This window comes from Neltuma alba, unplaced genomic scaffold, assembly GCF_004799145.2.
Source record: "Neltuma alba isolate B1F8T4 unplaced genomic scaffold, ASM479914v2 tig00004432_pilon, whole genome shotgun sequence".
NCBI classification, from domain to species: domain Eukaryota; kingdom Viridiplantae; phylum Streptophyta; class Magnoliopsida; order Fabales; family Fabaceae; genus Neltuma; species Neltuma alba.
In genome coordinates this window covers 328,451-400,539 of record NW_021633704.1, presented here as the reverse complement: position 1 = coordinate 400,539, position 72,089 = coordinate 328,451, and the positions used below count along the sequence as shown (strand labels likewise).

Genomic DNA, 72,089 nt, shown 5'->3' with positions numbered 1-72,089 from the left:
GTCTTTATATTTATGATCAAAACAATAATTAAACAAGATCTTATATTAAAGACGGAAAGTATGATAGGCAAAAATATCTTGTCTGGTTTTACCCATCCAAGTTGGCTCTATTTTAGCATGTAAAGGTACACATACTTATACTGTACTTCCTACCCAACGAAAACCTCAAAAACGAAACAAGTTTTATTTGCACCCACTTTTTAGTTATTTCCCCATTGATGCGTTTTTTCAAAAACGAGGCAACTTTATTTTAAAAAAAAATTTTACATTAAAAGAAGAAAAAATTGAATGTGATCAACCACTGGCCATCTGGCCTAGTGGTATGTGCGTGTGCGTGCGGGTTTGATCCCGTTTCTTGTAACCGGAAAAAAAAAATGAATGTGATCGCATATTGGTTTGTTTGTATGGAAGTGTCTTTGTGATCCGTTGGAAAGAAAAATAATAATAAGAAGAAGAAAAAAGAGAGTAAAAACTGTTCTTGGCAAACAACATTAAAATATAAACCTCATTTAACATATTATATGACTTGATCTATCCTTCTATTTGAGTCCTGACCCAAGTTAATTATATGATGTAAAGTAATTTTGTGTTGTAAGAGATAAATATGCGAGGAAAAAATTTTATCTCACAAGACATAAAATATTTTTTGAGACTTAACGTGAGTAATGATGCCATGGGATTTGTAAAAAATAACAGTCAAAGGTCATATCTGCAGAGGGCTAGCAAATGAATGATATAATTTTTAAAAAAAAGAAAGAAAGAAAGAAAGGAAAGATCAGAGATGATCTTTCTAGAAACCAAACTAGTAATTTGCAACGTTATTGTGATAATCCAGTCAAATTTGCAACGCTTTACCATTTCATCATCAGAGTAAGAAAATGTCAGAGTATACTTCTATTTCTTGTCAGTGTCATTAATTTTTCAGTCTGGAAACATCTATTTCTTCATTAAATATTCAAAATTCAAAAATAAATAGTATATGAGTTGCTTGAAGATTCCACACCGCTATTAAGCATGCTAATGCTTTGTAAATATCGCTATAGAAATATTTATTTTATAACAGTGAAAAAATATTTTAAAAAATTCGTGCTAGTGAGGATGATACATGCCACAATATAATAGAAGTCCAAGCATAAGTTAATATCATTTTTATTCTATAAAATTTGAAACCGGTGACCTTGTTTCAAGAAGAAAACACTACTCCAGGAATTAAGAGTTTTTAAATGAATTATTAGTTTTAAATTTTAGGGATCAAAATCAAAATAAAATCAAACTTGTGGAACTAAAGATAGTAATAACCTTATTTAACTTGTTAAAGGTATTGACTGATTTGGGTATAATATGCAATTGCGAGAGCCTTTTGGACTTGATGAGATGCCTAATCCTCAAGTTTGGGGGTTTTTTTCTGGGTCGATTCTAGATGCGTGTAATCGTGCGTGATCAAAAATAGAATATGCAATTGATTGGTATCAATAAAAATTAAGTTTAGATGGCAGAATATTTAATAAGTCTTTCAAATTGACGATCTATCTAAGAAAATATTCCAACTAGTTTCCAACACCTTTTGAATAAAGCAAAATATTATTAAAAGAGTATTTTTAATACATATATATATATGATATTACAAATTTTATTCCACTGCATGCAAGTGTAAAATTTAAAAATTAAAATAATTTTAATAGAGTTATTAGTGAACTTCAAAAAAACTCTGCAAGTATTTCAAATAATCTTTGAAAAGTTCGGTAGAAGCATGAAGTTGATATTCCAACTAGTTTCTAACGCCCTTTGAATAAAAGGATTGTTTGGATGAAACCAAACCATAGTTTGGAGAATAATTTCTGGATAATAAATTCTGAGAAAAATATATTTTGTAAAGAAGTGATTATGAGAAGTGAAAGTGTTTGGATAGTTGTTATCAGAAACATTTTATATATAAAATTATTAAAAAATATAAGTTAATATGATAATTACATAAAAGATAGATTTTATGATATATTTTAATTTTCAGGAATAAAATTATTAATAATATATTTTTTACCACATAATTAATAATACATAAGATAATATAATAAATAATTAATTAATATGTGTATATATATTTATAAGATATAAGATTAAATATGTTTATAAAAAAATAATTGAGAAATGTTAAAGTCATATTATTGTTGATATCTACTCTAACAGGCACAATCATGCTCTCCAATTTAAACCAGAAGCAGAATAGATTCACTTCTCCTGAAATCATGATTTTGACCCAAACTATGGTTTCAAATTATTTCTTCAAAATTGATGCTGTTTGGGTGACATCCCACCAAAACCATAATTTTGCCTCTCAAACTATGGTTTTGAAAGCACCCAAACAGTCCCAGAGTAAAAGAAAATTTTCAAAGCAGCACTTGCTCCAACAATTATATTTCTTGACCTTCCATTTTCACGAATTTTACGAACACAAGGGCATTATGGACTTCTTAACCATCGTTGCTGGTGGAATTTTTGCCCATTCCGTCAGAATTGTGGAGGGAATAAAATCTACTGTAGAGAATGAATAATGCATACTGTTGAGAACGGAATAAACTTTCAAGGAAGCCAACCAAACATGCAATGAAATGGAATGCCATTCTGACTTTCTTTTCTCCCACATAACATAGCACATAACCAAACAAGTTTTATTTGCACCCACTTTTCAGTTATTTCCCCATTGATGCGTTTTTTTAAAAAAAATGAGGCAAATTTAAAAAAAGAAAGAAAGAGAAATCTATGTATTATAAATGTCTTTTTTCATTTTTCGTTTTCACGAATTTTAACATTAGGAGAAAAAAAATTGAATGTGACTGTGTATTTGTTTTTATTGTATGGAAGTGTCTTTGTGGCCCGTTGGAAAGAAAAATAATATTATCTCCGGTTTTAATTATATAACCTTGTTTATAGACTATAAACAAGGTCGTCTATAAACGGGATCTTATAATTAAAATCGGAGATAGTAATAAGAAGAAGAAAAAGCAGTTCTTGGTAAACAAACAGTAAAATATAAACCTCATTTAACATGTTATATGACTTTACCTATCTTTCTATTTGAGTCCTGACCCAAGTTAATAATATGATTTTAAGTAACTTGTGTTGTAAGAGGTAAATATATGAGAAAAAAATGTTACTACCTCCGGTCCTAATTATAAGAGTTGGTTGATTAATTTGCGGAAATTAAGGAAAGAAATTTAGTTAGTTATTTGTAATAAATATGTGTTGTCTTTTCTAAAATATCCTTATTAATCAAATATGTTAGCTAAAACTATAATTATTAGAAGGACTATCTTGGAAAAAATTGAGTAAATATGAGAGATAAAATGGATTAAGGTCTTATATTTAGAATCAAGATAAAAGTCAAACGGGGCCTTATATTAAGACCCAGAAGTAGTATCTCACAAGACATAAAATATTTTTTGAGATGTTTCCAAATACCCACTTCATCTTGACTCGATGAGGCTTGAAGTGAGTAATGATGCCATGCATGGGATTTGCAACGGGAAGAATTAATTAATGGCCTATATCGATTCTCCTTCGTTTTTCCTCCATTGTCTTTTGTTCTTCTTTTTTTTTTTGGCCTTGTCCAGAAAAGAAAATTAAAAATGGCTATCCTTTCAAATAGTGATGAAATCAATCACATCCTATGAAAGTCAAGTCCATACTCAAAAAATGACAGATAAAAAATAAGAGCCAAAGGTCATATCCGCAGAGGTGTAGTAAAGGAATGATATAAACATAATTTTGTCAATAACTCGACTGTAATATCCATTAGATGCAGACTTGTAATGGTTATTTTTCATGGTCATACCCCAGAAGAATTTTAAAAAAAAGAAAGAAAAAAAAGAAAAGAAAATCATAGATGACCTTTCTAGAAACCAAACTAGTGATTTCTTAGCTTGCAACATCCAATGCTTTATATTATTGTGATAATCAAGTCAAATTTGGAACGCTTTACCATTTCATCATCAAAGTAAGAAAATGTCAGACTAATAGTGACTACAATTGAATTTCTTGTCACTTTCATTAATTTTTCAGTCTGGAAACATCTATTGCCTCATTAAAAACTCAAAATTAAAAAATAAGTAGTATATGAATAGCTTGAATATTCCACACCGCTATTAAACACATTAATGCTTTGAAAATATAGCTATAGAAATATATTTTTTTATAACAGTGAAAAAATATTTTTAAAAAATCTGTGCTCGTGAGGATGATACATGGCATGCCACAATATAATAGAAGTCCACGTATAAGTTAGATTTATGATATTCAATTGGGTTAATATCATTTTTATTCTATGAAATCTGAAATCGGTGACCTTGTTTCAAGAAAAAACACTATTCCAAGAACCAAGAGTTTTTAAATGAATTAAAATGAGATTAAATTTTAGAGATAAAAACTATTAGTTTCAAATTTTAAAAATCAAAATAAAATTAAACTTCAGGAGCTAAAGACAGGAATAACCTTATTTAACTTGGTGTTGATTGATTTAAGTATAACGTGCAATTGCGAGAGCCTTTTGGACCTGATGAGATGCCTAATGCTCAAGTTTGGGGGATTTTTCTGGTTCGATTCTAGAAGCGTGTAATCGTGTATGATCAAAAATATAATATGCGATTAATTGGTATCAATAAAAATTAAGTTTAGATGGCAGAATATTTAATGAGTCTTTCAAACCGCCTTTAAAAAATTCTGTAGAATCATGAAATTGAGGCTCTATCGACGTAAGAACGGGTTCCAACTAGTTTCTAACACCCTTTTTTTTTTTTTTGGCCGAGTTTCTAACACCCTTTGAATAAAGCAAAAGACTATTGAAAGAGTATTTTTAATATATATATGATATTAAAAAATTTATTTCACTGCTTGCAAGTGTAAAATTTAAAAAGTAAAATAATTTTTATAGAGTTATTAGTGACCTTCAAAAACTTTTTGCAAGTATTTCAAATGGTCTTTGAAAAATTCGGTAGAAGCATGAAGTTGATATTCCAACTAGTTTCTAACGCCCTTTGAATAAAGCAAAAGAAGATTTTAAAAGCAGCACTTGCTCCAACAATAATATTTCTTGATCTTTCAATCATCAAATCATATAACCGGCCAAAACAAAGAATAAGAATCAAGCATGCATGTGTGCTAAGTCGTAGAGAGAGAGAGAGAGAGATATATATATATATATATATATATATTTGTGTACCCAGTTTTTTTTATCGTACAAATGGGATCAGTTTCCAACTCAACAAGAATTATCAATCAAGTGAATAATAATTCAAAGTATATTTAATTTTATATTAAAAATATTAAAAATCCAACACACTAATAAAATTACGTTATTAAAAAAATCCAAACAAATATGTCAATCTGAATCAACATAAATGATCTGAACTATTAATTGCAAGAATATTTAAAGGAAAATGTCAAACAACAATAATGATTAAACTATATCAAGAAAAAAATCATGATTTAACTTTAAAATTATGAAACAAAATGCTTTAAACAAATCAATGTCAACAAAAAAACAATATAAAAAGAGATGTCGAAGCAAAACAATAATGCAAGTAGTGAATGTATGCTAGTGTCACACGCTTTAAAATGACATAGAAAAATCAAAGTAATTGTTAGACAAAGTACACAATAATACCACTTCTGGTTCTAAATATAAGAACTAGTTGACTAATTTGAGTAGATTAAAAAATAAGTTAAATTAGTTATTTGTAATAAATAAGTGTTATATTTCCTAAAATATCCTTGCTAATCAAGTGTATTGGCTAGAACTATTATTATTATAAGAACTATCTTGAAAAAAATACATAAATACAAGAGATAAAATGAATTATGATTTTATATTTAGGATCCAAATAAAAATCAAATGAAATATTATATTAAAGACCAGAAGTATTAGTATACAAAAATGATGAAAATCACATTACTTTTGATAAGCTATCTCATCATCGTAATAAGAAAGAGAACACAATTCAACTCTAAGAAAGTAATCATACTTCTTGATAGAGTTTTAACATTAAATTACTCTCAAATTCAAAGTGACTTAAAGATATTCTAAATTACTCAAAACAAAAAAAAAATACTCCTCCGATCCTAAATATAAGACCCTTATACTAGTATGTATAAAGGTCTTATATTTAAGACTATAGGAGTATTACTTTTGATTCCCTCCGTTTCTTAGTATAATATCCAATTTTTTTAAATATGTTTGTCTCTTTTTATAAGATTCTTTTTGAATTTGTTTGAACATTTAATGTATTATTACCTATTTTATCTCTAGTTTAATAAATTTAATACATTCTCTTTCCTCATTTATCTTACTATTACTCTATAGGGGTATATTTGAAAAAAATATATATTTGTTACACATTAATTGTTTTTAACTAATTTTAACTGTTTTCTTAAACTGCACAATTTAGTTAAAAGGATCTTATAATAAGGAACAGAGTAGTATGTAATGGTAATATTAATTGGTTGTTTCCGGAGAAACATAGGTTGAGAAGCCATTTTGGTAAAATACTATTAACAACATGTTTGTTTTTCCAAACATACGTATGCTTCAACACCTCATATTTTTCACCCCACTTCCAAATCGGTCTCAGCACTCCCTCTCACGTGTTCTTTCATTTGCGTTGAGACAAGCATAAAATCAAAACCGAATCGAACCCAACTTACGTATTTGAGTTGACAACTATTTTTTAAGTGCTCGCCTACTTGCTTCATATATACATATATACATATATATACTTAATATATATACGCATGTGGTGGAGCAATTTTTAAGTTAACTTGAGCACTTTTACAATGGCAAATTCACTGAATAGTTGGGACCTTTTTTGGGGCCGACATAATTGCTTAAACCTTAAATACGACAAATAAACTAATTGGTTTCATATTAGCTTATTGCGTTTTGCATGCGTCATTCCCATTACTTTATAACACAATGCCCGCATGGTGGTTCAAAACGGGACTTGTCAAACTTTTTAGAAGAAAGTAATGATTTAAAAATTGAATTTAGAAAAAAAAAAACAACAACCAATTTTTTTTTTTTCAACCTTTTTCTCTTGTTCTTCCTTTTCCTTATTTTCACTTTTTGTGTTTTTCATATTGGCCGTAATGATACCTGCACACGTTGAAGTCAATTTGAATTATGTAGAACAACGGATATATCAATAATAAAATTATCATAAATATTGTTTATAAGCACAAGACACTTGTATCTTTCTACTGATAGCAATTCTATTAGAGATCTTGTTTGGCACAAATCATATTATTGATAATTGGTCACTACTATTAATGTGCTTTTCTTTTTTTACAAAAAAAAACCTCCGGATGTATTAGAATATGTATCTAGTTTTCATTATAAAAACCATAGGAATAATAAAGTTTGATACTTTAAAACAGTGATTTTTTTTCCTAAAACATAAATATCTTTTTAAAGATAATTCTGTTTAAAATATTATCATGCACTAAATGTAAATACTTCTTCCTAACAAAAATTTAAATATTGATTTGCTTTAATTGCAAAAGAGAAGGTGAACATATTATGAATGGGCGACGGCCCACAATAGAGTACAATAGTACATATTCATTCGTGAAGGGAAAACAACTGAAGATATTTTTTTAATGTAAGATCGTATTATTAGCACAAATAAAATAATGTATGAAAGGAATTACTTACAAGATCTTAAGTTTTGAAGATATTAAGAATTAAAAAAAAATCTAAAGCGGATTCTATGGATTATTGCATACTTGTGCGCAGATATGGTTCCCCAAATTTGGCTTCCTTTTAATCTGATAACGACGCAGAAGAAAATGCCGCAACATCACAGCCAAAAAATGACCAGCCCGCCATTTATGGCTAATCATCTTGCTTTGGCCCCTCATTTTTAGACTCCACAAACAAAGGAGTCCCTCGATGTTTGAAAACTATTTGATATTCCCCTCTTCTCCTTCTTATTTCTTACCTGTAGGCTGAAGATAACATTAAATAAATAAAAATATTTTATTTTTGTTCTCATCAAATGCATGGTATACTTTCTCTTACTAAAAACAAAATCTTCTGTTATAAGTGACAAATAATAAGGATTTACTTCCTTTTATTTTTTTTATAAGAACCCAAAATTTAAATTGTCTTAATCTTTTTTTTATAAGAGTTTATTTAGAATTGTCTGAATATTTAATATGTTTTTATTATCTTTGCTCTTAGTTAATTTTATACATTGTATTAATTAAAAGATTGACATGACATATTATCTTCTCTTTCATATTTTCTCTCATTATTATTTTATTTTTCTTTCTTATTTATCCCCTCATAAATAAATAAAGATATATTTGAGAAAAAAATTTATTTCTTATATATTTATTATTTTAAACTAATTTTAACTAATTTTAATTATTTTTTAATCCCGTAATTTAGTTATTAAGTTTTTATAAAAAAACACAGGAATGAATATATTATATGAATAGTAAGTAAATGAATACACCGACTTTTTGTTGCCTCTTTCGAAATTTACTACGAGGATTAATTGATTCTCCTGTTCCAAAATCAATATCAACATTCAAACGAAAATAACCCCCTTTGCCTTGTTCAAAAAAAAAAACTAGAAACGACAGAGACTGAGAAAATGCAGGTAAAGACAGAGGAGCCACCAGCCACCGTCAACTGCCTCTCTCATTCAGTCCACCTATCGATTTTCCTCCGAATATATTGTCTTGGTCATGAAGAAATAATCATTTACTTTCACTCAGAAAACTCTCTCTCTCGCTCTTTCTCGCAGAGAGACATGGGAGGTTTTCCTAACCTTCACAGGTCCTTCTCCCCCTTCTTCACCTTCACCTTCACCTTCACCTTCCTTGCCTTCTTCTCTGCAATCTCAGTCTCACAAGATACCCTAACAGCGACTCAATCTCTCGCCACCAACCAAACCCTTTTATCACAGAATCAAGTTTTCGAGCTGGTTTTCTTTCCTTCAAGGAGTTCCAAATGGTATCTGGGAATCAGGTACAAGAATATTGAGGTTAAAACAGTGGTTTGGGTCGCGAACAGAGACAGCCCACTTGGGAATCCTGATGGAATTCTCAAGATCGGAGAGAGAGGAAACCTTGTTCTTCAGGATCAAACAGGAAGTTCCATATGGTCCACGAATCAAACCACGACTTCGCCTTCAAACCCGGTTCTTCAACTTTTAGATTCAGGGAATTTGGTCCTCAAAGAAGCAAGCCAGAACGACCCTAGAAAGTATCTATGGCAGAGCTTCGATTACCCAACAGATACTCTGTTGCCGGGCATGAAACTCGGTTGGGACTTCGACGCAGGAATAGAGAGACACATGACGTCGTGGAGGGACACCGGAGAAGACCCGTCCACCGGAGATTACTCGTTCAAGATGAATTACCATGGCCTCCCCCAAATTTTCCTGCTAAACAAACAGAGAATAGTGTACCGAAGTGGGCCCTGGAACGGCGAGAGATTCAGCGGAGTACCCGAGATGCAACCCAGCACAGATTCCATCAAGTTCACCTTTTTCACCGACGAGCACGAAGCATACTACACTTTCTCAATCGGAAACAAATCATTATTGTCGAGGCTGTCTGTGAACTCCAACGGCGAGCTTCAGAGGATGACGTGGATCGAAAGCACCCAAGTATGGACCAAATTCTGGTACGCTCCGAAAGACCAATGCGATTACTACAAACAGTGCGGTCCGTTCGGAGTCTGCGACGCGAACGCTTCGCCGGTTTGCGTGTGTATGAGAGGGTTCAGGCCGAAGAACTTGCAGGCGTGGAATCTGAGAGACGGGTCCGATGGGTGCGTGAGGAAGACAGAGCTGGATTGTGGAGGGGACAAGTTCTTGGAGGTGAAAAGCGTGAAGCTGCCGGACACAACCTCGGTGTTCGCGAACAGGAGCATGAACATTGTCGAATGTGGCGATTTGTGTCTGAAGAACTGTAACTGCACTGCGTATGCGAACATAGAAATCACCAATGGCGGAACCGGTTGCGTGATGTGGAGTGGCGATCTCATTGACATAAGGCAGTATCCTCGAGGTGGACAGACTCTGTATGTCAGATTAGCAGCTTCCGATGTCGGTACGTATGTTTCTTCCTTTCTTGGCTGCTTTTCTTTCTGGTTTCTGTTTCCGGATTCATAGAGTATGAAAACTAAATTATAATTTTTCAGTTTATGAAAGAAGAGTTTACTTCGTTACAAAAAAAAATACTTTTTAAAAATGATTTTTTGAGGGTCATCAAATACTTTTTTAGTTTATTCGATATGTTTTATATATATAAAAACATATGGGGATCAACTTTTTTGTGGTTTCGAAGGGAATAGAATGGAGTTAGAAGGGTATTGTTCTTCGATAAGATAGGTTCAAAGGGTATTTTGATTTTGGATGAGTTTGAACAAAGTTGGTGGCTTTAGTTAATAATAAAAGATGAATGAAGCGATATCTCAAAAAGAGCGATCTTATCAAGTTATTGAGGTGATTGTTTCTGGAAAATAAAGTGAAAGCGTGTTTTGTTAGAATGAATAGTTATTTGGGAGGGGGCGTTTAAAAAGTTCTAGTGTTGGGGCCTTTTGATTTCGTTGGCAATTAAAAAAAGAAAGAACTTTAATGATTTTAGTTTATCAAAAAAAAAAAAAATAGTACTGGAAATATGGACGGGGCTGCCAGACAAAATATGAAGGCAACTCCTTTGTCGTACGTGGGTTAGGTAACCATGTGCCGTGTGAATGGGATGGAGCAATTAATTAAATTTAATTTATTGTAACATTTTTCTTATAAATTAAATAATTTATACAAGAACTATTTTTTTTGTTTGAATGGTTTGGTGGGACAAATATTAATTGGAAAAAAAATTTAAAAATGACGTTGTATTTATACAAAACATATTTATGATTTTAACTAGTACTATTTTTTTTATGACATTTGAGCTTTAAAATAATTCAAAAAGGACTATTAATAATTGAAAATTTATGACAAAATCAGATGAATAATAAATTTGCGAAGGTGGAGGGGATGTAAATGTGGGGTGAGAAGGGGACAGAAGGATCCAGCTGCACCACGTGGCTGGAAAGGACTGGGGTCCATTTAATTTTTTTTCAATACTTTTGTGGGGCCTTCTGCTCTGTAGGCGGCTCCTTCTGCTGACATCTGTACGCCTGTTCAATTCATAAACGCTAGCATTGTTGCCGCCAATTTAATATCCCTTTCGTTTCCCATTTTGAAAATGTCACGTCTTTTAGGAAATTTTAACAACAACTAAACAGTTGTCGGTTTTGTCATTTTTTACTTCCGGTCTCAATTATAAGACATTATGTGTAATTAGAATCGGGGTGGTATCATCTTAAAACTTATTATTGTAGACTGTTGATTTTTTAGTAATTATTTTTTTGCTTAAAAGTTTAAGAAAACTCTTATTTGTCATGTGGATTGGTACTCCAAAATGCTAAGGATGGTGTGAAATGTGAACCTTAGTCACAGAAACTCTTTTATTTGTCATGTTTATTGTGTATTATCTGATTTTTTTTTCCAGCGTTTATTGTGTATCATCATATTCCTTTTCAGGCTATCAATTTTTTTTTTAAGAAAAAAGGACAAAAAAAGGAGAAGATTCTTTTTGAAGTGCCTTTGCTATAGCCTATAGGAACGAATTGGCCCCCCGGATTAAATGCATAATTGGAGACTTTTTAAGAAGTGGGTGGGCCCATAAAATTTAAATGCTTGGGTCTGAAGCGCTGCATTTTGGGCCGACTTTTTTGACTCCAAGCCTCTCCTTCCTTTTTCACTCCCAGCTTTTCTGTTGTTTTCGGTGGGAGTGGGTGCCTCTCTCAACGCCCCATTTATATATATCTTTTCTACTTAAATTCATAAGTTGTCCATAAGGTGACGAATCAAGTTTCGAATCCCTGTAGGGAGAGATGCCCTTATTTAGTACCTGACAATACCTCAAATAGGATTACCTCCAATAAGAGGATACCTATGCTTTAATAAAAAAAAACTGTCCATGAAAGTTATCTAGAAAACATCATTGAAAAATCTCATATTCCAAAATTTATTGTCAAAGGGCATCTGAAATTTGTTTGCCACTTGCTAAATACTTCTTGGTGTTACCAGTTGCTATTTACCCGCCTAGGTGAGAAGATTTCCCAAATAATAACATCATTAATGTTATTTTATATATAATATGTATATGCACACTTCATGGTAATAAGCATTGAAATTATACCGTTCCTTCTTACGATGAATTTATATGCTCCTTCCTTGTTGCACTTCCTGATGCTTGAAGCACAGCAAGAAGTAGATATGTCTACTAACAGAAATCTTCTTCTCTAATATGACATAGGGTCTGCAAATGCGTCCCACAACACAAAAATAGCTAAGATTGTAGGAATTGCAGTTGCTGCAGCTATTATACTTTTGGGATTGGGTCTCTTTTTCTTATGCAAGAAGAAGAAATTGCGGCGCCTAATCAGAGTGAAAACAGAGCACAGAGGTAACGTGATAAATCCCCAAGCAATGCTTCAATATAGTGATGTGAAGCTAAGGCGTTCGTTAAAATGTTTTGCCTTTTTGTGTGCATATACCAGGCTCCTTAGAGAGAAGCCAAGATTTGCTTATGACCGAGGGAGTGATTTCAAGTAATAGAGATTACTCATCAGAACGGAACAAGATGGATGACCTGGAATTGCCATTATTTGATTTTAGTGCTATAAGAATGGCTACAGACAACTTTTCTGAATCAAATAAACTTGGACAGGGTGGCTTTGGTGCTGTTTACAGGGTAAGTTGCTTTAGTAGTTGGCAATATATCCATAAACCAACCTCAAGGATATAAAGCAAGTATTACGCTCCTAACATGAATCATGGGGACTATATCAGGGTAGGCTAGTAGAAGGACAGGAAATTGCTGTGAAGAGGTTGTCAAGAAGCTCTGTGCAAGGGACTGAAGAGTTCAAGAATGAGGTCATGTTAATTGTTAGGCTTCAGCATCGAAATCTTGTTAGGCTGTTTGGTTGTTGCATTGAGAAGGAAGAGAAGATGTTGATTTATGAATACTTGGAAAACAGAAGCCTCGATTCCATTTTGTTTGGTGAGTTGTCTTAACGTTCTGTATCATTTGGCTTCATTGAACATTAAAAGTTTACTCAATTTTGTTACATCTGATGATCCAGACAAAGCAAAGAGGTCTTTGTTGGATTGGCAAACGCGATTCAACATTATATGTGGAACAGCTAGGGGACTTCTCTATCTTCACCAAGATTCCAGGTTTAAGATTATCCATAGAGATCTCAAGGCAAGCAACATCCTACTTGACAAAGAAATGAATCCAAAGATATCAGATTTTGGGATGGCTAGAATTTTCACCAATAACCAAACAGAAGCAAACACATTGAGAATTGTTGGAACATAGTAAGTTTCATGATAACTTAACTATTGTTGAGTTTAAGCTTTTAGGTGAAAATCTAATGGTGATTCTGTTTTTTTTTTAAAATAACATAATTCAATTCTCTATATGTTCCGAACAATATGATCTTACAATTTATATGTTCTTTTGATTTATAGTGGCTACATGTCTCCTGAATATGCTATGGATGGAGTCTTCTCAGTAAAATCAGATGTTTATAGTTTTGGGGTATTGGTGTTAGAGATTATTAGTGGCAAAAAGAACAGAGGGTTCTATTACTCAAACAAGGAGCTGAATCTTCTCGGACATGTACGTGAAAGTTCTACCATTGCTCAGGTATAACTTGATAATATCATCTTCTGCCAACAAAATATTCGTTGTTTTCTTGCAGGCTTGGATGCTTTGGAAGGAAGGAAATGCTTTGGAACTAGTAGATTCATCCATTGGTGACTCATATGTGGAATCTGAGGTTCTTAGATGCATACAGGTCGGACTCTTGTGTGTCCAAGAGCGTGCAGAAGATAGGCCAACAATGTCTACAGTAGTGTTGATGTTGAGTAGTGAAACTGCAACAATGCCACAACCCAAAAACCCAGGATTTGCCCTTGGAAGACATACTACTGAAACTGATTCTTCTTCAAGCAAATGGACGAATCATGCACTGTGAACCAAGTTACAGTCACAATGCTAAATGCCAGGTAGTGGAAGTATCCTCTGGCATTTCTGTACATTCCCAAAAAAAGTTTCAAAAATTGTCTCCATGCTCCTTCTTCCCATAGCTGCGGAAACTGCAAGGTCTATGTTGATCTTGTTTTGATGTAACATTGAAGAGATGCGTTCATTAAAAATTGTTACTTATCTTCATAGAGTTCAACATCTAATTGTATTATATGCTCTCGTGTTGTCTCAACAGGGTGAAGTCTCTGGCTCAAGTGCCATTTAAACTAATAACGAAACTCGTTTTCTCACAAGTACCATTAAGTTTGAAAAATGAGATGTGTATATTAATATACTGGTATGTGTGTGTGTGTGTGTGTGTGTGTGTGTGTTTGTGACTTTACATTTGAGTTACCGAATGCAAAGATTGTAAACTACACAGGAATCCTTCAAGAAAGTCATTTTAGGTTTCAAAAATGGTTTTGGAAGCACTTTTGTCTCTTCACCGTAATTCCTAATCTGAATAGTTGTTGGCACTTTTGGTACCTCTCAATATATTTACGTTGTAATTCCTAGGCTAAATAATACAGCATTGACTAAGAAAACCCCGTTCATTGCATACTCACATTATTAATCAATTGAAAAATATTCTTTTAAGGTTATCTCGTTGCTAAACAAGACATTTTATATGCCCGTGTAATGTAAACTATCTCTGATAGTAAATCTTCATACAATTCAAAGCTCTTAACATTTTGGTCTTATTGAAAATGATCTACATCAAATCAAGATATGTGCCAGAATCAGAAAATTTTGGGGTTCAATTCACTATTTTATAAAATTGTTGGTTTTCAAACCTCCGCTAATGATGGTAAATCTCGATCCTTGATGAAGATAAAGTGATCTTCTTGTGTAGCCCATGATGATGCCACTTTGTTTCCTCATATTGCGCAATGTGCCTCGTTCAGGATCTGAACAAAGCCAAAGAAAGCTCACTTAGAAATAACGTTACCGATTAGAGGTTGTAACATAGTACATATTGATGAGATATGCCTCCTAAGAACACAACATTTTCACAAAATTGGGAATACCAAAATTGTAATGGTACAAGCTTCCTCGTTCACAAACAGTGGGAGCCTCATTAACAGACTCTGAGATGCCTCTTTTTTTGTGGAGTTTTTTTAATACTCTTTCACAGCTGCTTCTTGGGCTTGACCTTCTTTTGTGTGAGAAGTTGTTTATCGCAGTTAAAATTGTAATTGATTCAAATAAGAGGCATTGCTGGCTCTTTGTTTTGATGTCTATGTCCTGCAGCTAGAATAAAAACCTTTCATCGTAACGATGACAGAAACTTATCACATTACACATGCTGAACCACTGCATGAATCATCTTGCCTCGGAAGCTATCCTAGGACCTAAATAAGTTTCCTTCAAAATAGCACCATGATGGCATCCTGAATTTTCCAATAAAATGTCTTCTGCTTACTCATGTGACATAGTATTAACATTTCTTTCTTTCTTTTCTTTTGGCCAACCGTATTAGACTAATATGCTTAGATGGGTGGTGATATTGTCTGAGCATACTTATTGTTAGTCTAATAATCTACTCTCAAGTTTTCTGATTAGACTAAGCATCTAAACAATTTTGGAAAACAAAAGGTTCGAAATAAATGAAATGGAATTCTATTAAAATGCGTACAGAATATAGTGTCCTTGCAGACGCTTATCCAGATTACAGTCAAACGCTACAGGGTCGTCCTAAGGATAAGCATGTAGCAGCACTAGCTTAGCTCGGGGAGAGAGGGAGAGGGGGAGAGAGAAGAAAAATAAAATGTTGCGTGTGATGATTATTAGGTCCCCGTCTTAATCAGAATAGTGGGAGCCATCACCATTTATGGTTAGCTGAATCAGTGCAAGGATGTTGCTATCATACATGCATCAGACTTCAGTCCAGACAATGACATAAAAGTTGTCATCTTAATGTAGTTATAAACTGAGGATAAGTTATGTCACCAAAAAAAAAAAACTGAGGATAAGTTATGCAGTAGAAGATTTTTGTGCAGTTAAAAAAGTGACCTGGAAGTTAAAACCTTTTGCTCGATGATGCCAGGCCCATTTTAGTTACATTTAGAGAAATGAAGCAGACTTTTGGCAGCAAAATGTAAATCACCTTTCACTTTATACTTGCCTCTGCTCCCCCCAGTGTTTCCAATTTCTGAAGCAGCTTTAAGTTTTAGTGATCCATAGCATTTGTGTCTACAGAAAGAAAATTAGGAATGTTTCTACGTCTGTCAGCGAAAGCTTCCATGAAAAGTTCAATTCATGCCCATGACTAATTTTCCCACATGACTTCTGCTTTGTGAATCTCACGTACTTACTTCCTCTCTTCCTCTTGTTATTTCACCTGAATTAGAAAATCAATTGCTCATAGAGATGAAGATCATCTTTTTCTTTTTCTTTTGGTGAAATGAAGATCATCTTTTAAATAATGTTCTCTGCATTAACAACTGCAAGAGTTAATTCAAATAAAATCTTAACTGTAAAAAGAAAATTGTTAGACAATGAATCATTGCATTCAGAAAGGTGTACTGGAATGGATGGGTTGTGCTTAAAGGCTTCCTTATAGCTGGCCTGCTAAACAGGACACAGGACTCATGAGTAGGTCCAACCCTGCAATATAACATTTAGATACTTAAACCAAGTGGTCCAAAAACTGCATATATATGTCTACATTCATAGAAATTGCAGGAGCTTATTGATTGCCAAAGAAAACACTAGAGATTGTAAAAAAGCCAGAAGAGAATTAGGTTTGACGGTATTGAGATAAAACTTTTCAGAAAAAGAAAGCCATATGTATATTTTTGAACTGGACCACAATCTTGCTGGTTAGTTAAAGCATTTAAAAATACCCCAGATGACATCCCTGCCACTGGGGTCCTGTTTACCTGTATAAACGGCTCTAACGGCCTTACACATGGCACTTCTCTTACATATCCTTTCTGTCTTTTATGACATATACAAACAAACATACCACAAACCCCACATCCTTTTCTTCCACCATTATTATTTATTTTTCCTTCTGAGAGCAGTAAGATATAAGCACGTCTTCACTTGCTTTGAGGTTGAGATTTCAGAGCCATTCTTATCCACTCAAAAGCAGAAACGCATTGTCTCTTCCTCTTTGTTTCTGCTGAGAGCTCTATTTTTTGTCAAACAGTCCGAAGTTCGCCCCTTTCTGTACAGCTGTCGCTCCATGATTGTACGGATTTCCTCATGCCCTTTATAATCTTCTCGTTTCTGGTCTGTCCTTTTCAAATCCCCTGTCATAATATTTTATGTAGCTCAAAGATAATGCACTTCAAAATCAAACCCTTTCCACGCATGGATACCTGCACTTGTTATATTTTAAAAAGATGTGGCTTTTAGTTCTTCTCCACTAAAACTTGCTCCATCTCAGGCTCTGTTATGTGTGTGAGAGAGAAAGAGAGAAGATTAGTCTGTTCTGAACTTAGTTTGTGGAAAAGATTTGAGTAATTTTGTTTGGGAAAGTTGAGCCAGGTGGGGTGAATAAGGTCGATAATGATGATAGGAACAAAAGAGAAGCACGAGTTGTCTAGACATGAAGAGCAAAAGACCTGTCAATTTGATGGTTTCTTGCACTCTGAAATAGGACAATTGAGAGCATGCTTCCACTTGCACTCTAAAACCATGGATAGCTCAGAGCTTAGTCTCTCCACATTCACCAAGTAAAATAAACGTTCATGTTGTAAGAAACATACCAAATAAAAATAAACAGGGGTAAGCATTTTTTATGATGGGTTCAACATTCTTATCACCCTTATCTTATTTCCTGTTGCATCTAGCACTCCAATATTATTTTTTTACTTAGAATGCTGGATATACCTACAAAATAAGATTAAGATATTAGATACACTTTTACTCGATTAACAATAAACAATAAATTTGTTTAACTGATTCACCAAATAAAATTAAGTATTAGTTATTGTAACATATATTTGATTTGGTGTTGATTTTGGGGTGTTCAATATTTACTTCTTTTAAGAACTAAGAAGTACGTTTTTTGAAATTTAAATTTGCATTTTACTCCTTACAAAATGGAGCGGCTTACCAACTTAGCTGTTTTAGGCTAATTTTTTGTTTAGGATGACTTGTATATACAAGTAAGTGGTTATCAACATTACAAATAAAAATTATAGAAGCTCATTGTCATCAACAATTTTAATTGTTGAGATAGAGAAAAGAATGGTGGTTTGGACTTTTGCTGTGTTTGTGTTTGCCGGAAATATGCAGATTTAGGGAAGATGGGGGAAGCATCCGCAGTAGTATGGATGCCTAATCTTATACACAATTATGTTTCCATCTTAATGTCCTTGTCTGTTATAAATATGTCATTTTCTGCTTTTTTTTAAACACATTCTCAGCAGCATAAAGCCATAAACGTCATTGTCTACATTTTTATTTATTTTTTTTAAAAGAAAAGCTAAGATAAGTTTTGATTTAAAGTTTAGACAGTATGAAATGCAACTTAAAATTTAAAAATTTGTAAATTAATAATGTATTTAGAGTGGCATTTGAGTTGGGAGTGTTACAAACGCCACTTCAAACTTGTTATAGCTCTAACTGTGATAGAGTTCCGGTCAAAAAAAAAAAAACTGTGATAGAGCTATCTGTATTTTATTTGTTTCATTGATAATAATATTTAAATTAAAAAACATAGTTAAATAATTAATGGTCTATTTGCCCCTCTTTCACACGTATATAGCCACTGAGACTTAGTGCACGTCAAGTTAGGAATATTTTATGACTCACTCCCCCCTCCCTTTTTTTTTTTACTTTTACATAATTAGGGGATCCTCTTACGAAGCTTGATGAACCAAATGCTTAATGTAAGGATTTGATTAATTGAAGCTAACTTTTATTGATATTAATTTAATACCATAAAAGATAAGCATTTTTTTAATTCATGCTTAAATATGAGGTGACATGTGCGTTCAATCCTCCATGATATGATTGGCTAATGAGTTTCCTAAAAATGACTTCCCGGTTCCTCCGTACAATTTCATAATTTTCAAAAGATATTACATTATAATTTTTATTAATGCTAATTGAAATTTTAGGAATTATCTTATAAAAATATACATTTCTTCCATCTTTAATTTATAAATTTTTCTGGTAAAAAATTTTATAAATTTTTGTTTAAATATTAATTTATTGCGACCTCGTGCGTATAATTAATATATATAATTATCCTTATAGCCTTTTTTTTTTTTTAATATCAGAATCCTTGTCGCATTTCGTATTGTCACAAACTCACAACACATCCAGTTTCTATGGGGGGAACCCATCTGATTTTTTTTTTTTTATGGGAGGATTATATAATAACTAAAATGACCATAATAAAATATCTAAATTTTAAAAATCGTTCTATAATGGTGATTAGAGTCAATAGATCAAGCTGTTGTCCTAGCAGATAATGAAAAACTTTATTAATAAGTTATAGTATGAGGTCAAATCTGATTATATATAAATGTTTTTTTCCATCAATAATTGTTTTGATAGTATATAGTATTTCCAATGAAAACTTGGAAGATTTTGTCATTTGAGGGACCAAAATCTATTTATATGAGATACCTTGTAATTAAATTTTAAGTATCACTTGTTTTTTATAATTAAGTCTGGATATATTCCTTATTGTCTTCTTTATAAACTTTAAATTTTACCAAAAAAAAAAGTATGGTTCATTTTATAAGTTTCAATTTGATTTTTCTTAACATTTAATTTTTTTTTAATGTTGCCTTTAATTAGTTTACTCTTATCACATTTTTTATGCATTTTCTTTATCCTTTTTCTTATTTATTATAAGGATATATTTAAAAATAAAAAATAATTTTAACCTATTTATTATTTTTATTTATTTATTTATTATTTATAAATTAATTACTTGAAACTTATAATGAAAATATTAATTATAGATAAGTTTTTTATAACACATTTTATAAAAGTTAAAAAAAAGGAAAAAGAAACAGGCTAGCACCGGCATGACACGTGTCGTCATGCGGTATGGTGGCTCACAAATTTTGACTTTTGGGCACAATTGTTGACTTCATCCTCCGGCCTCCACCCTCCACCAAATCTGTCGCCATCAAGCGGTGAGTGCTTTATTCTTCATGCCACTTAACTTTTTAGTATTTTTATATTGTTTTTTCACCTCGTAAAGATAAATAGTTCTATTTTTAACGATATAAAATATATTAAGAATCACAAAACTCTATCCAATAAACATAGAAAACTTTATTTCCACAAAAAAATTATTTATATTATTAAATACAATAAAAAAATTTAGACTGTTTTAAAAAAAAAATTTCATATACTAAACCCATAGTACCAAAAAGGCACCAATATTTATCTTTATTATTAAATGAGTAACTTATATTATTTATAATTTATACACTGGCCTTAATTTTGTGCCACTACAAACAAGACTTATAATGGTTTTTCCACGAGCTAAACAGCTTTGACAATTAATCAATTAGTTGAAAGAAAAATAAAAAATTTATATAATTTTTTTAATTTATCAAGTTTACTCTTATTTTGATTTTGATTTTTCAAGTTTCAAACCATAGGTTTTGATTTCTTATATTTATTTTTATTTAAAATATTGGTTCTCATAATCCAATAAAAACTTAAATTATTTTATTCTTTAAGGAACCAAAACCTATTATTTAAAATTTAAGGGATCAAATATCATATTAACTCTAAAATGAACGAATAACTATTTGGGAAAATAATTGATAAACAAAAAAAATATTAAATCATTTTATTGATCCTACTATGTAATTAATATATTATAAAATTGCAAATAATACATATTACCTCCTGTCTTAATTATAAAACTCTGTTTTTAACATGTAACAAGACTTATAATTAGGACAGGAATTAGCGTTTAAAAGATAAAATTGCATATAGTTGGTTCCAGAACAGGCTGACGTGGCATGATTCTGAATGATGACCGGGTCCCTCCGGACGGAAAGGTCCCTCCGGAAAGTAAAAAACATAACTCCCCCACCCTTTCTCCTTCCGGCGACGGAACTCGATGGAAAAGCCTCGTCGCATCATCCCAAATGTCCTAAATACCCTTCCATTGTCGCTAAATTGAAATTCCCTTCACTGATAATGGCAAGGGTATTATCAACTTTTTCCTATCACTTCCCCCATCTTTTCACTTTGGTATTTCTCATTAATATTGATTCCTATTTGTGACTGCGATCTTTTAATTTTATTGTGAAATTTAATTTAATTTCTTAAATCAATGTTGTATGAAAATATATAATTCTTGAGTATTCATAATTTCAGAGACTGCTATTTTGTAACGAAACATTATTTTTCGGGGAGATCGGGGCTGATATACTCTATGGATCTGCCTATTTAACAAATTACACCTAATTACTAATTTGTCTAAAGCTAATAATATAATTTAAATTAAAGCCTATGCTATCATATTCACTTAGATCGATTCTAATCTACATTTATTGGGTTTGTCATCACAGTTCTATAGATCTATGCCACAAATCCCAAGGCTTCAATCCAAACTCATAAACTTAAATAAAAACCAAGGGAGTAATTAAATTTAAAAATATAATTTAAATCAGTCTATATTTCAAATTAGGCTGCATTTCCCACTCCTTAATATGGGATATATTAGCGCATCCTACAAAAGGAATATAAGTCTCAGCAATATTAGCTAAACCTACCCTGATAATGCTATATTGAAACTGCTTTGGGCAAGCTAAATTAATAATACAATTTCTAAAAGCATTTTTTATTCATGTTAAACCTCTTAGAATGTGTCATGTGTTTCTTTTGGTAAAGTAGTGCATGGAGCAGAAGATGAGCAACATCTTATTATGATTCTAACACTAGGAAATCACATTCATATAAAGCCGTAATTCTCATGAAAAAGTTTTTTTTTTTTTTGCTTTATTATTGATATGCCATAAACAATGAAAAGAAAACATTGAAATACCATATGGAAAGTATTTATCTAAATACTATACTTAAAATTGTTTTTTGTTTGAACGACTTAAGATCTGCAAAAAAAATCATTTAGCCGTTAATTTTCATGCATATCTTAACTCATGCAACAAAAAACGATTTTAAGCATAGCATGTACTTGAATAAACACATTCCATTATATAGTACTCCTCCAGTCCTTAATATAAAACCTATTTAATTAATTTGATTAGATTAAGAAAGTTAGGTAAGTTAGTTAATTATAAGAACTAGGACATGTTTTTTCTAAAACACATAATAATCTTTCTTGATATCATTCCTCCCTTTTTACTTGATTATAATTGAGGGAGTATTCATAGGGGTAATTTAGAAAAAAATGATAAATATGATAATAGGTCTTATATTTAAGATCAAAATTAACTCAACAATTAGGTCCTATATTATTAAGATTGGAGGAATTTTTTTTTCAAACTACATATAGCATATCAATTAAAAAAAATTCTTTGGTATTTCACACGAAAGTGCTTATAACATATGAAGTTTCCGAGGCTTTTTTTACCAAAATGCTACAAACAGTAAAAATATATACCAAAATATTGTACTTTTAAAAGTATTTACTAACATGTTATATTTAAAATCATTTTTCAGGTGAATAATTTTTAAAATCGTTCTTCTAGTGAACAATTTTTGCAGAATCAGATATCGATATGCATGGAGTGATTGAAAATCGTTCTTCTGGTTAACGACTTCAAAAATCATTATTCTCGTGAACAACTTCAAAACTTCATCTCCCCTTGAATGACTTCTCACCTTCTCTCCTAACAAATAAAAATAAAATGATTAGTATAATGATTTACCAATTATTTGAATGACAAAATCATGACTAAATAATGGGAAGAAAGTGTTGATAATTACATAATGATATTAAAACTAATTGTGAAATAAGTATAAGATGTATATTAATTAAAAATAAAAAGTAAAAAATATTTTATTGTAAAAAATAATAAATAAAAATTAAGTTTATAAAGAAAAAAAAATTATCTACCTTACTAATATTGACTTCCAGTACCACATCTTGCCCTTTTTCTCATACGTTGTGGCCGTTGTTGTTGTATGTCAATTTCTTGAGATTCAAGTGTCTTATTTGTTTATGTAGTTGGCATGTTCAAATTAAATCGAGGTGATTCATCTAAATGTATAAATTGTTAAGGAGTGACAAATGCTTCATTTGATGGTCCACCATGTTTAAAAGTAGAAGCATTGTATTCAGCTGAAAATAGTGCAGGATTATCTAATAAAGTCATGAACGATTGAAATTGAGAAGAATTGACTGAGTTGGAAGGGGATGATGATGAGGGTGCCACGTAATGAGACTCAAGCTGTGTAGGATTGACAGAGGTGAAGGGAGATGATGGTGACAGTGATATGTCAGAAGCCTGAGTAAAAATTGGAAGCTCCTATTCCCTTGCGTTTTTGTTTTCAATTATAGATTGGGTAGATAAGTAACATGAATTAATTGATAGCCTATCTAACTCCTCTGCTATGTCAGACTGAAATAAATAATAAGATATAAGATAATAACACTTTTTGTGTAAAAGAAAACGATATTAATAGTGGAAAGATGAAAAACTTACCGCACGACCTGTATTACCATTGATACTTTGAATCCATCGTCTTGTATGTTTCTAATACCATGGCATGTACTGAGATGTTTGATCAAGTTCATCAAGTGCTATAGAAGCATTAACAATTGCGTGTGGCCATCCATTTCATGCTTGAATGAAGTCCGAGTATTTGTTCATCCAATTTGTAGTTGTTCTGTCTCGTAATTGGATCATGTGGTAATTTCCCAAATGAACAGGCATGGAAGGAATTAGTTAGTTACTGATAACCAAATTTTCGTAATACACAGTTAGGATGATTCCACTCTATAATATTAAAACATATCAAAGGAACTGAAACACACCAAATTTTGGGTGTTGCCAAGCAATACTCAGGAATCAATTAGCGCACATCAGGAGATTCATATGATTGTCACATTATCTCATCATCGGTCATTTTATCCAAAAAGCTCCTATATTGGAGTAAAGACACGGCAAGTGGAGGGGGTTTTGTCTCACATTTTCCCCTCTGTTACTACAAAAAGGTAATGTTAAAATTATATAATTTTAATAATATAAGAGAATAACAAATAGTTGGTGAATAAATTTAACATACTTAAAGCCCAAAAGAGGTAAGAGAGGATGGATATCAGATTGTGAATCTGGATACACAGGTTGTTGTGGTGCTAGCATAAGAAAACAATCCCATGCCCATAAATAAAGTAATGATAAGCATCTTCCAATCCCATCTTCAGTTGGGTTAGTAGTATTACATCATTCTCCATACAGGTGAGCTAAAACTGCCAAACCCCAACTAAATTTTCTAGCTTCTTGAAGATCATAAAGCAGAGGAAGGTACGTTAGATATACCCTACTACCTGATCTATCTGGCATGAGATATCTAACAATCAACCTGAAGATATATGCACGACTGAATTGTTAAACTTGTACATCATCTGTATTATTAGGTAAGTGATTAAAATTCTCTTCTAATCAACTTGTAAGCAGTCACTACCCATTTAGTCTATCTACAGGTGGTTTAATACCACATGTCTAGCCAATTAAATTCAATTCAGCCAATAACGATCATTCTTTCACATGGGAGGCCTAATTGTTCAGCTACATCCTCTAATGTTATGGCACATCCTCCGCGTGTAGTGTGAAATGTATGAGTCTTAGGACGTCACTTCTCAATAAGTACTGAGACCAAACCTTGATCATAATCAAATTGTCCTACTCGAGCAAAACCATAGAATCTAGCCAATATAAGATATTTAATTATTTGATTAGGTGGGTTAATCATTTGATCAGTATGCATGACTTTTCTAGTGTGTAGGACCATGTTAACTTATAATGGAAAAGGAAAAATAATATTATTATGAAAGCATAAATGAAATAATTCATAATAAATAAATTTTACTTACATTATCATTCCACACGTATTCAGAAATATGTTGGATTTACAAGTACAAAAGAGAGTTATTCTCTGGACCAGGATTTATTACCTCTTCTGGAGGTTGTGCCATTTTAAAATGTCTCTGCATAAGGTAAAGGACAAATTCCAATAATATAAAAGAAATCAAACTAATTATAATATAATCTTCATAAAACATAATGTTTTTATTACAAAAAGTAAAATACATAATTTATTGTTGAGATGCTACATTTTGTGGACAAGTAGAGCGGTTATGACCAACTTGTTGACATAATCCACACTTGTTAGTTTCATTGGGTGTGGTTCAATCCATCTCATTTCGTTCTGACTTGAGCAAGGACGTCCTTTATCTCTAATTATTGATGGGTTAGGTATTGAAGAGGACAATCAATCTGTGGCTATATCTCATCTTCCACTAGTTGGAACTCATTATTATAAACCATCTGCATGGTTTCTAATCAAAAAACAGGATCCATATAATGTAAATGGTCTATGCCTATTCATGCATAAGCAGCAGCGACATGCATATATGGTAACTTTTCTGCTTGAAACTCTCCATAATCTTATTTTCTATCAAACAAATTCACCTTGCAACATTGACAAAATTGATGATATCAAACATTATATGGCTCCATAATCTCAAATGATGTTGTTATTCTGTTAAAATCTCACACTACACAAGCAGATGCATTTTGACATGCTATATAAAACACGCTAAACATGTATCATTTTAATATTAAATTATTTCTTGTAATATTATTTTAATAATTAACATATCATGAAGATTTTTTTTTAATTTTACGCATACATATATAATTCATACCTTATAATACCTATTTGTTATTTCATTATTTTTATAAAATTTAATTTAATAAATATCAATTTATTGCATGAAACTAAAAATTTAATTGGGTTAAAATCTTTTAGGCCAAAATCATTGGGTTGAAATGAAGGGTTCAAAAATAAAGATTTTTCTCTAGTTTATCACATTCATTAGAAATTATTTACTTTAATTTCTTTTAAATTGTAAAAACATATTTCAAATTCATAGTTTTTAATTATCATACAATTTAAATGATATAAGTTTAAAAGATTTTATAAATTATTTAAATTTATAATTTAAAACTTTTAAACACTTCTTTATTACAAAGATTTATAAACATATTTAGTTATATATATTTATTAAAGAAATTAGTTAAATTTTTAATCAAATCTTTTATGTTTGCCTTAATTGAATGAAATTGATGTAACTATAAAAATATAATTTAGGATTTTATTAAAATTAGAAGTAAAATAGTAAATAAATTTTGTTCTAATATAAATTTCAATTAAAAATAATATTTTTAGAATCTTTTTAGAATACTCCTACTAACGGTGTTAACTAATTAGACTATGTATATTTTTAAAACAGAACGGATATCTATATAATTGATACAAACTCGAAGGATAGTCAGAGTATTTTACTCTTGATTCAAAACACTTATGTCATGACAAGAAATCACCAATTAAAAGATGTAACATAGCAAACAGCATAGAAAAGGCAAAATGAGAAAAAGAAATTATGAGTGCCCTTCATTCATTTTAATTTTTTATTACTTAAACCTTATTTTTACCTAAAAAAAATATATGAAAGTAATAGTCCACTAGAAGTTGGTAGAACACTTTCTTTTTTTTTTTCCTTAAAAGATGCAACATAGCAAATAGCATAGAAAAGACAAAATAAGAAAAAGAAATTATGAGTGCACTTCATTCATTTTAATTTTTCATTACTTACATCTTATTTTTACCTAAAAAAATATATAAAAATAATAGTCCACTGGAAGTTGGTAGAACACTTTCCTTTTTTTTTTTTATTTACCAACTTAATATATACCACAAATTTGATATTTAGGCTGTATATATAATTATTTTTCAGTTTTATCTTACCAAATTTAAACTTCCGGAGAAGTATACTTTCATAAAAAAATAATAATAATCATATACTAAAAAAAAATTGGAGTTTATATCAAAATCTTAACATCTTAAAACAATATAATAGATAATAGTTTTACTACTAAAATAAGAGGCACTTGGTTTAGAAAGAGTACAAATATTCCAAATTATTTAACCCACCACTCACCTCCTGAAAATTAAAATAATGAAATATTAACTCATTAAGGGTAGTATGGATGAAAAATCAAATTCTATATCATAGCTGCAAATTTTTTAAAAGAAAAAATAGAAGAGAAACAACATACCCACAACAGCAATAAAAGAGCTTGTCAAGTGTTTGGAAGCAAGAGTGAAAAAATAACAAAGCAAGAGAATAATGAAAATGAAGCAAGTGAGAAGAAGAAGAGAGAGAGAGAGAGCTCGGATGAAAGGAGATGAACTAAGAAAACATATAATATATAAAACCGTACAGATTGCTGTAACCTCACGGGAAGTAAATGGGAGATTCTTGCATGCATAGTAAGTGGCAGATATTCTTGCACGTAAATGAATTGGCAGAGATTCTTGCATGGAAGATGAATAGGAAAAAAGTGAAATCATTTTTTGCGTGAACGATTTCACTTTTTGATTTAAAAAAATTTAAAAAGTAAAAGCATTCACATCAAAAATGATTTGTGTATAATTTAAAAGTCATTCTTATCAAGAACGATTTTAAGTGTAGCATATTAGTAAATACTTTTAAAAGTACAGTATTTTGCTATACTTTTTTTTACTGTTTACAGCATTTTGGTAAAAAAGCTAGTTTCTGAAGGTGTATTATTTACCAATTATGAATTCAAATTGGGGGAGTTCGATTTCTGCATAACAAATCAAGAAAATAAACTCTTTTTTTTTGTTTATATATACAATTTTATATATACGATAAGGTTCGGATATTGATATAATTTATCTAATTCAATTCTTCTTTGTAGTACAATACTTTAGTCGATTTTGCTTCATTTATCATATTTTTCATGAAATTCAAGTAATATTCTACTAATAGAAATTAAAGGCGAGAACGAAGCAGAGAGATAATATTTAAAAATTGGTAAACATAATATTTGCTTCATTCCACATGACGTTTTGAACCAAAAGGGACTTATGGATTGTGGTTGATCTAAGTCATTTAATTTTGAACAATTTTAATCATATGTTTTTTCTCACTTTGATTTCATCTTCTTCTCCATACAAAAATTTCATTTTTCCTCTCTTTTTTTTGGTCGGAAAAAATTTAATTGATGCAAACATTGAATGATTCATATATGTACATTCCATTAATTAAACCGTGCATTTTTTTCATTGCTTTATACATGGAGCACAAAAATTTGTTTTGGTCATTCAGAATTTTTAAATAATGTTCATCTCTCTGTACATGATTAATTTTCATTATAAGGCCAATACTATTCAATTATTGCCGTGAATTAATGGGTAAAAGTAGCATGGAACAACATAGGTCATGTTTAACATCACAACTGAAATTACTTATATACATATTTTACGTAAGTCAAGACAAAATTTATCCGATATATTTACATCTTATTTCATAAATTACGATTGAAAAACTGTATATAAGCCATTCTAAATGGGACCAAAATCTTTCTAATCTTTAAATACTCCTCCGGTTCTTAACACATAACTTAATTAGAGAGTTGATGTTGGTTTTATGTACAAAACATATTTTATTTGTTTATCAATTTTTTTTCAAATTAACCCTATTAATATTTCATCAATAATAATCAAATAAAAGAGAGAGGAAATAAATTAAGAAAGATGTTTGGAGTGTTTTAGAAAAAAATATATCTTGTTAACTAATTTAACTAACATCTTGATTTACTTAAATTAATTAATTAGATATTATATTAAAGATTAGAAAAGTATATAGAATAAATAACTTCTAGTGTACCACGTCATTAATATTTTCTTACAAATCCCCAATTTTTTCACCAACTACCAATCCCCAGTTGTTAGTTTATATAATTTAGCCATTCAAATGAGATAAGTGGAGGGGCCATTCGCTTAAAAATCGAAAAAGTAATAAAAGTGTTATATTCATTGGTTCTATTTTTTTTTTTGAAATTTTGATCAAAACAAAATTATCAAAATTTTCTTATATTCAAAACAGAATGAAGTCCTGAATTTATGCTGAATAAATAATGAGCTTTTTTTGTTAATAGTACTAATTGTAATTTCATATTTATCAGTTGCCTGCAAGAATTAATTCTTCTCATTTATTCTCCTGAATATCAGAATATTTATTGTTTCGCCTTTTGCTAAAGAGACGTTACAAACTTACAATTGACACGCGGTAAATTAGATCATACGAGGAGGGTAGTATGGTCCTTAAAGTTCCTGCATAGTCCCCAGCATCCGGAGCTTTAAAAAAGCGGAAGGCCTCCAAAACGGGAAAAACATCAAGCCAATAGCCTCCCAAAACCTCCTAAACCCTCATCTCTGAATCTCTCGGCTCTGCAGCTTATCAGCTTCTTAGGGGGAGAAAGTGGGAACGAGAAAGAGAGAGCTTTTGATATCAATGGCGACTCACCTTCCTGACCATTTCAAGTGTCCGATTTCCCTAGAGATAATGTCAGACCCAGTTATCCTTTCCTCGGGTCACACCTTTGACCGTGCTTCCATCCAACGGTGGCTCGACGCCGGTCACCGGGTTTGTCCAATTAGCAAATTACCCCTCCCTGATCACCCTTCCCTCATCCCCAACCATGCTCTCAGAAGCTTGATTTCCAACTATGCTCTCATTTCGCCTCTAGAGCAGCAGCTGCCTCCTCAACCTGAAACCCTAATCTCCTTGCTTACTTCTCGGTCTTCTCCTTTGGAATCTAAAATTGAATTACTAGACCAACTCACCCGGCTTTCCAAGCGTGACTCGGTGTTTCGCCGGCGGTTGACTGAGTCAGGGATCGTGTCGGCAGTGCTGAACTGCGTTGACTCCCGTGATTCTCGTCTTCAGGAGAAAGCCCTCTCCATGCTATTGAATCTAAGTCTTGACGATCATAACAAAGTGGGCTTGGTGGCGGAAGGTGTGATAGTTCGAGTTGTGGCTGTTCTACTGGGTGGCTCACCGAATTGCCGAGCGATTGCGGCAACTATGCTGACCAGCTTGGCGGTCGTTGCAGTAAATAAAGCCACGATTGGTGCATACCCATGTGCTATTGAAGCTCTGGTTTCGCTTCTTCGGAATGGTAAAGGGAGGGAGATGAAGGAAGCTGCCACGGCGCTTTATGCAATCTGTTCTTTTACTGATAATCGAAGGAGAGCTGTAGAATGTGGGGCGGTTCCTATTTTGCTTGGAGCTGCTGATTCTGGGCTTGAGAGGGCTGTTGAAGTTCTAGGTATTCTGGCTAAGTGTAAGGAAGGTAGGGAAGAGATGGAAAGCTATCATGGATGCATTCAGATTCTGGCTCGGGTTTTGAGGAATGGAAGCTCGAGGGGAGTTCAATATGCACTGCTGGCATTGAACTCACTTTGTCGTACTAGTGAGAGAATGAGATTAGAGGCCGTAAAAGAAGGAATTTTGGAGATCGGTCTTGCATTGCTGGATGATGATAGCGAGAAAGTAAGGAGAAACTCGTCCAATCTGATTCAGGTTCTGCGTGGCAACCAGTGGACAGGTTGATATGGAAATCAAATCAAAATATCTTTAGAAGATGGAAAGAATCAGTTTTGAAAAGAAGATTTCTTGTCCCCTGTGGAGGTGAGTTGGGTTCCTCTTTATTGACTCTACCCTGTTGGGTAGTCCCTGTACAAAAAGAAGATAAAATTTTTTGTGGTGATAGGGTTCTTTTGTATCTTGTACATTTAAATAAAGATGATGGAGCAGATCTTTGTTGTTGTCTTTTAGAATGAAAAAGTTGCCACTCAATCCTCTGAATTGTAATCTCTCAAAGTTACAGAATTTTTCTTTCAATCAAAGCTGGTATGCTGGGTTGATATCTTGTTGTCGTCTTGTTTTCCAGCTACATAAATCATCCATAGATTAATAGTCAATGGGAACATATGTGCCTGTCAAGATACGAAATTTTAATGTGCTTCGAATGATACTTAAGAGTAAAAACTGCAATCTCCAGACATGATTCAGAAGTAATGAGATTCGTGGGACAGATCAAAAAGGTCAAGAAACAAGTTTTCATCCAGATATGCTTGCTGATTGTATCCTGCAAGAAAGTTAACTTAAACTATTAAACTTTTAACGGAAAAAACTCCTGCTATTATTATTTGTCATACATCAGGGAGCAAAAGGGTTATGTTACTGAAAGATCAAATTTTCAGAGCAATTTCTGCTTTAACTCGGAGGAACTGAAAGATCAAATTTTCAGAGCAATTTCTGCTTTAACTCGGAGGAACTGAAAGATCAAATTTTCAGGGCAATTTCTGCTTTAACTCGGAGGATCACACTATCTGTGCACTCATCTATGTCATGGATATAATAACTCTTAACAAATTGTAAACATGAAGTTTGACGCTCAAGCCATAACGGAAGCACTTTTTTATATAAGCTTTTGCTGAGGACGAAGGAATATGCTGCAGATTGATAGTTTTTAACATTTTTTGTTATTGATAGAACGTCTGCACGAGTAGCCTGATTGCTTTCTTGACCTGTTCACACATCAATTCAAGTGTTTAGTTTTATACCCTCATTATATAATGTTTTACTATAATAGGTTCCATATCTGTGCTTCGAATTATTATCATATAATTATGAATAAGCTAAGTTCCTCACAAATGAAAAGATAAAAATCCATCTCAGATAATTAATTCTCTTTTCTTATCCATAAGATGAGAAATATTCCTTTTGTAGCATGGTAGAGAACAAACTGCTTCGTTGGTCTACAAGAGTGGCAAGGACAATGTTTTGTGATCTTATGGTGGCAGCAAACTTCAGCTTGTTGGTGAAAGTAATGACCACTGAAAGTAATCACCTGAATACATGAGTTATTGGACTAAACGGCGTTGTCCCCTTTCATTGTTCATTTCATCTATTATTTTTTTCTCTTGCTGCAAATCCTTCTCTCTCTTTTTTTTTTTGGTTAGTGGCGTGCCATGGACCTATATATATATATATATATATATATATTATATTAAGCCGGGCAAGTTACAAACTTGACAAAAGAAACTAAGCTAAACAACTTAAGATGGCATCAAGTCTGCTTGAAGATCTCCATAGCAGCGTCATGTCATGGACCTATATATTTAGTCTGTCAATTTTCAAAATGCGATGGCTGCTTGTGAGGCGATGGCCGATGGATGATTTGCTGCCTTTGAAGCGTAGTAATTCTAAATTCATCACAAGACATGGAGGGCAAATTTCGGGTACGGGACCATAGCCCTGCATTAGACGACAATGTTAGTTACTGATAATGAGCATTTTATATGTGGAGCTTGAGATGTTCTTTTCTTTGCTGAACAAAGCTGTGGATGCTCTCTGCTCTGGTTTCTGCCATATCATATCAATCATTCTCAGAGTTTCTCCACGAGATGAAGTTATTGAAAAATGACAATGTGCCCGGAAAGCGCAGCAAGTCTATGCAGGCGTGGTGATCTGATGGTGGAAAAAGACGAGCCATAAAAAGCCTATAACTGTTGAGTCACGTAACATGCATCATGCCCCCTGAAATTTCGTACAATAGTGAATTCAAGTTTTCAGACATTGTAATGACTTTGTCTTGAACTGTCTTGGATGTTTATTCAATGCTGTTATGCACGACACTTTTGACTTTGCAGGGTGATGCCTGTTCTGATCTCTCTCGTTGGAAACCCGTGGTATGTATGCTAAATAGTCAGGTTGCTGCATTTTAGGTGTATATATTAATATCTGAGTTTGCTTCCCCAGAAGGAACATGTTTGACCTAATAGATCGAGAGATATTATCTTTTTTGTATGATCCTGTTTTGCCTTGGTTGGCAGGTGATTATGTAATTCACCATCCCATGATTTTGAAAGGTCTTCACTCATTTACAATTGTTTAATGTCCATGTGAACAAGCCTTGAAGCTGCATCTTGAATTCAGATTGATAGTAGTTGGGAGTTTCTTTTTCTTATTTTTTGCCCCCAAGTTCAGCGTTTCATGTTAGTCCTAGATATCACTCATAATGAGTTATATTTGGTGGATCCCTGCCTCTCACAAATATAATAATAATGTATGACCAAAGTGGATTGATGATCTTCTTTTCCAACATGTGGATGCAGAATTGAGGAGTAGCTTCTTGGAGAAGGACTATGTCAACATAATGTCACGAGAAATAGTTTGGTCAACACCTAATTTGTATGGTCTTTGGTGGCTTTCTTTATACGTTTTTGCTTCTTTTCATACTTTCCTTGCCCCTCCTTTTTTGGTTGCTGAATGATTCCTTGCCCACTGGAAGAGGCAAATAAGGGCTATAATAAGAAATATAGTATATTCCTTGTTTTTCCTTTTTCTTTTTGGCTGAACATATAATATATTTATTAATTTAATAGAAGATAAAGTTGACTTTGATTTATGAAGTAATGGACCCCTGGATGCGATTACATATCAGAAATGGGCCAAAAAGATTTTCACGTCTCAAAAAAAGGCCCAAAAAGACAAGAAAATGCATATCACGTGAGTTAATTGTCATTCACATCTTTTAAGACTGTGGACCACAACTGATTTAAGGGAGTTGGATGCAAAAGCTGATGTCATTTTCGTTTAGTAAATTAAATTATTTTCAATATTTTTTTAAATAAATGCGTTTTTTTTAAAATATTTTGAACATTTAATAAAAAAAAATTTAGTTTTGAGAGAATAAGAATTTATTTCTACTCAATTGTGATTCATTAGAGTTAAAGAGCATGTGTCAGCAATGAGGAATGGAAGAGAGGGACAAGGAAACGCAATGATATACTATCAAAAGACGTGTTTGGCGTTTCAATTAGAAAAAGCTTCTTCTCACAATCTTCTCTCTTTTCTTTTGTCCATCCCCCCCGACCCCCACCCTTTCCCATATCTCATTTCTTCCAGAAAGCTTTGCTTCAGGCATGCCCTTCAGATTCCCTCTTAGTCTTTTCTTTCGTTTCTATCTATCCGACCAATCATAACAATGCCAAATAATTAACATTTCTGTACTAGAGTGGGGAGATAAGTTCTTTTCTTTTGAATTTTGATGGATAGAGGGGAATTGAATTAGGACCTTTTACTTGCACCAGAATTTTTGTGCTATTAGTTCAAGATGTGATTAATGAGGGAAAAAGTGGGGGGGGGGAGTTTTGTATCAAAAAACACGTTTTTTCCTCATAGGTACAGATATTCTTTTATTAAAGATAATTTTATTTGAAATATTGTCAGGCGGGATTCAAATCTTAGTTTGTTATATTGAAAAATACGTATTATTGCTACCAATACGAGAAAGTCACAATTAATGGGCTGAAAATAATATGGATTAATAATTGCTTTGGCGAAAACAAGAAGATGACAAAACCCAGTAAAAAAAAAAAAACAAAGCTGTGACCTTTATGCAAGAAGGAGCAAATATTAGTGAGATCTTTGACCAGATAATTGGGCTTAAGACCTCGGCCAAGTTTTACTAGTGGGCTTATAATATAGACTAAGGGCTATTAGGCTTTGCAACTGGATGAACGTTGGTCAGAAAGCAAAGCAACTAGACGAGCATTTTTAGTACCTCAAGACCCTTGTGCTGGGTGAGATATTGGGATCTCAAGGCTCAACCCCCTTTCATTTAGGCGCCTATTTGCGTTTATGAAAGTGCTTGTGGTCTCATAACTTACTGGGATGGAATTTCTTTTTTTATAAGTGGGAGATTGTGAGTTTGGTGTCAGTTGCAATATTAAGCTGTTGTTTAAGAAAAATGGACTTAAAGCCACAGGAAGATAAATTTCTTAAAAAGAATAAAGGGAAGGAAGTCTCAATTCTTCTGGTATCAACGCACACAAATATGAATTAAAAACAAGTGAAAGAAAAAAAAATTTTTTAAAAAAGCACAAAAGGGGGAGGGGGGGGGATGGGGTTGTAGACTCGTAGGTACTAATTTGTTTGACTGATATAAAGAAGCAAAACGGAGGCATGCGTGCATGCAAATGTTAGAGTGAGTAACATATAAAACAAATACGAAAAATGATGAAGCATTCAATAATGGTATTCCCCCTTTAAGGCTAACACTCTCCTTCAATTCCCTATCATTACGCATTTGAATGCTCCCCTCCACCCTGCCCCACCCACCACTTCGCACGTTAACTTTTCTTTAATTCATAATGTTCATATCCATTTCTGATGACAGTTAGTTTTATTGATATGGAACTGACTGATTTTTTATGGAATATCAGGGATTTGAATCCTATTATTACATGAAGAACTTGTTAGCAGACAATTTTCAGGTAACTCTATAAGTAAAAAGTATGTTTAAAGCATCCATGCTTGGCTTTGATCCTAATAGACTTGATGAGACTGACTGGTTTAAGTTTTTCTTGACCGGAATCATCACACAAAATATGAAATTGGGGTGTGTTGGTGAAAGGGGAAAGCCTTTTCATTTGGAGGTATTTTGTTGTTGAGAGATTATTAGTGGAATCCCGTGGCGTCCTTTTGTTTCGTGCATCTCTCTTTATGGTCTCCACACACACACACACGCGCGTATATTCTCCATATCCCACTCTTGAAGACTTCTTATTCCCATCACTCATTCTTCCTTAAACCCAATACAAATCTAACTCCCATGTCCAAATCCATCCAAAAGCAAGGATACCGGCCATTTAGAAATGATGAACACTATTTATAATTATTGCCTTCCTCTTTATTATTTGTATATTCCTTCGAGTCTAATAATAAGACTTATTTTATATCAGAAGATTATTATTATAATAATTTTGTATATCAATGGTATTATCTTTTTCCATTAGACTGCCCTTCCCTTTCCAAAAGTTCAAAGTAACTATCCTATGCATAATCTAGTTTTTAATAGAATGTGTGCGTAAATTTTTTTGTTTTTGCTAGGCACAGTTTTTTTATTAAAAATAATTTTATCTGAGGCACTGACTACATGTTGGCATCTCTCATAATAAAAATTTCAACATAGATTCGATTTGTTGTGAGAGATTAATCCTTTTGTTTGGCTCAACTCTGATTGGTTAAATGTGTCATATTAAATAGAAATAGTCAAATCACATAACCCAACAAGCATTAAAAATTTCTTATTCACATGATATCTCACTTGATTTTTTTTTTAAAAAAAATAATCATACTATTGTATCATCTAAATTTAAGTAGATTTACGCTCAAATTACAAGAAAACTCTTTTAATATAATATTTTTCAATCTATACTCAAGTTTTTGGCCAAAAAAATGTACAATGCTCAAGCTCAAAGCCCAATTTCAATATCTCACCACCTTCCACCATCTGCCTCTGGCCAAAAAACCCTACCATCTTTAATTATTGTGTTTTATCTTTTGTGTTTGTCCCACGCAATCTAAAGCATTTCCCACAACAATCGAAAGCTAAGATTTTTTTAAGTAAATATTTGTTTTAAAAAAATTATGTTGGAGGAAATAATTAAACATTATCCCTGATACAATTAGGATTTTTTTGTTTCGCTTAAAGTTAAAGACAGACACTAATGACACGAGATTATAATTATAATTAAATTCACAACTTCTCACTTAAAAAATATATTTCATACCACTAAGTTCTTGTGAATTAGGCACCATTTGAAACGTTCATAATGTATAATTATTGATTAATCTTTTGTATATTAAAAAAAATATTGTTTTATAATAACAATGACGAACCGATGTGACTTCAACAACTACACCAATAATATGATGTAACTGACCCACTAATCATGCAGCACCACGATGAGCTCGAACAGATCATAATAGTAGACCCATATTAATATTATACCAATAAAGAACATTGACAATAATGACAAGTAAATAAACCAACAAAAATAATTAAAAAAAATTCTTAGCCATATATTGGGTCACATGCAAATGATTTTACTTCCTTTTTTCTAAAATAAGTGCAAGCACCATTAATTTTCAAACTCAAATGATTCATTGCAATTGCTTTTGATTAAGTGGAAGGAATTCCATAAGATTGAGTTTAAACGTTATGAATCAAAAATTTATTTTCTTTTGAGCAAATAAATATTTTAGAGTTCTCATGTGTCGGTGAGTTTTAAGGGATTTTTAGTATTATTTGGATTATAAGAACCCGACAAGCACTAAAATTTTCTTTTATTTATTTAGAATTAGCAATTTATTCTGTCAATGTAAGAAAGTTATAATACAGTTCTTGGCATTAATTAATATTAATTGTATCGAACAATCCTTACTATAAATAAATAAAAATAATAATAAATTGATAAATAAAAAGGTGTGGGGCGGTTATCACAGGCTGCGTGAGAATATAAGTATGGGTACTCTTTCTTCCTCAGCGTCGTCAACGTTTGATTCACCAATACAAGCTTTTGGCTTCTTCGAGCAACACACAGAACAAGATGGTTACTAAAGTTTACATTGTGTAAGTGATTCTTCCTCGTTTCTATTTCTTTCTTTCTTTCTTTTGTTTTGGTTCTGATTGAGCGCCATCAGCTGTTTCGACTGGCACCGGAATCTCATTTCATTTTCTTGTTTTCCCGATTCTTTTGGCGGCACTTATATAAAGTTAATAGATTTTCCTCGTTGTCGATTCTGGGTTGTTTCAGTTTCTCCGTCAATTTCATTAGCGAAATGATTGATAGGGGTATTGTTCTTATTAACTAGTTGCGGAGTTACTGCCCCTTCTGTCTTTTGCTCTGTGTTATCATTCTGAACATCGGTGATGATGTGCTCTGAATTGAACGCAAATTTTCTTGGATATGTAATTGCGAATATATGAATTGGGAAGTAGGTCTTTCTTCCAGAGTTTCATTGAGCTTTTTCTGCATTACCTGTCTTAAACTTGAAGGATTGCCGGGAGGAAACTAAACTATGATTTCCTATTGTTCCTCGTCATCTTTTTCAATGGCGTTTGGATCCCACGGAATCGCATCATATTTATTCTCTTTTTGCCATCAATTAAATTCTTGAATGAAGTGGTTCCAGTTCCTGGAGATGTGTGGAAACTAATGGCATCAAATTAAAGAAGCACCCGGACAACTATTAATATTGAATATGGTGCTCAATTCTTCTTAGGGTCATATCCAAAGAAAATCGATTATACTTCAGTTGTTTAATCATCTCGTAATCGGTCATTTCTTCTTCATGATTTCTCTTCCTATCCTTTACGGAGCCTTGTTGTCCTGTATGCTACAATTCTGATAGTTATTTAGACTTTTTGCTACTCTGTATTGACAATTACTAGATTTTACATCACGCCGAGTGTACAAACACAAGGTAACAATCCAAAGATGATGAAAAAAGCAAGTTTAAGAGTTTTGACCTGTTGTGTGGAGGTGGTGGGTTCACGGGTAATTTGCTGAATTATAGAGAAAGAAAGACATGATTGTGAAACCTGACCTACCTTTTGACATTAAGGTTCTAAAGTGTGATAGACATGGTGAGAAGAACGCAAGCCTCCCTTCTAAGAAAGTGCGGTCGTGGAATCAATCATCATTAGTGGTTGTTCCAGCTACATAAACTATAATGATTGGTTTTTATTTCCTTGGATTGCAATTCTGCTAATATTACGTTTCTTTTCTAACAATGAAGGAAAGCTTCACCTGATAATTTCTTACTGTAGGGAATGTGAAGTCAATGTCGTTCTGTATTGGCAGATACTAATGTGCTTATAGTTTCCCCTAAATGATAACATAGCCCCACTTTAACTTAATATTAATGTGTCAGTGGTAGGGCTTAACACTGTTTCCTGTAACACACCTTGGATTCTGGGGTAAGAAACACACTGTTCCTACTGGGCTTGTTTATCTTCTATGATGACTTTCTAGACCCTTGGTTTTAACGAAAATTAACATCTGTATTTTAATTGCTTCCTATATGGACAGTCGCTACAATAAGGCCTATGAGAACACACAGTATTTTCCTTCTGTACTCGTAATGAATGACTCATTGAAACCTGCACTGTATGTTTAGTTACTATTCCATGTACGGACATGTTGAGAAGCTGGCTGAAGAGATTAAAAAAGGAGCTGCTTCTGTCGAAGGAGTAGAAGCAAAACTCTGGCAGGTATTAAATGATTTTGTTTTGTTTGAAAGTATTACAATACACTTATGCGTTCTTCTTTTTCTTTTTTTCTGCTGGGCTGGTGGGAGAGGGGAAGGAAAAGAACTTACTGAGAACACAGCTGTTAAATATACTTGTGTGATTGTATGACAAGTATGTATGTGTGCAGAGTAAATTATTTAACAATATGGCTTCCTATATCCTTCACTGATTGTCTTCTTCTATTCGCCAAAGTAATCAAACAATCAAAGTAAATTATTCAATTTAAGTATCCCAATCCATGAGAAACTCTTGAGAGACCATCCTTATAGTTACCTGAACTGAACAGGTGCCTGAAACACTGCCTCAAGAGGTACTCGGGAAGATGGGGGCACCTCCAAAGAGTGACGTACCAATTATCACACCCAATGAACTAGCTGATGCAGACGGCTTCTTGTTTGGTTTTCCCACAAGATTTGGATTGATGGCTGCTCAATTCAAAGCCTTCTTGGATGCAACTGGAGGCTTATGGCGAACGCAGGCTCTTGCCGGAAAACCTGCCGGAATGTTCTACAGCACAGGATCTCAAGGTGGCGGACAGGAAACCACCCCGTGAGTTACCAAATCTCTTCATTGCAGAGAATATACGATCAACACAACATAACAAGTCCAAGCCAATTATAACACTTGATCACTAATCTTGTGCTTCTGAATTTGTTCAGATTGACATCCATTACTCAGCTTGTTCATCACGGGATGATTTTTGTGCCAATTGGATACACATTCGGTGCCGGCATGTTCGAGATAGAGCAGGTGAAAGGAGGGTCTCCATATGGTGCAGGCACATTTGCAGGGGATGGCTCAAGACAGCCTTCTGAATTGGAATTGGCCCAAGCTTTTCATCAGGGCAAGTACTTTGCAGGCATTGCCAAGAGGCTCAAGGGATCTTCTTCATCCGAATGATTTTTTTCTTTTCCTGTTATATATTCTACCTTGTGTTTCAGTTCCTCATTGCGAAACAGAATAAGATGCTAGCTGGGATTTAAAAAAGAGTGAGAACGTGATATGATATTTTGTTGACAGTGTTGTCATAGTGTAACTTGGAATACAATATTTTACCACCAATAACAAGAATTTGTTTGCTTTTGTATTTTGATTGCCTTAATGGACTTTTTGGCTCTACATGTTTTGCATAATACTCCGCCTTGTATTATAAGAACCTTTAATATGTTTCATAATATAACATACTTTGTCTAAAGTATTAAAAAAAATTTCACATTGTATACATAATTATTAAAAGTTCCTAACTGATTAACAAAACCCTTTTTAACTTATTATTTTTATTTTAATTTCATTAATTGATGTAAAAGTTGTTATTAAGTAGGACCGGTGGGACGATTAAAAATTCAAATCAAAGGCTACTCCACAGGCATTTTTAAGATAATTGGCCTGGATCCTAAATTGGAAATGAGCAAACCTTAGCTTATTTAATTTTTTCTTGATTATTTTATTTCATTTTACATTCTCACTACAGTTTTTTAACTACATAACCCACAAGGGTTAAGCAACGGTAATGGGCTTCATCCATTTATTTTGGGCCACGGAACTACTGTTTTCTTCTGGACCATATCTGGTTGGGCCACTGATGAGTGTTCAATCTCCTTCTGTTTTTGTAAATGTTCACCTACTTTATGTCTTATTTCCTGGGTTTTAGGCCCATTTGAATTTTTATTGACCGAAAGAAACAAATCCCAAAGTCTTGATGCCATGAGATATAAGGGAGATACTTATAAAATATTTAAAAGAATTCACTCCTTGAAGACTTAATGATAAAATATGAAGAAAATTGATTTTGCTTCATTCATTATGAAAAAAAAAAAAAAAAAAATCTCGCACGCTAGTGCAAATGACGCGCGACAGAGTTGTTGAAAGGAACGTATGTATTCAAAAAGAGAAAAGAAACTCTCTTCCTTCAAGGCTGGGAATATTTAAAAAAATTGTGCTATAAGATAAATCAAAATTTAGACTACTTTACCAGTGAAAAGCCAAGACATAAAAAGAGAAACTTTAATCAGTATCAAATCTGAATACTTTATTGATTAATTAATATCACAATGTTCTTTTTACATATCTTCTTTCTCATTAAGCAAGCTGTCTCTTAGAAAACGATGATTATAGTAGTCCCAATTCGTTATATATTAAGAACCGGATGAGTACCACCTTACATCCTTAATATAAGATCTATTTAACTAATTTAGATATATTAAGAAAAGTAGTTAAATTAGTTATTTGTCAAAAATATGTGTTGGTTTTCTTAAAATACTTTCTTAAATCATTTGGATTCAAACTACCATTCAATGCAAATTCCCGTGACATTTAAGTTTAATAGGATTAGTTTAGATAAAATGAATTGAAATTTTATATTTCGCATCAAATTCAATTTCCTATCAGCTTTTATATTCAGTATTGAATACTGTGCTGGGCAATGTGCTACCGCCATAGCACTATCTGAAAATTAAAGAATACTAACTGAATGCTAAAGAAAGTAATAATGAGATACGAGACTGAAATCGGAGGCGTGCACGCTTGCCCCCGCATATCATATAACGACAAATTAAGAGAACAAAGGAAAGAAGCAGAAGAACATATAAAGAAGAAGAATCGAATACACGTATACAATATGTATGTAATAATGATCGTTTCAATTTTTTTTCCTTCAACTTTCTACATCGTATAATAAACATAAAATGATCATCAACAGGAACAAAGGGCTTCTCTGTCACATTCAGCTATGAATATGTGAAATTGAGCAGAATTCAGCGACAGTACACAAATGGGTCATATTCATAATATATAAGATAAAGTAGCTTGCTTAGTCATTATATATATATATATATGTTCTCTTCCAGTGGTCAGTAATCATCTGCCAGCCTGCATCATTCGGTGCTTACATCTATATATAAACACGTACACCTGGCCCAGTATTTCCTGTTCTTCTCTGTAATTAGGTCACAAATCCTTTTCTTTCTCTTTCTTTTTCTTCTTTTTTTCTACGATCAACAATTGCAGCTTGGAATCCTTGGATATCTTCTTCTTCTTCCATTTTCCAAATAGTTAATGTCAGTTTTAACCAATTTGAATCTTCTAAGGCGTGAAGCATAACTTATATCACTTAATTATTTTCTTTTCTTTCCCACTTCGAAATATATGTGTACTTTAGGAGATTCCGAAGAGTCTCTCTACTTTGGCGTGTGGTTATTGATCTTCCCTCTCTATATCTACCTGATGATGAAAGCTCCTCCATATGCATGCGTCCATAACTCAGAAGCCATCATCTCATAGTTAGCAAGTGAGAAGGTGCTCGATATCGGTGCCAAACACAACCCTTGGCTTCTTAAATCTTGCTTTCCCCCTTTTGATTCTTTCTCTTCACAACCCTAACCCCAATCAAAGAAAAAAACTTAATTTTCGTTTAAGCATATATCTACCCTACAAATATGGTTTGAACTCCTGATTATATAGATATGATATGTAAGCTTTAATATTGAAGTACCTGATAGTGTTGGGCAGCAGGTCCGTTATTGTTCAAATATGGAGCACTCAAAACCTGAAATTCAAGAGGCGAAAGTTCATATCAGAATTTAATTTTTTATTTTATTTTAATGCGTCAATGAATTCGGGTTTTGTTTGAAGCAAAGTCATGGGAACGCACGCTGACTTGATCATGAAGATACTTGATGTACTCGATGGCTTCGTGAAGAACTGATGCTGTGTCAGTCTATAAAAATAAAAAAGAATATGATATTATTTGGGTGAGATCTTCTTAAAATCAACGTAGGCATATATAATAAAATAAAGATCCAAATCCTGTCTCATAGCATACAGGCGAAGGAGGAAAAAAGGTGAAAGGAAACAAACAGAGAAAAAGGAAAAAAACTCACCTTTCCAAAAGGTGAAACCAACTGCTGAAGAGCTGTGATTCGGTCCCCTAACTTTTCTTTCCGAACCTGTCCATACGTATCAACTTGGTTTTATTATTACGATCAAAACTGAATAAACCTCAACCATCTCATCTTCGTCTGAAGAGTCAAAAAAGCTTCGAATATATATATGTACACACACACACACATCACATAAAGTATACCTTAAAAGTTGGCAGTGGGGATGGAGTTTCAATTCTGGGCCTTTTGAATGCAGCTGGTTCACTAACAGGAGCCTCTTCTCTTTTGTGCTGCAAAATGGATTGCCGTTTGGTTGTTATGCAAGTTTACAAAGACATAGCCAAGAAATCAGATTCTGACATATAACTACGAACTTGTACGGCGCCACAAATATTCTCAGCTATAATATTAGCTGTGATCCGCGTAGAAAACTTTTTTGAAATACCAATGAGTGAATTGATATTTTTATTCTCAAAAGATGCACTTCATCCCAGCTTTTTTTTCCCTCCGAATGTGAAAACTTAATAATGTCATATCAACTTTGTAGAATGTATTCCATTTTATTAAGGAAGAACTACAAAAAAGTCTTAAGAATGCAACATAATTAATATAAAGTCCAATGACAATTCAACGCTTATAATGATAAGTTTCAGAGTAAAAAATGACAATTCCTCACTTGCCATTGAAACTTTTTATAGTTATTTTTTTGGTATGAGACGCTATTGTAATTCTCTCTTTAATTAAGCTCTTTAATGGATGAATATATATATATATATATATATATCGTGATTATGCGTAACTAAAACTCTAGTATCTGTCGCTTCGTGTATATATTCAGTTGTTACTATGACATACTATATAACAAAATACTAAAATGACGTACGCTAATGTGAGTATTTCAAGAAATATATTAAATGTTTTGTTAACGTCTTTGAGGAACAAAGACAATAACTCATGTCTTTACCCTAGAAAGTATAATAACTACTGTAACTGGAATATTTATATATATATAGGTATAATGAATTAAATACCTTGGTTAAGAGAGCTGAGCAACTGGGTTTGTGTTCAAAAGTTTGAGATTGTGGGGATGAAGCAAAAATCACTTGTGGTGCTGGTACGTCATCAAGTGCTCGATGATCAGCTGAAGAATTATTCCAAAAAGGAGAATTATTATTATCATTGTCGTTTGAAAAGTGGAATCCACCCAGCTGCTGCTTTGGCATTGAAGGGTTCAAAAAGTGATCAGAGGCTTTGGACCAACTTGGCGAGGCTTGATTGGCTGAACTATAACTATAAGCCAAAGAAGGGTTGGTGAAAAGCGAGCCCTCTGGCTGTGGCTGTGGTTGAAAATGATGAAGAGGATTGTGCTCATCACACAGGCCATAGCCATATGAGGCAGAACTCAGATTCTGTTGACGATGATCTAAGGCAAATTCTTGGTTCATGGTTTTCATTTCTGAATTCGAAGAATCTACTCCACCTTCTTCTTCAAGAACAGATTCGAAATTGCTTTCTGGTCTCCCACTAGCAACAAAAACAGCATAATTAATTTATTGAGAAGATATATGAGGATATTATAAAACCAGAATTTCTGGGAGGAAAAGACTGATATAAACTTACAGTAAAGAGTGGTTATTCCAGTTGGAAAAGCCCAAGGAGGAATCCATCAATATTTTTCCATTATTTTCAGAAGCATCAGGTGATGATTCATTCTGATGGTTTTGCTTCTGCTGAACTAGAAAACCCAGAGCATCATGATGATGATGAGAAACTAAAGGCGACTTGAGATCCACGAGATTATCAGTTTGCCAAGCGCAACTAAAGTTGCCTCCATCTTGATTTGCTGCAATAGAACAGAGTGATGATGATGATGAAGATGAAGTGATGAGAGGGAACACACTTCTTGATGAACAAGTATTCATGTTCCACCAATTTCCACCATAAATCCCAGCAGCTTCAAACTCCTCTGCCATGGCTTCTTGGTATGTAGAATCTCGGCTTGATGTTAGGGTAGGGAGGGATTAGAGTTTTATATATGTGAAACGGTTTGAAGGATTCGGAAAGTGGATATTACCGGAACCTGGTTGACATTATTATATAGTAAGGGCATGATTGGACAAATGACACAAGGCTTGAGAATATTTATTTTTTTCCTCTACCAAACGAGGAGTGAGAAAAGAGAGAGGCAGAATTCAGAATTATGAATCCAATTCTAATTCTCTCTTGTCTTCTGGTTAAAATTGTAATTATAATAATGATTTTAGGAGTTTCAGAACATTTTCTTGGGGACAATTTGTGTTCCTTGCATGCAAAGGAATGTTTGATGATGAAAAGTGATAATGACCCGATATTAATTTATTTCAATGACGCGTCTTGATTTTATTAAAAATCCAACGGCTAAGCCTTATGTATAAAAATTATTTTAGATGAGTATTAGCTAACTTTCCCCCCACTTTTTGAGCCCAAAGATTAAATTGTGAACTAATTATATATGAAAAGAAAAGAGATCAAAACTTGCGATGTAGAGATGAAACTTGAGGACCATTTAATGGTCCAAATGTTCACCTTCCTGGACCTCCTAGAGTACCAATCAATCACGATCCTCATACCGAATAGATAAAAGTCACTTTATATTTTTAAATTTCAGATTATATATATATAGAAAGAAAGAGAGAGATACTAGATTGCTATAGGTTTGAGTTTTGTATATTTTACAAAATTTAACATGAGCCATACAACTTATTATAAATTATAAATAATGTAATTTTTCATCAATTTTATATTAGACATCGAGTATCGTTGAGGGGCATGCATTGATAAATATTATATATTGTGTTATTGATTTTCAATAAATTAATAATCAATTGAGGGCAGTAAGAAATGATGGGTCAAATATTTTCAACCAATGGAGACTACATTCGATTGCGGTCAACGAGTTAATGAGTTGCAAAATGCTTAAAGTCAAATTCAGTAACCGTTGAGTCTCACCAAGTATCATTGTATATCCAGCAATATTCACAACATATAATTGAGTTGGAGAATAAGTGGGGAAAAAACAAATTATATATTTAAAAATGTGAAGAGAAAATCAAGTTAAGTTTGACCTGTTGGATTCAGAAAGCACAGTTAGCCGACGTCGTCCATACACGTTCCCGTGTTACATAGAGAATAATGAGAATAAATAACAAATATTTATATTATTATTAAGTGAGAATAACTAAGTATATATACATACATATGAGAGGATAGGAATTGGGAAGAGGCATGGATGGAGGGAGGAGGGACCAAGTAGTGGAAGGTGTTTTGGAACAACATGGGCGTCCTCTTGTGTTTACAAAATGTTCCCATGCACAACAGGTGCACCCAATAAAGTTGCTCATGTCATACCTCATGACCCTTCTAGAATCCCCGTTTTATTTATTTTCCACTCTCTAAAATCCCCTTCTTCTATTATTTTCACATCTACTTCCATTTTAACCCAAAACAAAAAAATTTAAAATTGTAACTACTTAGTTAATTAACTTCCTTAATATTGTTTACTTACCCCTATTTATTCCAAGAAAAATGACATATAAGTAAGCTAGGGGTGTGCTGGTGTGCTTTTGTTCGGTCATATGCGAGGATGGACGTATAATTATGTTAGTTGTAGGAGCTTAGGCAGGGGATCAAATTTTATATTATGTTAGTTGTCATTAAATTTTGATGTCATTTCATAAAATTAAAATTGTCATTTTTTCTTTTGGCTATGTATAGATATTTTTTTATTAGAGACAATATTTGAGGCATTATCAGACATTAAATGTTAGCATATCTCTTAATAAAAATTTAAATATTAGTTCGTCATGTTGTAAGAAACTGACTACTTTTACTAAACCTATCCTCCATTGGTTAAAAATTGTTATTTCGTAAACCAAAGCAATCATCATCTTCAAGTCATATCTATTGCTTCCATTTTGAATTTTCTCTTAAACATTGTTGCAAGTAGAATATACCTGCTCTCTTCCATCCTTTATAATGTTCCAAACATTATATATTTGTGTGTATGCGCGCACGCCCATAATGTTCTAATTTTGTTAAAATTGCACAAATGTCTCTGGACTAGAAATTTTACCCTATATATATGACCTATCCATTTTGACCTTTTAATCAAAAATTAAAATGGGAGAATGTGTGAAAAAACCCAGCTTGTGGGTTGTTGGTAATGGTAAGCTCTTTTTTTTAAAAAAACTTTTTTGTTGGAAAATAGGTAATGGTCAGCTTATTGTAGTCAACGATAATTATGTCATTCAATATGTAGTGGAACATCTTCGTCTTTGTTTGTCTCTCTGACAGGGTGGATTGTTCTTGTGTTATCTTCACAAATTAAAGCGCTATCAAATGGTTCCTCACTAATTAGTTTTATGCGGAGATTTTTCACAAATGAATAACATTATTTTATAACTTGCAGAATTTAAATATTTTAAGGAATAAATGTATATTTCTAATATATGATGTAAATGATAAGATTATATCCTCCTCTAGTCCTTTTTATGAGACACGACAGTACACTTCCACATATTTCACTAAATCCAAGAATAACTTTCAAACTTATTAGCTCTGCTTTAAAATTTAATAATTTTTAACCTTTTAGCCTATTTAATATATATATCATACTTTTTAGACATATAACAGTTTACATAACAATAAATTAGCTTTCATATAATAAATTTAATGAGCTGACTTATACTATGTACAAGAAAGAAACTCAAATAAATGTTTTTAGAAAACTAACATATTCTGGAATTTAAACTTTAGTTGAACTAGGCCATTGAACACAACGATCCAGAACCAGTTGATCAGTATAACATGAGGTGTATTATTATATACATTTAATTCCCAGAAGTCATTCTTCAACTCCATGATGAACTAAAGAAACTGTTTCCACTGGGATACACACCAACAATAATGAGTCAAATTGAATCATCAGGCCAAAGAAACAAAACTTTTAAAAAAAATAATGAAAAGGAAAAAGAAAGAATGGCATAGAAAAGTTCAGGTCAGGATTAAATCAATTGCTTATTTAATTCAGTGGGATGCGACCAGATGGTTAAAGTATTAATGGATGAGTCCAAAAGTAAGTTGAATATTATAAAATAACATTAGTGTAATAGGGATAGATGAGAGAAATGATTATGCAATATTCTAGTGTACTTATGCCTAAATATGCCATCATTTGCTAATTAATTAGTTTTAGCTAATTATTCTTTACTAGCAATTCCATTGATCCACTCACTTTCGCCGCCCATTTTTATAATTAATTAGATGTATTGATTGTTGGCCCTTACTTTTAAATAGAATTTGAGATAAGCCGTTCATTATTTTTTTTTTATAAATAATACCAAGTGCACAACTTTATTTGAATTTTGTATTGTAAATATTACACAATCACACACATGTAATTGACTGAAATATGTGAAATACGTAGTGTTGGGAAAAAGAAAATAAAAGAAATACGTGTACCCGTAAATGTCGATTTCAGAGTGAGATATTTAATTTCAAAGAGAGGCGAAGCCATTTTATGATTGGCTTTGAGGAATGAAACTGAAATCTCATCCAATTAATTAATATGGTTCATTTATTGGCAATGGTAGGGTTTTACAGAGGAGACCATTGACTCATACTTTATAAAGTAATTTATAAAAGCATTCTCTCTCGCTAGTCACTCCATATCATGGTGTCTCCCTTTGTCTTATAAGGCGCCGCCCTTTAAATTTTTTTTTTTAAAAAAAATACTCGTATTAGTTAAGAGAGAGTTATAATAATACTGTATGTACTAAATAAATATGCACAGAATTAATAATTTTTTTAAATGAGCCCTTGACAAAAGTCAATAATACATTAAATATAGTAAATTAATTACTTACAAAAAAACAAATATTAAATATTACGAATAGCATGATTGATTTCTCAAACTCTAGTAGTATCATACAATAAAAACCATGTCTAATTAACCTGAAATAAGACTATGAAGTCAAACCCTCAATGGGACTTGGCATTTGAATATCCTCTTTGTTTTTTTTTAATCAAAAATTTCGAATATAAATAAAATATGTTGACTTATTTATGTTGGATTTTTCAGAATTAAACAGCAGAATCCAAACTGATTTATTTCTCAAGAAGATACAAACTTTCGTACAGATCCTGATACCCCAATCCCGTAGAAGGTAAACTGCTCCTTTTGAAAAACAAAAAACAAAAGAAAATTATCCATATGGGTAACTTATAGCCACTACAAAGTTTTGAAAGACAAATAAATTAAGATAATTATATTTGTGTATAAACAAAAGTCAACAAATCATATATATGCAGACACACACACGGACACACGAGAAATATGGCAGTGTTTAAGTAGATAGGACCCGAAGCAGTAGTTATGGTATATATAATAGAACTGGTTTTGGAAATTAAAAGGTGATTAATTAATATGGCAGTGTTTAATTATGCTTTAATTTGTTTGCTTGTTGGTGGATTATCGCAATCTTCATTTTTTGCATGGTGGATCGATAAAGTATTTTATTATATACATGCATGAATTTCTGTTGAACCACTGATATATAATATTAAAAAGATTTGGTCAAAAACCATGATAAAATAAGCAACACGTTTTTTGTTTAATGGTGGAACTGCCGTTTAATTTCCTATCCATCTTTTGATGAGGACCAACTATGTATTATTGACACATTTAACGTTTATATAGATACTTTGGAAGGATTCATTTGGTTACAATCTTTCTGCACGAATCCTGAAACAACTTAATCCAAATCTTGGGATTTGATATATATATATATATATATTTATATGATCTCTGACTGATTAGTGTTTAATATATACTATGATTATGATATTAATTAGTTAAGACTACTCATTTGTTTTTTAGATCATTTTTTAATTTGGTGATCGAGTCAACCACATAAACAGAAAACATTAATCTTTTGCTTAGGGTAAGTGACTTAAACCATGCATCCCATATTTGGGTGTGGATTGATGGTGACCTCACGAATGACTCAACAATAATGTTGTGTGTGTGTGTGTGTGTTACAGTCAAGTTTAATGAGATAAGCATCAAATGTTTAAGTTTGACTTCTTGTTTGATTAAATGAGTTTAATAAGTTAATCAAGCTAATCCATGCAATACATAAATCAATTCTTAACTCCAGCTCCTAACTAGCTACCGAAATTCCTCTATGGATGGAATTTTTTTCAGAAAAAAAATGTACGGAGTCGATGATCATGGAGAGATCAAGAGGCCATTTGATTAATATAAGGTTTTGATAAGCCTCAATTTCTCTTCATAGGCTCGTAATTTATTGAAACTTGATAGTTTCTAATACATGTAATAAAACTTGAACAAGCTGTTGATACCCAGCTAGCCGACTTCTAACAACTATTTTTGATGTTTTGAAGGGAATGAAATTTATCTCTAATACGCAACGGATGATAGAGATATGAAATTTTTTCGTTTTTAACTTATGCTTTGGGATTGAAGTCTTTAATTAGATTTGTTGATGATAGCAAAATGGATTTCTTATTGAATTGGTTGAGACTCAAGTTCATGGCTCATTAGTTGAACTATAATTATATGCACTATTGTCAAATAGTAAAAATGAACATCTCTTTTAGTAAAATTTAAATTTTATTCGTTACAATTTGAGGATTAGTCATTTTTATTGAACCTCAACGCGGCCGATAGCCTTTCCTTTTATTTAGTTTGTTTTATTTTAATTTTCATCCCAGAAAGGGAAAATCAAAATTCTATTGTAGCCATAAAAAAGAAGGCCCAATTTGCTAGATGCTTCCTAGTTCCTACATCCCAATAGTACCACTAGATGAGAGATTGGGTTCGTTCATATTCTCTCTCCTTTTCGTTGTTTGGCTAGAACGGGTACGCTCCCTGGAAGATTTGCTTGGGGCTGTTCACTTTCACTTGGTCGCCTGGCATCCTTGCAGCCTCTTTGCTTGCGGAGGAAGGAGTGGAAAAGTCCGGGAGAGAGCGCTTCGCGGGTCAAAGCTTAAAAAAGTAGGCCCAATAAATAGGAGATAATATGATAACGAAGGCCCAATTAATGCCGCGGGGTTCATTCTGACCCAATTAACAAGAGAAGGGTATGAGCTTAAGAAACCTAGAGCTGGCCCAACCTGTGTTTGTCAAGAATTTCTCGACTTTTAACGGTAGGAGTGCGGGGAGGTGGAGCATTGGGAGCATTCTGATAACGACCCATTTTGCAGAACCGCGGCACGATCCTTTCGGCTCATTATAGGCTTCCTATGGTAACCATCTCTAATCATTTCCCTCTTTATATCATTCGTCTTCACTTCTTTACTAACATCATTGCATGGCCCCCCCACCCCCCTTTTTCGGCCATTGCTTTGTTTTCATCCCATTCATTCATTCACCCAATCCTTTTCTTTTCCTTTCTCGCTCTCTTTTCTTTTTTTTTTTGGCTTTTTACACGCTCACGTCTCCTAAAAAGTATGCAATAATCTCACCCAAAAATATTGATACTTTTCCAGTCTTAAATATAAGACCTTTATATTAGTATATATAAGGATAATATATTTAGAACCAGAGGAATATTTTAAACTCTATCTTTGATTTTGCGCCTGTTTGGTTCAATTTCCGCGTACTTAGATGATAATGCAATGTGATGCGATGCAATTAATGTGTTTGGTAAGCAAAAAGTTTACTTTTATATTTAATCAAAATGAAAACTCTATAATACCTTTGAATATATAAAAAGAAAAAAGAAAACAAATCATTTATTGCTAGATTCATTATATCTCCAATAAAGGTGATAGTGATGGCGGCAGCGGGATGGTGGCAGCAGCGACCGTGATTGTGATGGTTTACTCTTAATTTCTTCTTAAAAAAACAAAGTTCTAAAGATTAATTTTAAAAATGAACAATTTGAATTAAAATTAAAAAAAGAAAAGAAAAAGGTGACTTTTGCTTGCCACGAGCACTAGCTTCCTTTTTCAGTTTTTTGTATATTCCCAAATCCGAAGGATATTCGTATAGGCAACGTGCTATTTCTAGTTTGTATAATTTTATGAAATAACACTTTCAATCATTTAAAAAAAAAAAAAAACTGGTTGAATTTTGAAGTGCCGTTCTCTAAACATGACACATGGCAGAAGAAAATACCCTCTACTTCGCCCACTGGCCATTAGTGCCTGCAATTCCTCAGCGTCCCTCAAAAGTAAACATGCATGTGCGCATCTTAATATTTTATTATTATATAGATAAGATTCAAGCGGTTGGCAAGAGTTATGACGAACCCTCTTTCTTTTTCAGTGTGAAAAGGAAAGGCCTTCATCTTTGCAGATACAACACTTCGTAGGAGAGAGCTGAGCTTCAGATACTTTCTGCACCAGGTTCAATCTCTGATCAATAATGGCATTTTACAGCTCCTATTCTGGGTCTGGTCTTGGTGAGTACAATTACAATTCTTATGCTGTGAATTACGATTATGCCCAGAATCCAGGTTTTACGGCTTATAATTATCAAGAATTCGATCAACCTTATTCTAGATATGATCCAAATTCATATTATGATCCTACTCCTACCTACCCTGCTCTGAGTTACCCTACCATATCATACTCTGCGGCCACTTTCAGTGAACCCAAATTTATTGAGTACGATCCCAATTATGAGAAGTCTCAGCTTGTTATTTACTACTCTAATTTGGAATTTAATGAGCCTGAATTTGAAGAATATGATCCAACCCCTTATGGTGGTGGGTATGATATCGTTAAGACCTATGGCAAACCTCTACCCCCTTCAGATCAAACTTGTTATCCTCGTTCTGGGTCAGGTTCGAATGCCCTTCCTTCTGGGCCTCCAGTGCCATTGCCTGCTGTGGAAAAGGGAACTGATGAGAAAGCAATCGTACCCCAGAATAAAAGTGCAGGCCAAGTTCCTGATGAAATGCCTCAACCACAAATTAACCTTACAGATCTGCCTGAGAAAGATGAGAACAAGACCGATGACACTCAGGATCTCAATCCTTCTGCTGGTGAAGAAGAAGAGGAAGAAGATGATTCTAGGCCTGTTAATGGAAGTGGTTATGGCAATGGGTACAGTGGAGGACATTATGATGAGTATGAGAAGCCAGTGCTCGCACAATATCCTCCTGGGTATGGCTTGGAAGCACTGGATGTCTGTGAAAGTTTGTTTGGGTATTGGCCTTGTTTGTCACGAATGAAGAAGCAAAGAGAAACCTGTTGTGAGGGATCTAGTGATGATATTGAAGGAGACTACTGCTACAGAGAGAATATGTGGAAAGGAACTGCAGATTATCTGTTTGGGAGTCCATATCCGTATGGAGGTGGAAGAGGAGAAGAAGGAAGCAGCTATGGAGGGGGAGAATTTGTCTATGCCTACCAAAGGCACTATCCAACACAAGCACAGTATAGGCAGCTTGAAAATTAGTTCTCCCCCCCCCCCCCCCAATAAACAAACTTGAAAATTAGTCCCCTGAGGCTATGCCATAAAATAAAAGAATCTGGGCTCAATCATTTCGTAAATAAAATTCTAAAGCCCAGTAATGTTTTTATCTTCCCTAAGAATTGTAGATGTTGGCTTGTTTCAAAGGAGATATTTATCGTGTTTTCTCTTCTTCAACTTGTTCAGGTTTCCACCCGCAGCAGTTTACCCGTATCAGAGTCTTCTACGGCTAGACTACAAATTGAAAATATTTTTTGGCCTACGAATAATTTCTGTTATCTTTCCTTATGAAAAGGCAACATCCAATGGAAAGAAAAACATCAAAGTTACATAATTTTACTTGAAACACCTCGAGCATTCCGCCAGCCCTGGTGTCTCCAAAATCTAATCCCCTATATCTAATTCGCACCCGATAACTTTTTATGAGGGAGAGAAGGAGGGAGGCAAAGGAAGGAAAGCAGGAAGCATACGAAAAGTAATCTTAGAAATGAGAAACAGATAAGAGACATGGAGATACCACCAGCAACTCTGGAAACACAGATTCCGTCGTGGAATCTTGCCTATGGAATCTGCAGAACACAGCGACGGCCGGAGAGGAAAGCGAAGTAGACTCTGCACAGAAACAGATAGGTTTGGGCATATCGGTCTTTCCGCATTTATTTTTTCCCTGGCTGTTTTTCCCCAGTTTTCAAGTAGGATGGTTTTTCTTTCTAGATCCTTTGTATCAATCATTCAATAATATCTCATTGCCAATCAAAATTAGAAGAAATATAATATGAAAGATGAATATATACGCAAAAAAACAAAGCATCGTTAATCTCATTGTGAGGTAAAAAAAAAAAAAACAAAGAAATAGAGTCACCCTCCGAAACTATCTACCAAACTCAACTAAATTAAACAATGCTGAAAGGGAAAAAAACTAAATTATAGTATCCACTACAGAAGACGTCTTAACGTCATCCTCATGGTCGACGAATCTGGACCAGAACCAGTGCGTCCTCCAAACTCGGGCCATCTCCTCAATGGGAATGCCCTTAGTCTCAGGGAGCAAGAAGTTGACGAACACGGTCATGGCCACCACGAAGGCGGCGAAGAAGATGAACAGCCCGAACTTCAAATGGCACAGCATGGTCACGAATATCTGAGCCACCACGAAAGTGAACAACATGTTGACCGCCACCGTCACGCTCTGAGCCGCCGATCGAATCTCCAACGGGAAAATCTCACTCGGCACCAACCACCCCAACGGACCCCACGACCACGCAAAGCCAGACACGTATATGCATATGAACACCACCACCACTACTGCATACCATATCGGCAACATTCCCGGATTTCCATCGGTCCCGAACTTCACTCCGATGAAGACTGCGACTATAATCTGCGTCATTGTCCATAAAATCATCAGCTCCGAAAATTCAAATTTGAATTTGAAAGTAAGAAGTAAGACCCAATATGAACATAAGTGTGTGCATGTAATATACCTGGCATATGAGCATTTGGATTCCTCCCTCAAGGAGGAGGGCTCGCCTTCCCCACCTGTCAACGCCGTAAATGGAGACGGTGGTGGCGATGACGTTGACCAAGCCGGTGATGACGGCGGACATGAGAGAAGCGTCGCTCTTAAACCCAATGGAGTTAAAGAGAACAGGAGCGTAGAACATGATGACGTTGATGCCCGTAAGTTGCTGGAAGAAAGGGATCATGACGGCCATGGTGAGTTGGGGTCTGTACTTTCTCTGCAGCAGATTCTTCCACGGACGTTCTACTTGCTTGGACGCATCACTAGCCGCGACCAGATCTCTGAACTCCTCGTCAACCTCTTTGATTCCTCGAATCTTCTCGAGACTGGCCCTGGCTCCTTCGTTATCTCCCCGGTCGATCATGGAGTTTGGAGTGTCGGGAAGGAAGAAGCTGCCGACGGTGATGATAAGTGCCGGCACCATAGCACCACCTAAGCTCAAACGCCACCCTAAACCGCCCAACTTGGCAAAGAAATAATTCAACACATTGGCAATCAAAATACCAATCGTGATTGACATTTGAAACATTACGTTCAGACTTCCTCTGTATTTATAGGGAGCCATCTCAGAGAGATACAGTGGCACAGACTGCAATAATAACAACCCGCATATTAGTTCGTGAAGATAAATATATATATGTGCGTGCGCGCCAAATGTAATAGGAAGATAGAATCAGGGAGGAAGAATGGTATATTTATACCTGATTGCAGAATCCAACACCAAAACCAAGCAACATACGGCCTACGATCAACATCCATATTGCATGAGCGAAGCCATTCAACAAAGCTCCGGCAAAGAAGAGAATGCCGCCAATAAGCATCGAATTTCTGCGACCGAATTTACGAGTCATGGTGGATGCTACCAAGGAGGACAAGAGTGCGGCGAGATATAAGGAAGATGTAAACAGAGTCAGTATCTGGCTGTCATATTGACAGTACTCATTGGTGGACTTGTCCATATTTTTCTGCCGATAGACAGAAGGAAAAAATCTCACCAGGAATGAATCCATGGAAGTTACCCCGCCTGTTTCAAAAATCAACCCCCAATAAAAACCATAAAAAGATAATCCCCAGAAGATTAGGTAAAAGAAACAAAAACGAGAATCAGATTAGAGGGAGATGTTGATTACCAGAAATCCCAATATCGTAGCCAAAGATGAGGCCTCCCATTGATGCGACAATGCATGCTTTGAAGACCGACCAAGTGAGCTTACCAGGGTAAGCTTTATTATTATCAGCAATCACAGCTCCAGCGCCCATGATGAAAAAGATTAGAAAAACACCTGAGGTACAATTTGGATGTAGGTACGATAACAGAGCAAGCATATATATATATATATATAAATAAGCATTTTAGTCTTAGTTAAAAAAGGGAAAGCTAGGATATATGAAAATCAAATTTGATTTTATGGTAGATTCAGGATATTCTTTTTCTTCTTATTTTAAATTTTAATATAATTTAAATCAAACCATTTAAATCAGAATCAAATTCTAGATTGATTCTTATCTATTGAAATTTTAATGTTTGTGTTTATTTAAAATTAACAGATTTTTGGGTTAAAAAATTGAAAAAAGTTGTATTATTATTTATTATAGTCTCTAACTGTCGAGGTCTTCTCAACAATAATAAATAATAATTGTTATAAAATAATTACTCAATGAATATAGATTAAAAAAAATACAATCCTAGATACATCGCACATTGTTAAAAAAAATTGTATTTTTAAAATTTACCGAATAAATATATTATTCTGTAATTAATAATTTTAGTTCAAATTTATATGCTTCTGAAAAGCTATTGTGACTTACAATTATATTATATTAACAACGTTGAAGGTTAAAATCACTAAAAATTTAAGTATTATAAGTAATGAAATCATTCAATTTCTGAATTAAATATCATCATTTAAAATTTTATATATAGAATAATTGTTTGAAACTTTTTGAGATTCCAAATAGTATACAACACGATAAAAAGATATATTTGAATATCAGAATATTTTAACCTCAATTATTTGATCTACATAGTTTTAAATTACATAATTTTGTAATTAAAGTTTTTATCTCCGCTATTTATGATTTATATGGTTTATTTATGAAAAATATTTTATTTCTTTATAAATAGTATGTTAACAGACAAATCGGGAACAATATATTTGACAGTTGTCACGCAGTATGAATCAAACTGAGCCGGCAAAAATTAAATAAAAGTTAGCTGCACCGAATATCAAATAATTATATTAAAATTTTGATAAAAGGATAAAAGTTGTATTATATATATATATATATATATTATATCTCCAATTGCATTAGTTTAAATTTATAAAAAAAATCAATTTTCATTGTCTACAAGTTTTGAAAATGATCACATTCTTTATTAGAATTTAAGAATCATATCATATTATTATAATTTGAGGAAAAAATCCAAATTGTGATATATTTTAAGTTAGAATATAGATTTGGAAACTCTTTTTAGATTAAAAAATTATAAATAAAACTCATTTCTTATTAGAGTCTATATTTGTAGCTTGCCCAAAAAACAGTGTCATGATGAAAAAGATTAGAAAAATAAATGAGAATATAGCAGAACAAACAAAAACTGGAGTGAAAGGTACGATTAATCAACAAGGATACATATATAGGCGTTTTACTCAAAGTTAAACTAGGAAAAGACAGTGATATATGATTTTCTTAAAAAAAAATAATTTGATTAAAATTTATCTGTTAAGAAATTTGATTAAAAAAATTTATTTGCTAAGAAAGATATGATACATCACTCTACTATAGTAAATCCAATTTGATTTTATCTGGTAGATTTAAGATATACTTTTTCTTTTTCTTTTAAATTTTAATATAATTTAAATCAACCAATATCAATCAGAAAAAAATTCTAGATAGATCCTCATCTATTAAAATTTGGGTAAAAATGCACCTAGTACCCCAAACTATTTTTAGAGGTGCATTTATCGCCTTAAAATTTTAAGTGGTGCAATTTTATCCTAACATAATGAAGGAAAAATTAGAGAGAAGAATCTAGATAGGATGATATTTATTGTCGAGGGCCCTAAAAATTATAATTACTTCACGAGATCAAATGCTAAAATATAAATTTTAAAATACGATATTACTTTGACCAAAGCTCCCATATTTTCTCCTACATTTCCTCCTATATTTTATTTTTAAAATAAATACGAATTTTTTAATTTCACTAAATTAAATTTAATTTTTCTCAAATATTACAACTTAAAGAAATCCCGATTGGAAAAAAATACACAAACGTTCATTGTTTGGTCAAGTCAAAATTAAAATTTTATTTTTGAAACGATCACAAATTTTAATTAAAAATAAAAATTATGATTTTAGTAAAACTCGATATTCTTTTATAATTTATTATATATGCTAAAGAAAGGTTAGACGCCTAAAAGTTATATAATCACAACTGTCTTTATTAGAGAATACTTATGTCTTATTCAAAATAAATATTGTCAAAAAAATAATATAATCAAGAAAATATATAATAAGTATCTTTGACACTATTTATGTAATGTTTTATTTTTGTCGCTTGAGTTTACAACTTGTTTTGATAAGATATGAAATGATTTTTTTTTTGTCTTAATAAAAAGAGTTTAATTGATTTAATCAGGTATAAAAGAACTCAATGATGATATAAATGAATAAATACTGATCATAACAATAATTGAGTGATGTATTAATGATATGGTGGATACAAATATTAGTGAAAAAAATTTAAAAACAAATGATACGATATTTTTAGTTCAATTTTTTTTTTCAAAAAGGAAAATCTAAAGGTAAGAGAAAAGTTAGGATATTTTTAAGATACTTTTTAATAAATATAATTTTTTTAGGTCCTTCTCCCTCATTTTTCTATCATTAATTTGGTTCAATTTTTTCCCTCCACTAACAATCTACCAAACGGACGTTTATTTTTGCCGGATAACATTTTTTGAAAAAAAAAAAGAAAGACATCTAAGCATAAAAATGCCAGCCGTGCATTTTTTTTTAAAAAAAAAAGATCTATAAAACACGTGTGAGAAAGACGCATTTCAACGAAACGAGGACAGCGCAACATAATTTGGTTTTATTATGAAAAATGGTTAGCGGCGTACAAGGGCAACAATTCATATACTGCAATATAGAGATGAACTTGTACTAACCAAGCTCCCAATAAACATTTAATAAAAGGACAGAGCAAACTGATGACTTATTGGAAGTAAAGATTCATTGCTAGGCTCTAAGAAGAAAGAAACTAAATTAGAAAGGGATTTTGGGACTTGTTGACTACTTCCTTCATTATTTGAAATTTAGAATACTATTGTCTTGGTATCCAATATCCATAATCTTGTTTCTTGGGAAATAACAAAAAGCAAAGTCACTAAAACAATTAGCATGCCTCCGAAACAGTGACTATCTTAAGACTTATCATGACATAATGATAATCCGTCAAATGTATAATATACAATCATTTCCAAAGGGGCGACATAATCCATGGTACCAAAATATGCAACCTTTGCAAATCAAAATATGCACTTATATATCATTCCGAAATAAATAGCTCTATATGCCGTCAGTTCTTAAGTTAGCCTTCTGCAGGGTAATCTTACTTTGTCTTTTTGTTTGTAGGTGTGAATTTGTTAGGCATGATTATCCATCTTAAACCCAGTGGTGTCATTGGAAGTTCAGTTGGACGAAAGACTTTCTTGCACCACCACCAATGAATGAAATTCTCATGTCTTGACTATTTAAGTTTTGACGGTAGCTCTTCCTCGTTTCCTACTCAGTTGGTAATGGGAAATGTGTCTCCAGATCAGCATAATGTTTCATGCAATGTTGAGTCGTCCCCTCTTGTAGTACAATCTCATATGGCATTCTAGGCTAGATAAAGACAGACAAATTAGGTAATAGATCGATATTAATAGATCAATGCATAACCAGGTCTTGAATAGAATGTATGAGTACTGGCTGTGTTTTTTTCATCCCCACATCCACATCATCTTTATCGGCCATCTCGTTGTCATCTTTGTGCACCTCAATATCATCTTTGTCTCTGCCTAGATCATGTTCGTCTCAATTCACATCATCTCAAGATTTGCATCTATAGTCATTTTCTGAATAAAAAAATCCTTCTTAGCAAAACTCACCCGCAATTCAAAACTTCCATGAGGTTTTTCTGTAGCATAAAAAGGAAGAATCAAATTGTATAAATAAATCTTACTTGATAACCTATGTTTTTCTTCACACGCACACCGTTGATTTTGTTGTTCAATTCTCTTTGTGGTCTTTGCACATGTTTTTCCAAAACCTAAACCTTGGTTTATTTGATATGGAGATCACTTTTTTTATAAAAAAAAAATTACACAAGTGGCTTTTTTATGCTTAGGCGTCATCATTTTTAAGAAAACTAAATTGCTTATGTAGCAAGCAAAAAAACGTTCATTTGGTAGATTGTCAGTGAAGGTGAGAAATTGAAACAAATTAATTGCACTGGAGTAAAATTGTACCACCTAAAACTTTATCCTATGTTTGATATGAGGGAGATGGGGAGAAAGGGAGGGGAGGGGAAACTTTCAAGAGCTTGTTTACATTAACAAATTTTGGATTTAAACTGTTCAATGCGATATAAACTTGATTTAAAAGTGCCAATAGATCCACCAGGATAACGAGTAACATAACCTTTTGGCCCGAGATGCTTTCAAAAGGTTACTGGGTTTAAGCCTATATCGTACAGCCCACATATTCTATTTTGGGCCTCTCTTGATTAATCTTAAAATCATCGAGCACAGGAAAAGTTTTTTTTAAAAAAAAAAAGGGGGTAACACCCCAATGGCTCGAGTATGATTTTAAATAAATTCCTTTTTAAGAAATAATTTTAATTACATGGAACTAATTTAAATTTTTAAAAATTACAAAATTTATTATAGCTGAATTTGTTCACACTAAAATGAAAAGACTAATACTTTTCTAAAAGTAAATTCTTGCTTAAAAATAAGTAGCTTGAAAATTCCAATACCTCTTTTATTTGATGTGATTTTTTTTTTGCCCAATTAATTTTTATGATGTGAATTGAATCTAAGGCTTTTTCCTTACTTTTCTTGTTTTTCCAAATACTAAGAGTATTTATAAATAGTAAAAACTTAATTAAAAGTTGATCACTTGATATTTTTATTTGTTATGATTCATAACATGTTAGATTTATTTTTCATGTTGTTTATAGTAAATGACACAAGTGTTTTCCCCTTAGAATTACAAATTTAAATTTTTATTTACTCATGTTCTTTACATGAACTAAAGAGTTGTGTGTTGCGTTGAAAACAAATTTGTCATGACTCATGAGTAAAACATGAAAGTGAGCTGTACCAATATATATGTATATGTATATAAGTGAACATGAAACTAATAAGAAATAAGTACAAAGAACCCTAAAACTTTCCCTAAAGGCATAGATACACAGAAGGGAAGGATCTAGCCAGAAATTAATCCATAGAAGTTACACTACCTGTTTCAAAATTTAAATATTAAATCTAATAACATGAGATACTATGAAATATGAAAAATCCAAGAAGTGATTGATATATGACGAAGAATCTTAAACCGCCCAACTTGATGAAGAAATAGTTCAGCACATCCGCAATCAAAATACCAATCGTGATTAACATCTGAAACATTATGCTCAGTCTTCCTCTGTATTTATAGGGAGCCATCTCAGAGAGATACAGTGGCACAGATTGCAATAATAAGAACCCATTAGTTCATGAAGAAAACAATATATGCTAAATAGAATATGAAGATAGAATCAGGAAGGGAGAATAGTATATTTATACCTGATTGCAAAACCCAACATCGAAACCAAGCAACATGCGGCCTACGATCAACATCCATATGGCATGAGCGAAGCCATTCAACAAAGCGCCGGGAAGAAGAGAATGCCGCCGATAAGCATGAAGTTTCTGTGACCGAATTTACGGGCCATGGAGGATGCCACCAGGGAGGACAAGAGTGCGGCGAGATACAAAGAAGAGGTGAACAGGGTCAGTATCTGACTGTCATATTGACAATACTCATTAGTAGACTTGTCCAGATTTTTCTGCCGATACACAGAACGAAATAATTTAACTAGGAACGAAGCCATTAAAGTTGTATTGTTATTTATTATATATAGTTTCTAACTGTCAAGATCTTCTCAACAATAATAAATAATAATTGTTAGAAAATAATAACTCAATGAATACAGATTAAAAAAATTACAATCCTAGATACATCACACATTATTTCAAAAAAAAATTGAATTCTTAAAATTTACTGAATAAATATATTATTCTGTAATTAATAATTTTAGTTCAAATTGATATGCTTCTGAAAAGCTATTATGACTCACAATTATATTATATTAACAACGTTGAAGGTTAAAATCACCAAAAATTTTAGTATTATATAAAGGTAATTAAAAATTAAGTAATGAAAGCATTCAAGTTCTGAATTAAATATCATCATTTAAAATTTTATATATAGAATAATTGTTTGAAACTTTTTGGGATTCCAAATAGTATACAATAGAATAAAAAAGATATATGTGAACCTCAATTATTTGATCTATATAAGTTTTAAATTGCATAATTTTATCAAGGTAAAAAAAAATTGCATAATTTTATAATTAACGTTTTATGTCTCCACTATTTAGGTAAGGACTACAATACAGGTGTGTGTGAGAGAGAGAGAGAGAAACATTTTATTTCTCTATAAATGGTATGTTTGACATTTGTCATGCATAGGGCCGGAAGCAAGTTAGGCTCCTGTCAAGGGAGCCAGCCTATTCTACTTACAACCTAGTCTAACCTAGCCTATTTAGTAAATGGGTTAAGCTCATATTCATGCCTATTTTTAGATGTATTTAGACAAATAAGTCGAGTTTATTTTCATAAGGCCTAGTCTACAAGCATGGCCTATTTATGCTTTTTAATTTGCACTATTATATATAATATCATATAAATTAATTTTATAAATTATTTATATAATATTATAATTATTCCCTAAATTTCATATCACAACATTCATGCATGAAATCACCCTTATTATTGACCAGCCATTTTCCTCTACATCTCTTTTTGATCACTAAAGATAGCGACGCTATGTCACTTTCTCTCCCTTTATTTGCGTTGTTTGCTAAAACATAATTCAGGAAAATAAAAAAGAGATAATATCTAGTTTTACATGCTACTTATTGTGCTTCGTTGATTTCAGAGAATACATCGCTTTAGTCAATAGGTAACTGGTTTTTCTTATTCCTATTTGCTCAAATAATTGTTGTTATTGTGTATTATTTTCTTTTTCTTACTAAACTCTTATATTGCATGTGAGAATGGATTCTAAACCTTTGAGATATAATATAAACTTCTTAATATGTTTGACGGGTTAGATATGAATCTGGAGGCATTGACTTTAAAGAGTATTTAAAGGCCTACATTTTGAATAGGCCTTTAAAAAGGCTTTAGCCTTGTTAGGTATTTTGAAGGCTCATGCTCAAGCCTGAACAAGCTTTATATGCAGATTTTTTTTTTGGCCAATTATATATGTAGGTTCAAACTATAAATATTTGTTACAGGCCTAGGCCTATTCAACTAAAACCTAACCTTACCTATTTTCATCCATATTCATGTACTCCTATGAATAAAATTGAGATGGCAAAAAGTTAAATCAAAGGTAGATACATTGAATATCAAATAATTACATAAAAATTTGGATACGAGGATAAAACTTGTGTTATATATATGTGTGTATATATATATATATATTATCTTCCATTTCATCAGTTTAAATTTATAATAAAATCAATTTTCATTGTCTAGAAATTTTGAAAATTATCACATTCTTTATTAGAATTTAAGAATCATATCATATTATTATAGTTTAAGAAAAACAATCCAAATTGTGATATATAGTTTAGGATAAATATTTGGAGACTCTTTTTAAATTAAAAAAATTATAAATAAAAATTATTTCTCATTAGCCCCCTCCCTCAGTCCCCCCTCTCTCAATATGCCGAATAAATTCCTTTTTAATTGCATGGAATTATTTTTAATTTTGAAGAAGTTAGATTAAATTTCTTTAGTATAGCTGAATTTATTCAAACTAGAACGTAAAGAATAATACTTTTCTAAAATGAATTCCAGCGTAATAAGAAGCTTGAAAATCCTAATACCTCTTTTATATTAAATACGACTTTGCGCTATAATTAGCTATATCCTCATGCATAAAAATTAATATCAATTTATTGTTAATAATGATCATAATCTGCTTTTTACTATGATAAATAATTAAAAAAAATTTATCTTGAAAAAATACAACTTAAATCTTAAAAAAAAAAAGAAAACTATAAAAATAAGTAAATAGAATACAATGACATGAATTATTGAACAAAAAACCCTTTTTTTAATATATATGTTTCTCTTTCTCTCTCTCTCTTTTTTTAAATTTTTTGAACATTTAAAAAGTTTTAGATTTAATTAAAGGAATATGTTGTATAAGATTTTAGTTTTTTAAAAAAAAAGCAAACTGATGGATTATAAAAGCATTTGAAATACAAGAGGAGGAGTTTGATTAACAGGTTTAGGTTAATTGTTTGTTATATTGACTTGTCTTTATTGATTACAATTTCTTTTCAAAAAGAATCAAAAAGAAAATCAATTGAAATGAGACTAATATAGAGAGAGAGAGAAAATGTATTGTTTTAAGCCAAATATATTTATTGCATCGAAGCCAGCTAAAGGCCAGAACCAGTTTTAATGCTCATCATCTTGATAAGCACCCTAAACTTATTAGACCTGAACTGTTTATATTTTATTTGAATGATTTAGATTTAAAATTTTTAATTAATTATTTTTAAATAAAAAACTATTTTTTTAAAAAAAGATAGTTAAAAGATTATCTCTATTTTAAATTTTATATATATTAAAATAATTATTTTAAACAAATAAAAACAAAAAAAATCTGGACAATCTAAATAAAATATGGATAATTCAGATCTGATGAGTTTATGATACTCATCGAAATTGGTTTCAAGCCCATGAAGTCCAAGACATCACTATTTTATTTTATTTATTCATTAGATGGCTTGAGAATATTGAATTGTGAGAGAAGCCATCAATGAGCCATTTAAGAGCATGTCTTGGAAGAAGAGTATTTATATATATATATATATATATATATATATATTGATTAAATCTGAGGGTTTTTCTTTCTTTTCATATTTTTTAATACCAAGAATACCATTTACCAATAGTAAAAAATTATTTCTCCAATTATATGCAAGAACAAAAGTCTACCCTTCCAACTAAATTTGCTTCCTACACAATGATTAGAAATCATATGATTTATAAAAAAATTAAATATACAATAATATGTATTATATTTATGTTTTTATGTTTTTAAAATAAATGAAACAGGTGTTTTCCTCCTTAGTATTATAAAATATAAATTCAAATTTTTATTTACTCATATTCTTTTGTTTTTGGTCAAATACTCTTATTCTTTACATGAACCAGGGAGTTGAGAACAAGTTTAGCATGGGTAAAAGATAAAAGGGAAAATTACTATGGTCTCAACCGAGAGAAATAACAACTGAAAGTATACGAGAGAGAGAAAGGAGGCCGCAGATGACAAGCTCAAAGATGCAAAAATTAGCCGGCGCCAGTCGAACTCTTCGCAGGTCGTGAGAGTCCGAGAAGCCAAGGTCCTCCATGTTTCGGCAATCAAAGACTTGATGGGAGAAGTGAACGCAGCGGGTGCAACAAATGCATTTTCATTGAAAATAAGGGTAAAAGTGAACATGAAGCTAACAAGAAATAAGCCAAAAAAAATGCATAAATTAAAGTATGTTGCATCCTTCTGCAGGGCCTCTAGTGCCATTGCCTCCTGTGGAAAAGGGAACTGATGAGAAAGCAATCGTATGCCAAAATAAAATTGCAGGCCAGGTTCTTGATGAAAACGCTTCAACCACAAATTCGCCTTAAAGATCTGCCTGATAAAGAGGAGAACAAGACCCATGACACTCAGGATCTCAATCCTTCTGGTGGTCAAGAAGAAGAGGAAGAAGATGATTCTAGGTCTGGTAATGGAAGTGGTTATGGCAATGGGTACAATGGAGGACACAATGATGAGTATGAGAAGCCAGTGCCTGCACAATACCCTCCTGAGTATGGCTTGAAAGCTTTGGATCTCTGTGAGATTTTGTTTGGGCATTGGCCTTGTTTGGCACGAATGAAGAAGAGAGTATCGGTTGGAAACTCTTGGATAGTATCTACAGCTTGAAAATTAGTTTTTTTTTTGGTACAAACGTGAAAAAACCCTGTTAAAAACTTACTAAATTATTTAATTATAACATATATTATATGATCTTTTAGCATACTTATATGGATTATTAGGTTATATATTAACTTATAAATGAGGCAAATTGGTTTAAAAAAATAAATATAAATATTTTAAAATAATTAAGTAGCTTTTTAATTTTTTTTCAGAGTAGTCATCTTATATTAAGAATGCAGGCAGTAAAATTCTAAAGCCGGGTATTTTGTTTTAAAGTAGATATTCATTGAGTTTTAATTTTTCTTCTTCAACTCGTTCAGGTTTTCATCTCCATAACATATTTATAGGATTTCTGTTGACTCTAGAGGCCCTGATCAGTGTTACAGATCCAGTGCCCCAGTTGAGCTTGACAACAAAAATTGGACCGGACCTTTTAGTTTTCTTTTTATTTAAAAAGGCCAGGAAAAAAACATGGAAAAGAGAGAAACTTAACTAGTCGGGACGGACCTTTTCAATTTCAAGTAATGAATAACTACACTTTTGAAGGCTGAAATTTTTTTCCCCCTTTTTTCAAGTTTTTTTCCCTTAGATCCTTCGTATCACTCATTCAATAATATCTCATTTCCAATCAAAATTAGAAGAAATAAAATATGAAAGATTAATATATATTTTAAAAAATAAAGCATCATTAATCTCATTGCCAAAAAAGAAATTCAAGACATGAAATAGGGTCAGATTCCTAAACCATCCACTGAACTAATAAATTAAACTATGTTGAAAGGGCAAAAAACTAAATTATAGTATCCACTACATAAGACGTCTTAACGTCATCCTCATGGTCGACGAATCTGGACCAGAACCAGTGCGTCCTCCAAACTCCGGCCATCTCCTCAATGGGAATGCCCTTAGTCTCAGGGAGCAAGAAGTTGACGAACACAGTCATGGCCACCACGAAGGCGGCGAAGAAGATGAACAGCCCGAACTTCAAATGGCACAGCATGGTCACGAATATCTGAGCCACCACGAAAGTGAACAACATGTTGACCGCCACCGTCACGCTCTGAGCCGCCGATCGAATCTCCAACGGGAAAATCTCACTCGGCACCAACCACCCCAACGGACCCCACGACCACGCAAAGCCAGACACGTATATGCATATGAACACCACCACCACTACTGCATACCATATCGGCAACATTCCCGGATTTCCATCGGTCCCGAACTTCAGTCCGATGAAGACTGCGACTATAATCTGCATCATTGTCCATAAAATCATCAGCTCCGAAAATTCAAATTTGAATTTGAAAGTAAGAAGTAAGACCCAATATGAACATAAGTGTGTGCATGTAATATACCTGGCATATGAGCATTTGGATTCCTCCCTCGAGCAAGAGGGCTCGTCTTCCCCACCTGTCGACGCCATAAATGGAGACGGTGGTGGCGATGACGTTGACCAAGCCGGTGATGACGGCGGACATGAGAGAAGCGTCGCTCTTAAAGCCGATGGAGTTAAAGAGAACCGGAGCGTAGAACATGATGACGTTGATGCCCGTAAGTTGCTGAAAGAAAGGGATCATGACGGCCATGGTGAGTTGGGGTCTGTACTTTCTCTGCAGCAGATTCTTCCACGGACGTTCTACTTGCTTGGACGCATCACTAGCCGCGACCAGATCTCTGAACTCCTCGTCAACCTCTTTGATTCCTCGAATCTTCTCGAGACTGGCCCTGGCTCCTTCGTTATCTCCCCGGTCGATCATGGAGTTTGGAGTGTCGGGAAGGAAGAAGCTGCCGACGGTGATGATAAGTGCCGGCACCATGGCGCCACCTAAGCTCAAACGCCACCCTAAACCGCCCAACTTGGCAAAGAAATAATTCAACACATTGGCAATCAAAATACCAATCGTGATTGACATTTGAAACATTACGTTCAGACTTCCTCTGTATTTATAGGGAGCCATCTCAGAGAGATACAGTGGCACAGACTGCAATAATAACAACCCGCATGTTAGTTCGTGAAGATAAATATATGTGTGCGCGCGCGCCAAATATAATAGGAAGATAGAATTAGGGAGGGACAAGGTAAAAATACCTGATTGCAGAATCCAACACCAAAACCAAGCAACATACGGCCTACGATCAGCATCCATATTGCATGAGCGAAGCCATTCAACAAAGCGCCCGCAAAGAAGAGAATGCCGCCAATAAGCATCGAATTTCTGCGACCGAATTTACGAGTCATGGTGGATGCCACGAGGGAGGACAAGAGCGCGGCGAGATATAAGGAAGATGTGAACATGGTCAGTGTCTGGCTGTCATACTGACAGTACTCGTTGGTGGACTTGTCCAGATTTTTCTGCCGATACACAGAAGGAAAAAATCTCACCAGAAATGAATCCATGGAAGTCACCCCGCCTGTTTCAAAAATCAACCCCCAATAAGAACCATAAAAAGATAATCCCCAGAAGATTAATTAAAAGAAACAAAAACAAGAGTAAGATTAGATTAGAGGGAGATGTTGATTACCAGAAATCCCAATATCGTAGCCAAAGATGAGGCCTCCCATTGATGCGACAATGCATGCTCTACAGACCGACCAAGTGAGCTTACCAGGGTAAGCTTTATTGTTATCAGCAATTACAGCTCCAGCTCCCATGATGAAAACGATTAGAAAAACAAGTGAGAGGTACGGTTTAGGACTTTAGGTGTAGGTACGATTAACAGAGCAAGGATATATATAAGCATTTTGGTCTTAGTTTAAAAAGGGAAAGCCAGGATATATGAAAATCACATTTGATTGTATGGTAGATTCAGGATATATATTCTTTTTCTTCTCATTTTAAATTTTAATATAATTTAAATCAAACCATTTTAATCAGAATCAAATTCTATATTGATTCTTATATATTGAAATTTTAGTGTTTGTGTTTATTTAAATTAACAGATTTTTGGATAAAAAAAGTTGCATTATTATTTATTATAGTCTCTAACTGTCAAGATCTTCTCAACAATAATAAATAATATAATTGTTAAAAAATAATTACTCAGTGAATATATATTAAAAAAAATACAAGACTAGATACATCGCACACTATTTAAAAAAAAAAGTGTGAATTTTTTAAATTTATCGAATAAATATATGTATTTTGTAATTAATAATTTTAATTCAAATTTATATATGCTTCAGGAAAGCTATTATGACTGACAATTATATTATATTAGCAACATTGAAGGTTAAAATTACTAAAAAATTTAGAATTATATAAAAGTAATTAAAAATTAAATAATGAAATCATTCAAGTTCTGAATTAAATATCATAATTTGAACTTTTCGCCAAAAAACAAGTCCCCTTTATTAATCACCTAAAAAAAATCAATTACATATGCTAAAAGACGAAGCCAAAATAAACTCCCGAAAAAACCTAAACATACCAGCTAGCACACAAAACTATAAATAGTCTACAATACAATAAAAAGATATATTTGAATATCGGAATATTTTAACCTCAATTATTTCATCTATATAAGTTTTAAATTACATAATTTTATAACTAAAGTTTATATCTCCACTATTTAGTTAAGGACTACAATATATATGATTTATTTATGAAAAATATTTTATTTCTCTATAAATGGTATGTTAACAGGCATATCGGGAACAATATATTTGAGAGTTGTCATGCACTATGGGCCAAATTGAGCTGGCAAAAAATAAATAAAAGTTAGATACACTGAATATCAAATAATTATATCAAAAATTTGATACGAGGATAAAACTTGTACTCGTATTATATACATATTTTATCTTCAATTTCATCAGTTTAAATTTATAATAAAATCAATTTTCATTGTCTAGAAATTTTGGAAATTATCGCATTCTTTATTAGAATGTAAGAATCACATCATATTATTATAATTTAAGAAAAATCCACATTGTGATATATTTTAAGTTAGAATATAGATTTGGAAACGCTTTTTAGATTAAAAAAAATCATAAACAAAACTCATTGCTAATTATTTGGCCCAAAAAAAAAAAAACTCATTGCTTATTAGACTCTGTACTTGTGGCTGCCCCTGAAAACAATGTTAGGATATCCACCATGATACTGAGTGATATAAACTCATGGCCCAATATGCATTAGAGAGAGTAATGGGTTTAAATCTTTATCGTAAAGCCCACATGTCATTTTTGGGCCATTCTCCATTAACCTTCCTTTTTAATCATTATTTTAAATTTGGAAAAATTATAAAAATTAGTGTGACTTAATTTATTCAAACTAACCCTCTGTTTGGATGGGGAGAAAAGTTTGAGAGGAAAGAAAATGAGAGGAGAGAAAATAGAAAGAAGAGAAAATTGGAGAGAAAATGAGAAAAAACATATTTTTTCTCTCTACCTTTATATATGTTTTTTCAACAAAATAATACCTACTTATTTTTTTTCATTTTATTTATTATTATCAAGTCTTTCTTCTGTGTTTGCTTGATTGAAAAATAAAATAACTAAAATTGTAAAAACCCTTCTAAAATGAACTGAAAGAAAAAACAAGTAGAGTTGTTGTTTTGGTTTTTGTTAGTATCACGTTACACAAAATGTTTTTTTTTTTTTTACAAAATTATTTGATATTAAAATATAATAACATGATAATATATCTTTATCAAATAATTTGATTTTAAATTATAATCCTAAAACCTCCAGCAGGCTTCCCTTAGCAGCCAAGTCCTCACATTGTTCCCTTTTTCTGGATCTTATCTAATTTTTCTGCTCTCTATTTGCAGCTTTAATTTATGTTTATGTTTTACATTTCTGTCACTTTGTATTCTGTCTCGGAATCCCAGGCGAAAAGGTGTTTCCAGTTTACTAAACCCACTGCAACCAAACAGTTTGATTCCAATTAAGGCTTTTAATCTTAAATAATAAATAAATAAATGCAAAGAAAATAAGTGAATATTATGCGTGATCACTCCCCTCAGCTCTACTATGCATTTGGTGAATTTTAACTAACTTTTTAGTAAATAAACTAGATCAATTAGCTTGGAAAAAATAATAAATATAAAAATAGATCTTATATTTGCAATTAAATCTAATTTTCCAGCTAATTTAATTTTTATATGAAGGAAATTTGGGAGCATATGGCATGCTAGGACATGAAGAAATTGATGGGAGACACATGGGCTTCCTCCACTCATTAATAGTTTCCCCAAAGACCCACTCTTTGGTCCACCCATTCACATGCCTCCCACTCTCGTCATCCCCACCTTCTCGTGAAGGCCTTTACTCACTCCATTCATATAACCTTCTCCCACAATTTCAAAAACCTTTTTTTAACCACAGGTATATTTTTATTGAAAACAATCCTATTTAAAATACTGTTCTGCAAAAAATATAGATAACTCTTTAGGTAAAAATTCAAATATTAATTTATCACGTTGTAAGAAATTAACCAATTTCACTATACTCGAGTTGATACAATTTCAAACACTTTTATTCTATTTATTTTATATGTTTTTCTCCTAACTCTCATTGGTCAACTTAGGAGACACACTACTTCCTTCCCATTAAAATTATAGTATCATCTTTTTCC

The 72,089-nt window shown here is 32.7% G+C and overlaps 6 protein-coding genes and 1 pseudogene across 7 annotated transcripts; 4 read left to right on the top strand and 3 right to left on the bottom strand.

The window, feature by feature from the left end:
* Nucleotides 1–8,628: 8,628 nt before the first annotated feature.
* LOC114744709 (receptor-like serine/threonine-protein kinase SD1-8) lies at nucleotides 8,629–14,441 on the top strand (annotated as a pseudogene).
* Nucleotides 14,442–29,553: 15,112 nt separating this feature from the next.
* On the top strand, nucleotides 29,554–31,073 carry LOC114744710 (U-box domain-containing protein 8-like). The gene has a single exon (XM_028932880.1). It carries the CDS (start codon nucleotides 29,654–29,656, stop codon nucleotides 30,752–30,754), a length of 1,101 nt encoding a protein of 366 aa, XP_028788713.1. The 5' UTR covers nucleotides 29,554–29,653; the 3' UTR covers nucleotides 30,755–31,073.
* A 4,848-nt stretch (nucleotides 31,074–35,921) lies between these two features.
* On the top strand, nucleotides 35,922–40,398 carry LOC114744711 (NAD(P)H dehydrogenase (quinone) FQR1-like). 2 transcript variants are annotated; one of them, XM_028932882.1, is made up of 4 exons: nucleotides 35,922–35,926; nucleotides 39,253–39,272; nucleotides 39,598–39,860; nucleotides 39,971–40,398. In XM_028932882.1, exons 3-4 carry the CDS (start codon nucleotides 39,634–39,636, stop codon nucleotides 40,209–40,211), a joined length of 468 nt encoding a protein of 155 aa, XP_028788715.1. In that variant the 5' UTR covers nucleotides 35,922–35,926; nucleotides 39,253–39,272; nucleotides 39,598–39,633; the 3' UTR covers nucleotides 40,212–40,398. The 2 variants fall into 2 exon arrangements, with proteins under 2 accessions (XP_028788715.1, XP_028788714.1); XM_028932881.1 differs by lacking the exon at nucleotides 35,922–35,926 and adding an exon at nucleotides 37,549–37,628 and having other exon boundaries at nucleotides 39,179–39,272.
* Nucleotides 40,399–41,894: 1,496 nt separating this feature from the next.
* On the bottom strand, nucleotides 41,895–45,307 carry LOC114744701 (transcription factor bHLH112). The gene is made up of 7 exons (XM_028932870.1): nucleotides 44,810–45,307; nucleotides 44,221–44,713; nucleotides 43,393–43,479; nucleotides 43,190–43,255; nucleotides 42,961–43,026; nucleotides 42,802–42,855; nucleotides 41,895–42,685 (listed from the first exon to the last, which is right to left on the bottom strand). The coding sequence occupies exons 1-7, from the start codon at nucleotides 45,160–45,162 to the stop codon at nucleotides 42,527–42,529; spliced, it is 1,278 nt and encodes a 425-aa protein (XP_028788703.1). The 5' UTR covers nucleotides 45,163–45,307; the 3' UTR covers nucleotides 41,895–42,526.
* Nucleotides 45,308–52,513: 7,206 nt separating this feature from the next.
* On the top strand, nucleotides 52,514–53,917 carry LOC114744718 (uncharacterized). The gene has a single exon (XM_028932887.1). It carries the CDS (start codon nucleotides 52,620–52,622, stop codon nucleotides 53,655–53,657), a length of 1,038 nt encoding a protein of 345 aa, XP_028788720.1. The 5' UTR covers nucleotides 52,514–52,619; the 3' UTR covers nucleotides 53,658–53,917.
* Nucleotides 53,918–54,591: 674 nt separating this feature from the next.
* LOC114744738 (sugar carrier protein C-like) lies at nucleotides 54,592–56,379 on the bottom strand. Its single transcript, XM_028932907.1, has 4 exons — nucleotides 56,325–56,379; nucleotides 55,896–56,218; nucleotides 55,157–55,783; nucleotides 54,592–55,053 (listed from the first exon to the last, which is right to left on the bottom strand). The coding sequence occupies exons 1-4, from the start codon at nucleotides 56,362–56,364 to the stop codon at nucleotides 54,592–54,594; spliced, it is 1,452 nt and encodes a 483-aa protein (XP_028788740.1). The 5' UTR covers nucleotides 56,365–56,379.
* Nucleotides 56,380–67,300: 10,921 nt separating this feature from the next.
* LOC114744736 (sugar carrier protein C-like) lies at nucleotides 67,301–69,092 on the bottom strand. The gene is made up of 4 exons (XM_028932906.1): nucleotides 69,034–69,092; nucleotides 68,600–68,922; nucleotides 67,866–68,492; nucleotides 67,301–67,762 (listed from the first exon to the last, which is right to left on the bottom strand). The coding sequence occupies exons 1-4, from the start codon at nucleotides 69,071–69,073 to the stop codon at nucleotides 67,301–67,303; spliced, it is 1,452 nt and encodes a 483-aa protein (XP_028788739.1). The 5' UTR covers nucleotides 69,074–69,092.
* Nucleotides 69,093–72,089: the final 2,997 nt, after the last annotated feature.

Excerpts from the sequence above, each read along its gene's own strand:
- LOC114744710 (XM_028932880.1), top strand. The coding sequence starts at position 29,654 with ATGGCGACTCACCTTCCTGACCATTTCAAGTGTCCGATTTCCCTAGAG.
- LOC114744711 (XM_028932881.1), top strand. The coding sequence starts at position 37,606 with ATGGTTACTAAAGTTTACATTGT. Across the intron at positions 37,629-39,178 it reads GTTACTAAAGTTTACATTGT|TTACTATTCCATGTACGGAC; the intron begins GTAAGTGATTCT and ends CTGTATGTTTAG. Across the intron at positions 39,273-39,597 it reads TAGAAGCAAAACTCTGGCAG|GTGCCTGAAACACTGCCTCA; the intron begins GTATTAAATGAT and ends TGAACTGAACAG.
- LOC114744701 (XM_028932870.1), bottom strand. The coding sequence starts at position 45,162 with ATGGCAGAGGAGTTTGAAGCTGCTGGGATTTATGGTGGAAATTGGTGG. Across the intron at positions 43,480-44,220 it reads GCTCAGCTCTCTTAACCAAG|CACAAAAGAGAAGAGGCTCC; the intron begins GTATTTAATTCA and ends TCCATTTTGCAG. Across the intron at positions 42,856-42,960 it reads ATCTTCATGATCAAGTCAGC|GTTTTGAGTGCTCCATATTT; the intron begins GTGCGTTCCCAT and ends CTTGAATTTCAG.
- LOC114744718 (XM_028932887.1), top strand. The coding sequence starts at position 52,620 with ATGGCATTTTACAGCTCCTATTCTGGGTCTGGTCTTGGTGAGTACAAT.
- LOC114744738 (XM_028932907.1), bottom strand. The coding sequence starts at position 56,364 with ATGGGAGGCCTCATCTTTGGCTACGATATTGGGATTTCTG. Across the intron at positions 56,219-56,324 it reads CTACGATATTGGGATTTCTG|GCGGGGTAACTTCCATGGAT; the intron begins GTAATCAACATC and ends TTTTTGAAACAG. Across the intron at positions 55,054-55,156 it reads TCCAAATGCTCATATGCCAG|ATTATAGTCGCAGTCTTCAT; the intron begins GTATATTACATG and ends ACAATGACGCAG.
- LOC114744736 (XM_028932906.1), bottom strand. The coding sequence starts at position 69,073 with ATGGGAGGCCTCATCTTTGGCTACGATATTGGGATTTCTG. Across the intron at positions 68,923-69,033 it reads CTACGATATTGGGATTTCTG|GCGGGGTGACTTCCATGGAT; the intron begins GTAATCAACATC and ends TTTTTGAAACAG. Across the intron at positions 68,493-68,599 it reads GTGTTGGATTCTGCAATCAG|TCTGTGCCACTGTATCTCTC; the intron begins GTATTTTTACCT and ends TTATTATTGCAG.